This window comes from Nomascus leucogenys, chromosome 8 (genome assembly GCF_006542625.1).
Source record: "Nomascus leucogenys isolate Asia chromosome 8, Asia_NLE_v1, whole genome shotgun sequence".
NCBI classification, from domain to species: domain Eukaryota; kingdom Metazoa; phylum Chordata; class Mammalia; order Primates; family Hylobatidae; genus Nomascus; species Nomascus leucogenys.
The window spans coordinates 23,153,351-23,225,439 of record NC_044388.1 but is presented as its reverse complement, the minus strand read 5'-3'; the positions used below and the strand labels follow the sequence as shown (position 1 = coordinate 23,225,439).

General features: G+C 39.1%; 2 pseudogenes; both read left to right on the top strand.

Moving 5' to 3' along the window:
- The first annotated feature begins 44,543 nt into the window (after positions 1-44,543).
- LOC100587162 lies at positions 44,544-45,261 on the top strand (annotated as a pseudogene).
- Positions 45,262-49,791: 4,530 nt separating this feature from the next.
- Positions 49,792-50,702, top strand: LOC100582601 (annotated as a pseudogene).
- The last annotated feature ends 21,387 nt before the right edge of the window (positions 50,703-72,089 follow it).

Sequence of the window (72,089 nt, the reverse complement as noted above, 5' to 3'; positions counted from 1 at the left end):
GAGAAAGAGGAAAAGCAGTAGAGCCTAAAACAGGATTTTGCCGTCAAGTTAGTAGAGAGATAAAGGGACTGAGTTTATACAATGCCAACCTTGCCTGAAGTCACCTCCTATGTCTATCCTTTTCCATTTAGGTACTGAAAAGGCATCACAAGTTTAACATATCCAAATCATAATTTTTGGTTTTCCTCCTCCTTCTCCCCTTGTCTTCTGAACTCACTGTGGCACCAATATTGAGCAGAATATTCAAGCCAAAAGGCAACTCCCCCAAAGTTCTGACTTCAAAACATATCCAAAATCCCATCAGCACTTCCACTGAGAGTGCCTACCTTGGGGCCATAACCCTTTTTCACTTTGACTTCTACAATAGCCTCCTATGCTTGCCCCCAATCCACCTGCATTAGTCCATTTTCATGCTCCTATAAAGAACTGCCTGAGACTGGGTAATTTATAAAGGAAAGAGGTTTAATTGACTCATGGTTTTGCATTGCTGAGGAGGCCTCAGGAAACACAGTCATGGTGGAAGGTGAAGGGGAAGCAAAGACCTTCTTCACAAGGTGGCAGGAAAGGCAGAGAAGGGCAAGCAAGAGCAGGGAAAACTGCCTTATAAAACCATCAGATCTCATGAAAACTCACTCACTATGACGAGAACATCATGGGGAAAACCACTCCCATGATCCAGTCACCTCCCACCAGTCCCTCCCTCAACACGTGGGGATTACGGGGATTACAATTCGAGATGAGATTTGAGTGGGGACGCAGCCAAACCATATCACCACCTAGGCTCCCACAATCTAGTCTCTACAGAGCTGCCACAGTAATCTTTCAAAAATCTAAATTAGATCATGTCACTCTCCCCTTAAAACCCTCCAAAGTCTTCCCCTTCACATTTAAAACACAACTCAACCATCTTCCCATGGCTCCCTCTTATGTCTCCAAACTCAGTTTCCTCAGTTCTCTTCATCATGCTTCAACCATCCTGCTATTCTTTGAATATACCAGTCATTCCTGCCTCAGGACTTTTATACTTCCTATTCTTTTTAACTAAGACACCCTTTCCCCAGATCTCACTGCCCTCAGGTCTCTGCTTAAATTTCCTGTCCTGGAAGAAGCCCTCCTGAGCACCTCACCTAAAGTAGCCCCTATCACTGAGAGTTCTCTATCCTCTCCCTGTTTTAGGATCCTTCACTGCACTTATCGCTACCTTCAATTATACAATGTGTTTGTTTTTTCATGATCTGTCTCTCTCACTAGAATGTAACCTCTGTGAAGGCAAGTGGTGGCTGTGAATCCCTCAAGAGACCATCAAATTTAGCTGTTGATCAAGCAAAACCAAGGGTATTGCATACCAGTGCCTTAACAAAAACCTAGTAGCATCTCAGAAGGGAGAAGTAAGGGCAGGATATTTTAAGGCTTGGTGATTCCATTTAAGACAGGTATTTCATATATATGTATACATATATTTATTTTTATTATTATTATTATTATTATTATTATTATTATTATACTTTAACTTCTGGGATACATGTGCAGAACGTTCAGGTTTGTTACATAGGTATACACGTGTAATCAACCTGTCATCTACATTAGGTATTTCTTCTAATGCTATTCCTCCCCTAGCCCCCCACCCACTGACAGGCCCTGCTGTGTGATGTTACCCTCCCTGTGTCCATGTGTTTTCATTGTTCAACTCCCACTTATGAGTGAGAACATGTGGTGTTTGTTTTTTCTGTTCCTGTGTTAGTTTGCTGAGAATTATGGCTTACAGCTTCATCCATGACCCTGCAAAGGATATGAATTCATCCTTTTCTATGGCTGCATAGTATTCCATGGTGTATATGTGCCACATTTTCTTTTTCCAGTCTATCATTGATGGCCATTTGGGTTGGTTCCTAGTCTTTGCTATTGTGAATGGTGCTGCAATAAACATACATATGCATGTGTCTTTATAGTAGAATGATATATAATCCTTTGGGTATATACGGAGTAATGGGATTGCTGGGTCAAAAGGTGTTTCTTCTGGTTCTAGATCCTTAAGGAATTGCCACACTGTAAGACAGGTATTTCTTTTTTTTCTTTTCTTTCTTTTTTTTTTTTTTTTTTTTGGAGACAGAGTTTGGCTCTGTTGCCCAGGCTAGAGTACAGTGGCACAATCTCAGCTCACTGCAACCTCCACCTCCCAGGCTCAAGCCATGCTCCACCTCAACCTCCTGAGTAGCTGGGACTACAGGCACACCTTGTCATGCCTGGCTAATTTTTGTGTTTTTTGTATAAGTGGGGTTTCACCATGTTGCCCAGGTTGATCTCGAACTTCTGAGCTCAAGAGATCCACCCGGCCTCCCAAAGTGCCTGGATTACAGGCCTGAGCCACCACACCCAGCCAAGACAGGTATTCAGTGGAGGGATCCTGATTGAAATTGAGTCATCTATGATATAATAGTTTAGGATTAGTGGACACAGTGGACAAAGGTTTCAAGGTGGTCTTGAAGAGTAAACAGTCATTTGATAACCTAGTTCAATATTGTTCAGGGAAGGCCTATTATTACTCTGATGAGACCTAGTTTATTGGCTTATTATTCAGGAAAAATAATGAATTTTTAGAAGTTCTGGAAACAATCCATTTATTTGCAAGTTTATCTTCTGGACAAAAATTTTCTGGACTAGTAAATTCTTGTTAATACAGTCTTAGTTTTTAATCCTAGTAAGTTGTGTGGCTGTATATGATTTCAATTCTCATAGGGAACTCCTTTATCTATGTTAGTAACATAAAGTGCTTAGAATCATGCCAGGCACATAATAGGCACTCAATAAATATTTATTGTTGTTGTTCTGTAGTTGTTGATGCTAACACTCTAGTGGAAACTTCCTGTCAGGCACACAATAAGTGTTTGAAAATTAACTATTAGCAGTTGGAAGGACAGAAAACGGAGCTAAATCAAATGTGTAAGATAGAGCACCTCAATGGAAGGGTCCTGCTGTCTCCTTATGGGTTCTGACATGGAGTTATTTGGGCAGGGGTATCAGAAAGAATGTCAGAGAAATTATCTGCCACAGCGAGCTGAGTGGATTAAATAAGGAATCTTCAATGCTTTCCCCTCATCAGGCATCCTTGTGCTATGGGCCATGATTAGATCTCCATGATGGAATCAAAAGTTAAAAACATAAAAAGGCAAAACTGTTGAACTCTCCAATAGGAGACTACATGCAGGATGACTGGGTCCTTCAATACACCTGCAACAAAGCAAACAAGTTTCCACAGTCTCATTAAAACTGCAAGGGAGAGTGTGCAAGTTTTCTATTAAGCAAGGATGGTGAATGGAAATTGATTTTGCACTAATAATGTAAGGTGTGTAAAATGCTATACATAAGGTCAAAGTATAATTTTTATAGTTGAAAACATGACTCTCATACAAACTTAAAATGAACACCTGTCAAAGATTTATTAACTCATTAATGAGGGAGGCAGTAAGAAAAATCTAGTTCAGAGAGCATTTTGAGGAATGGGGTATTTATAGGTGTTTAAAAAGAAATGTTAGAATTATATTGCTAGGTTGGATACAAAACTGATTAATCTTCCACAGGGCAGTAAAAGCCATAACCTTTGGGGTTATCTTTGCTACTGGACAGAAATGATTTGCATCTCTGCCATACAAAATCTCCAAGTTAACACGTAACTTCACAGAGCTTGAGCCCATAATTAATAGTAAATAGCAAAATCAAGCAAAGGTACATTCCCCAATATAATTAATTACCCTTAGGTGGCCTCGTTAGACAATGCCCTTGCATGACATTGAAAGGACATGCCTTATTTCCAAGCTTTGGAGAATTTCTCTTAACAATATTCTCATTTAAACTTGTGCAATTTACAGATGCTTTCATAGATTCTCTCAATCCTTATCCCCAACTTTATAGTACCCATAAAGTCATGGTTTTTGGCCACAAATTCTATTATGGAGGAGAAGTGGGGTTTTTTCTGTTTGGTTTTTTTTTTTGGTTCATGTTTTGTTATTTTCCAGGAATGTCACCCTCATGATAGAAAAGGATCATGGCACTCATGTTTCCCTCCTTCCCTGGGCTGCAGGCTTCTCAAGGATACGACCAGATCAGTTCAAAAACTTCAACATTTCCTTCCTCAGCTACAAATTTCTACCATCTAGAGATGTTTGATACATACTGGGAACACAATAATGATACCTAGATAAAGGAATGAATGTAACTAAAGGAAGAAAATGTTGTTGTTAATCAGGAAACAGTTATGAGGTAATGTAACAGTTTAACACACAGGTCCAGCCATGAAACAGTTACACAGGAAAGCTACAGTTCAGCTGGCTGAACCTGGATGAGCCCCAGAGCTGCAGGAGGACGCGGTTCTTTTAGGACAAATCAGCCTATGAGGAATCGGCTTTAGGGTAAGGCAAAGATTGCTCCAATCAGCATTTAGCCCAGAAGATACTTTCTTCTTCTACCTCAAACAACTGAGATCTGTAAAATCCCAACCACCACACTTAGGGAAGGATCCTGAAAGAGAGCTGCCATGGAGAACTGATTCTCCTGGGGTTTTATTTTTGTTTTTCTGTCATAAAAGAATTTATTTGCTCAAAAACTATAAAGAACAGAAACGGTAATAGAATCTGTGTGTATGTTATACTTTTTCAAGGTTTATTTAAGAATTTGAGGTGGATTAAAGTAAAAGATAACCCCCAAAAAGGTATTTTTAATAGAAAGAAGTGGTGTCAAAAAGTGAAGAAGATATGGTCCTGTACTGGAAACCTAGCACTGAGCATCCTGGTAGCCAAAGCTAGAAGGAGAATTTTACAACTTACCCAAACCTTATTTTCTAATAAGGAAACATACCAGAAGAGAGAAATGTTTCACTAGCATTGAATTATATGAAGAATTTATTTTACAAACCCTTATATAAGGACACTACATAGGTCAAAGCCTTTAACACAGGTGTTACAAATCTTGAATTTATGCTCTTTATATTTCCGTATTTTTAATTGCTTACTAAAAGCTAAGGCCATACTATTATATCGTATAACACAATGTCCTGATATGTAGCATTTGGGTGGCCTAACCAGATATAAGGGGATAGCTTAGAGAATCTGCAGACAAGTTAGCAGATCTTTTGGTTTATCCACTTCAGACATCAATTATTTGACCTGCACTTTGACCAAGGTGGCCGATTCAAGACTGAGATGTGTTTATTCTCAGTACTCTATGCATTCTCTGTGTCCAACGTGGTGACTGACACATAATAGGTGCCCAATAACTACTTGACAAACAGCACTAGTGAGTGTTAAACAGCGCTTTGTAATGGAGAGTGGCTAGAAAGCCATGCAGTAGCAAAGGTGGCTTGAAGAAAAGGACTCCTATTCTAATCTGGATAGGAGGAGTGTCACCTTTTCTCTGCCTGTGTTAGTGTATCTAACACTTCTCTTCTAGCTCAGACTCATAAAATGATACCTTTATCCATAATTTTAGTAAAACATGGAAGCTAACTATTCAAAACCTACATATAGTTTATTCCTTATTAGGGCCTTAGTTCTTGCCAACAAACCCTTTGCCATTCTTTCGGTAAGTAGTGAAAGGACTTTTTATTTGACTATACCTGGGAGTTCAATGGATGTCCCTACAGTATTCTGGCACCTTCACTGGTGGAATGGGTAACAAGGGCTTATAGCATTAGGATCCTTATGCAGGAAACTCTCATAATACCAAGGTCCAGGTGATGCCAGCCACCGAGTTCATAAAATGATTGGCTGGACAATCAAAACAGCTAGCTATCCTGGGAGTTCCCTGTGCTTTCCCTAATCCAATTCATCTTGTACGTGCATGCAGACTGAGTTTCTGAAATATCACTCTGATCATTTTGGTCAAAAACATTCCACATGGGGATATTAAAAACAAACAAAACAAGAGAGTTGGAAACGGGAGGGCAGTGAAGAGGATATCCTTCAGGGACCACCTACCATTACTGCCTATGGCCAGGCTAAACAGCCAGTAAACTTCTGGACCACAGATGGATCGGAACACGGGCCAAACCCTTTGGGACAGGAAATCATGGTTCTGAAAAACACACTCTGATGTACATCCTCCTGCTCTACCTTTTTCTCAAACATTCTGGAGAGGCAAAAAAGGCAGAGTCTTCCTGGGAGTGTATCAGTGCGATGAACACACCAATGGCAAAAATGCCATTTGTAGAGCAATTTATAGTATCGGATATAATTACCACTTCATTCTCACAACAACCCACCTTGTAGACATTAAGACACTGATCTAAAGCAATGTGTCCCAAACTGTTCCTGATGATGGACCACTTTATTTTTCTGTTTCCACACTAGCCTAAGTGTGCTAGAAAGCCCCTTAGACAAATTCCCTCTCTTTCTCTCTCTCTCTCTCTCTCTCACTTATCCTTCTCTCTCAGCACTCTGAGACAAGCCATTCATACAAGAAACATAAAATGCCTAATTATCTTTTCAGAGGGGTATAAGAATATACAGCAGTGCCCCTTTATCTGTGGTTTCACTCACTGAGGTTTCAGCTACTCATGATAAAGTGCCATGAGTCCAAATATATTATATGCAAAATTCCAGAAATAAGCAATTCATACGTTTTAAATTGCATACCATTCTGAGTAGCATGATGAAATCTTACACCATTCTACTCTGCCCCAACCTAGACATGAAGCATCCCTTTCTCCAGTGTGTCCACACTGTATATGCCGCCCGCCTTCATAGCTGAGTCGCTCAGTAGCTGGCTCAGTTATCAGACTGACAGATCACAAAAGAAGGCAAGGATAGTACAATAATATATTTGAGATAGACCACATTCACGTAATATTTATTATAGTCTACTGTTATAATTTTTCTACTTTATTACTAGTCGTTGTTAATATGTCACTGTGCCTAATGTATAAATTAAACTTTATCAAAGTATGTACAGGTAACAACATAGTACATATAGGATTCAGTACTATTTGCAGTTGCAGGCACCCACTGGGAGTCTTGGAATGTATCCTCTATGGATGCAGGGGGACTACTGTATCAATAAATCACATGGGATAGTGACATAAATGCAGCTTGTATATCATGTGTTTCATTGATTTTATATATATAAATATATATATGTTCCTATATATTTATATATATTTATATAAACGTATAAAATATATAGTCCATAATATATATTATATAATATATTATTATATATAATTATAGATATAAATATATATTCCATAAGTATATGTCATATATATTTATATATAAATAAATTTATTAATGTGCATATATATGTATATGTATGATTAAGGAAAGGTCAGTCCTCGGGACACAGGTGATTTGGTTTCTAGGAATATATTAACAGTTTATTCTGATTACCACACTACTGATCATCGTAGAGATTGTGAACTTACTTAAAAGCATTACCCACTTAGGTCCAAAGGTAATTTCCAAACAAAAGCACCCCTCCATTGCAAACAGAACTCCGGTGCCTCCTCCTGCTTTGAGTCTGAGATACTATGGCCCTTTTCAATTTTATGCCATGAGCAGAAAAGATCTTATGTTCCCATCCATTCCAAAGGTCACCCAAGCCATTCAGCATGTTTTCCTTCAGCAGGTGGAAGAGCCAGCGTGTGCTTCCTAAGGCAATGGTTACTCCTAACCCACATTTGAACAATTCTCCTCTTTTCACCAAAGCTGTTTTCTCATTGTCCTGGGCTAGTTTATATTTCTGATATCTGAACAATGGAATGTGAAGAGGAGAGATACATGTTTCACCTCCTGACTGGTTCCATAAACCTCTCTATGCCTAGTCGTTCATATCATTCTCCTCCTCCAGCAACCTCAGAAGCCATGTGTTGAAGATGAAGGAACCACAAACTAGAGAACCCAAAACCCCTGAATCTGTGGGTTTTGGCCAATTCACATGGGATTAGGCCATTGAGATTTGGGGGTTTGTCTGTAATAGTGGTTAATGCTACCTTTGTCTGGTATAGCAGCTGATGGTACCTTAACTAATATGCCTTCATAATCAAGGGTAGTAGTTATTTTCCCCATCATTGTGCAAGGTTGGCCAGTTATTTGGAACTTCTTTATAAATCAGTTCTTGTCATGATCCAGTCAATGGGTCCACTCTGTATCTATTCACTCATTCAAAAAATTATAAATTGAGCACCCACTATGTGTCTTCACTGGGCACAAGTACGATGTCTAATGGTCCCTTAAACTAAGACCCAAGAGGGACAATTCTTCAAATTTGGTTCTATGGTAACTAGGTTAGATCTATAATTATTAAACAGAATACACCTGTTGACTCTCTAATGCCTGCCCCATTCCTCCTCACTACCCCACCTACCTCCACCCTTACATCCCTATGTGCCAAAGCGGAGATGCAGCTTCAGGCTGCATGATTTGGAAGACAGAAAAAAAAGTTCCCTGGGAGGTTGTCTTGCTCACTGTCAATTCAGATTCATGATTTTACAGGGACTTTGATCAGGGAAGAAGCCATTTCCATTGTGCTCATGACAACAGAAACGCAAGGAATGGAAATGGTTTGTCTTTGTAAAATTAAGAGATTTAGATTCCTTTTTAATGTGATACACCATGTAACTCCCTCTTCTGGGTCCTCAAGAGGCACTCGCTAAACCTCAGGATTACTTTTTAAGGTTCTTTGAAGTCTGGTTTGTTTCTCATTCACGCATCTCAGCACTGAGACAGGCCTTAAGGGAGGAGCAAAGGGGCCCAGATTCTTATAATACGTCTGAATATGTTCTCATAATAAATATAGAATTGACATGTGCACCTTATTCAAGATTCAACCCACAAAGAGGCCTGTTCCACCTTTGTCATGTTTCATCACGCATTTGCCTCCTAGCTGGATATTTTGCAGTCTTTGCAGAAAGTTTAACTGTTTAAACCTTCTTCCTGAGCTGAGGCAGCTCCCTGGCACACTATCACATTTGTTTACTTGAAATGGAAAGTTGGGATTTGCAAGCCTATTTTGATTTGATTTTTTATAAGTAAAAAATTAAGCTTAGATGAACATAACCCACTATATTTTATTCTTTCCTGCTCCTCACATCCAACCTGTGGTCCCGTTTCTCCAAGGAAAGATTCTTTTAATGTCCCCATTGTCCCACCCATACTACTCCCTTCTTCACTGTTTATAAAAACACTGCTGGGAAATTAAAACAAGAAATGCTTTTTTCCTAAAAAACTAAAGTATATCTGAGCTTAGGCAAACGATGCTGTTTTAAATGATATTGGAAACTCAGAACCTAGTAGAATGTTTTGCAGGCACTGTGTGAATGGTTAATTATGATGATGGAAAAGACAGAGAAACCCACCTACTCATCAGAAAAAAAAAGCAAAGAAGGAAAGCCTTCTGTTTACAGACTGCTGACACAGCTCAGGGACTAATGCTCGCTCTGAATATGGATTTCACGAAACTTCAAATCACCCTTCATCTGCAGGATTTAAGCCCCCAAGGCCGGGACATCTATTTTTCACATTTGATTTGGGCTGGGACCTGGGGCTGAAATCAGATATCATTACCCCTTCTCCCCACTACACTCCCCTGCGCCTCGGTAACTCTGTTATTTCTCCTATTAATATCTCATCAACATCGGGCAGGTGCTTCCTGTAGGGAGGTTCTTCATTAACAAGTTGTCAGTGGGACAAAGAGTCAAAATCCCTACTGCCGAAAGAAATTGGCATGAGACCAGGCAGGAGGAGGCAGAAGAGCAGTCTGCGAAATGATTACACTTTCTATCAGGTCTGTCTTCCTATCAGACTTAAATTCGGATTCACCTATCTGACTTCCGAAAACTTTCCTGTAACTTCCTCCTTAAGCAAACATTTGCTCTCAAATCAAATCTATTTTTATGCTCAATGTAATATCTGAATCAGCAGTTTTTAAATACTCAATATATCTTTAAATGCCAACAGACAACAAGTATAGCAGGTGTTTAATTGTGGTTTAAAGATCCACATTGTTCACATTTTACAATCACAATTAAAATTAAGCAATAACACCAAAGGAGTTCCGGTATACAGCAATAATACTTACCCGTATAGTGAAATTGATAAGGATCCAGATATAATGATGCCCATTGTAGTAACCCTGTGGTGACTGATTGCTATTCTGCTGTTAGCAAACAACCAAGAAATACTTTATTTTTTCAGAATTATCAATTTGTTTCTAGGGTATGTGAACAATGGAAACCTTAAGGGAGAATGCAATAGTTAGTGAGGTATTAAAACAGTTATATAACTAATAAAAACACTAAATCAACTTAGATATGCAGCAGTGTGTCATTTCCATTTTAATAAAAAAGTACATTATTCTCTTCCCGAAATTACAAAATTTTATTTTTTTTAACTCCATGCCAACATATTTGGAAAGTAAAAAAGTCATAAATCTATGGTTTCTGGAATTGTCATTTATGTGATTCTCTAGTCCTTAAAAAAGATAGAAAACAGGCATTTTCATAAAACAATCGATTTGAAAAATTATTTGCATTTGTTGCTTGCAATTTTTTTCTTTGGGAGGGTGGAAGAGGGAGCACAGGGACTTATAAATAAAACAATTTGATTTTCATAGCATCCCTGTATGCTGAGCATTAAGATCGCTAGATGTGCCTGCTCAGAAACGAGGTGAGCTGGGACACTTTATTGACACATCCTTTGCTTGCAGGCTGCATAGTAACGAAAGCTCAGGCGGAGGGTCAGACTCCTGTTCAATAAAATCCAGGCTTGAGCCAGATGGAAGACAGTCGGGAAACCAAGCCAGGGCTACAGCAGGCTCTCCTATTTGTAGGCCTGAGCTGCCTTAGAACTTGTGGTTCCAAATCTGAGCAGAGCTGGCTATATCTATCTTAAATCAAGAAATTTAGGTACACACATTTTTCTTGTCTGAAAACATAGAGACAGGCTTATCAACAGGGGCCACAGGATGGTTTCCAAGCACCGTTGACAATTCTCATGAGTTTATCGCCTGGGTTGCTAGTGAACATCTTCCCACAGGGAAGAGCTAAAAGTAGCTCTTGAAAGGGCTAGATGTAGGACTTTAGAACTACCAGATCATATGAGAAGACCTGAAGAAAGAGGAAGAAGCAAGAGGAAGAAGGCCAGAACTAGAAAGAACTTGTGAATTCATCCATGGCACTGAGTCTCATTTTTCCACCAAAGTACCCCTGGAACAGTGGTTTCTGACTGCCTACATGTTAGTATCCCAAAGGGAGTTTTAAAAAGGTGATCGATGATAGATAGATAGATAGATAGATAGATAGATAGATAGATAGATAGATATGCTCCAGTCAAAGCCAGTTGAAAACAAAGCTCTGGAGACAGGGTCAGGTCCCTTGTGGGTGATTCTGACACATGAATGCTTAGCACCAAAGAACTTGGAGATGGGATCTTATTATCTTAAAATGTGGGCACATTTTGTAATTTGATTCAATAAAGCATTTTGTTTTGTTAATGATATGGGGTTCCTTTTCTCCCAAGTATTTAAGTCAAATCATTGAACCAGGAAGATGTGCCATAATCATCCTGTGATTGATTCTACTCCTGAGAGTGTAATGAATGCCAGAGAAGCAAGGCTCTAACTCAGCATAAATGAAGAAACTGAGGCTCAGAGAGGTAAAGTCCCTTGGGACTTCTGAGTATTCCGTACCATCTGCTCCTTTGTAGCATACATAAAGGGCAACTTAGTGATGAAAGACTCTGGATTCCTTTCAAGAGAACATAAGGAAATATGAAATGGCTGGAAAGTCTGATAAGAGAACACCATAACAATGGCAGTTACAATTTACTAAGCCCCTGCTAAATATCAGAAATTTGCATATTCATGCATTCATTCTGCAAATTTTATTTGCTATTAGTACAGGAAAGGCACTGATCTAGCCACCTGGGATGCAACAGATATCAACGTGAGACATGATTCCTGATTTCTTGGAACTTCAGGCAACAGGGGGAAAATGGCATTAATCAAAAATCATAGTATTAGGGAAATAATCAGGCCCTGTGATAAATGCTCTGAAGAGAATATGGTTCCACAAAAGCAACAAAGAAGGCTGATCGATACAGTAGACTCAGGAAAGGAAGGGACACCTGAGCAGGGAGCACGAAGAATGAATAGGAGTTCACCAAATGGCGGAGACGACAGAGTGAAGAAAGAGCATCCCTCACATAGAGAACAGTATGTGCAAACGTCATATGGTGAGAGAAGGCAAAGCACTTTGGAAGACTTGAGAGAGGCTTGGAGGGGCTGAAATGCAGAGAGCAGGGGGAGTAGGAACACACTGAAGAGGCATGCAAAGGCCAGACATTTATTAGATCTCATCTTTATTATCATCTTACATGGTAAGATGGCATTGATATTTGGTTCTTATAGATGAAAAACCAAGGTGGGGAGTTTAAATAACATAACCCATGGTCACATCACTAGTGAGTAGTTGAGAGGAAATCAAGCAAATCTTCTTCCCTAGATTATCCTTCATTATGCCCTGCCACTGCTCATAAATGCTCAGCGTGGAGAAAAAAAAAAAAAATTAGAAGTTGTTTAGTTGCACCTCCATTTAGTTGCACTATGTGGATCACGTGTCCCTCTGCCTCACACCAACAGGCACCATGCTCAGGGGCTTGGACTGCAGAGTCTACCAGTGCTGAATGGAGGAGGCCAAGGGAAGCTTATTCAGACAACAATTAATTTGGGCTCTGAGTGACCAAATGTAAAGGAGCAACAAAACAAGGAAGAAGAGAGAAACTATAGAACAAATAAAGCAGCCAGTGCAACCCTAGACTCTACACAGAATTTTCCATTTCTTTTAAACAACTTTTCATTATATCATCAGGTTTTTAGCTGCACCTAACAGAAAACTCAACTTAAAATGCTTTAAGCAATGAGGATATTGTATTATTTCACACAGCACAAGTTCCAAGGAAGAATGGTTCCTAAGGTGTTTCATTCAGAGGTTCAAGGAAACCATAAGAACATTTTTTTCCTCTCTGCTATCCTTAACTTGTTAGCTTTGTCCTCAATGAGCTTCCACCATGGTCACACAGTGGTTGCCACAGTTAAGGGTTCTACCTGCAGACAAAATAACAACCAGCCAGAAGAGAAGGGGTTATTTCTTCCTTGTGTCTCATTTTCTCAGAGAGGAAGCATTTTCCCAAATACCTATGCACCAGCAGACTTCTCCTCAGATCCTGGTAGCCAGAAATGGGTCACATGCCCACCCAACCATAATAACAGTCTAGGGCAATGAGAAGACCTCACATGGCTTAGACTATACAGGATTCACTCACAAGCTTTGGATATGGTCACCTGAATGGCAATTATCTGAACAAAATTGAAATTCTGTCAGCAAGAAGGTAGGGAGGTTTTATTTGAGTAACCAATAGTGTTGTTTCTCTTCTGCTTGACTTGCTCAGAAAAGGTCCCACCTTCTGGGCAGCAGGAATTGAGTGGCATCAGGCTCATCAATGGTGTTCCTGATTAGTTCCATGTAGTGTAAATAAAGCAATAAACAATGGGCAGGAAGAGGACAGTTTGACTTTGCATACCGAATCTCTTCATGCTGGGAGGAAGAGAGCAGAGTCAAATCCTAGGCAGGCCTCAGAGGCAACTGTGAAGAAATTATCAGACTTTCAGTTGCATCCCTTGCACTCCAGTGCCTCAGTTAACCTGCCCACACATGAGGGTCAGCAACAGCCTTAAACCCAAGGACAGACTTTAGATTATCCTAAAGTCCATTATCAAATCAGTGGGATGAGAATTATCATGCAATCATTTGGCACATCTTTTCCTTTGTTGCCATCTCAAGGGACCAGGGTGAGCTATAAACATTAATTAGGAAAAACCCATGACACTCTTGAGATGATAGCAGGGTTGGAATCACATCTGCCCATCTCAATTAGCTCAGAGGACAAACACACAGGCCACCTAGCATCTTTCCCGGGGCTTGGTAACAAATGACATTGAGACTCAACACCTAATGGATGATTCACAAACCACTTTCCAACATAAAAATGCATCTGAGTTGCCAACAAGACCACCAGCAAACCAGTGGTCAGAGTGTTTTGATAATGTTGCATCCTCTGTTTCTGCAGACATCTTCCTGCTCAAACTCCCTTCATAATTCCTATAGGGTAATTCTGGAGTTTCTGGTAAACATGTATTATAAAGTTACCCATGCATGATATAGTATGAAATGGAGGTTAAAAGCAAAGGTTTAGAAATCAGATATGGGCTAGAATATCAGCTCTGTTACTTATTAGCTGTGTGACCTACTTCATCTCTTCAATTCTCAATTTTCTCATCTATAATATGAAAAGTCTTTTAGTGAGGTTGTGAGGATTGAATGAGAGATTGACATAGAGAGTATCTAACATACAGTAGGTACTAAGTGACCACTAGGCTTTATGATAGGCGAGGAGTCATGGCATAGATAATTCACCAAGGAACGGGACAAATAGCACAGGACATGTGGGAAGAAGTAAACTTTCAGAAAACCAAGATCCTAGAATAATCAAACAATAGGGTCACAGAGGGGTTAAAAGAGGCCTCAGAGACAACATAGAACTACTTTCTCATACTGCACTCTAGGCTTAGTGGAATCTTCTAGTTTTCCAGAAATTTAGAGAGGTTAACATTCCTTGAAAACGTGTAGAGGCCCATTCCACAGTCACAATATTGTAAACAAACCCTTGAATCCCACAATGTGACATTTCTCACCACCACCACTCTTTAAGGTTCTATTCATGCACCCAACACACATTGGGCGCATGGGCCAGGTGCTATGGCAGAAACTTCAAGGACCTGATGGCTTAGATATTTGTCCCCTCTAAATCTCATGTTGAAATTTGACCCCCCAATATTGGAGGTGGGGCCTAGTAGGAGGTGCTTGGGTCATGAAAGGTGGATCCCACATGAATGGCTTGGTGCCATTCTCGAAATGATGAATGAATGAGTTCTTGCTCTATTCTTTCCCGCAATAGCTGGTTATTTAAAAGAGTCTGACACTCGTCCCTCCTCTCTTTCTTCTTCCCTCTCTCCCCATGTGATCTGCCCACACTGGCTCCGCTTCCCCTTCTACCATGAATGAAAGCTTCCTGAAGCCCTCACCGGGAGCAGATGCTGACACCATGCTTCTTATACAGCCTACAGAACTGTGAGCCAAATATACGTCTTTTCTTTACAAATTACCCAGTCTCAGGTATTCCTTTATAGCAATGCAAATGGACAAATAGAGGCCCCAAGCTCAGCATTTTACATGTATAATTTCTTGTCCTGACGATGACCTTAAAGATAAATACTACTTGCCCCATTTAAATGAGAGAGTACCATCCAAAAGGGTGGGTATAGCTCAAAAACACAGCTGGTGAGTTTTAGAGATCAGATTTTGACCCCAGTCTACCTATGTATTGCTACAAAAATGCTACCAAAGAAACTACCTGAAATATCAGTGGATTAAACCTACATTCGTTTATTCTCAGAGATCTGCAGCTCAGCCCAGGGCCATTTGGTCTAAGCTGGGCTTGACTCAGGGTGACTCTGCTTCAGCTGTCTCTCTTCTTTCTGGGAGCATCAGGCTATCTCAGGCATGTTGTCCTTAAGGCCAAGGCAGAGGCCCAGAAGAGCAACTCCAATTGTGCAAGCATCTTTGAAATTTTTGGTCACATCATTTATGCTAACATTCAATTGGCCAAAGAAAGCTACACAGACAAACTTCAAGGGCAGGGGAATATATTCCACCTCTCTTAGTGGGAGAACTGCAAAGTCCTATGGCAAAGGGATGAAGAATTGGAGCTATTCAGATAATCCACTACAGTCTGATTTCAAGGCCTCACAATTTCTTCTATCCCAACAACCTTCCAAATAAACATTTGCTGGTAGGAGTTTAACAGCAGGAGATGGGCAAACCAAAATTCTGACATAAGAGTGGCATCCAGTGGCCAGGGGTTAATTTGCAATAAGCCACAACTGCAGGCACCCAGATACAACCGTTGCTGGCTAACCACATCCCAGTGGAAGTTCAGCAGACCACAAGAAATGGCAGAAACCAGCCTGAGGTCTGGAAAAGGAGAGAATTCAGCCAACAACAAGGACAGATGGCCACCCTCCTCCTGGAAGAACACAGATGCCTCCTGAGTTTTCTTCACTCTTGGTGTTCACATCCAATCAACTCTATAAAGTTATTATTAGCTCTGTGCCAGTCACTGTGAGATAAGAGAAGCTCAAGGCCACCATTGTTTGTTTGGGGAGATGTATCTAAGACATGTGACATAATTAGAGAATGACAAGATCGCTGAGTAGGGAATTCTGTGATGGTATTGCAAATTGCTGTGATGCTTCATTGCAGTGGTTCTGAAGGTGGACCAGCACATCAGCATTCCCTGGGAATTTGTTAAAAATGCTAGTTCTTGGGCACCACATCAGACGTCCCAAATCAGAAACTCTGAGGGTGGAACCCAGCTATCTGTGTTTTTACAAGCCCTTCAAGTGATTCTGAGAGCCTCTGTTTCCAAATACAGTGAGACCAGAGAGGACATGAGGTTCCACAAGGCAAGTACAACTTCAGCTGGACCTTGAAGGAGCTCGCTAGTGTGAGAGACTTTGCACACTGTTGACCCTGAAGGCAGAGAAGAAGCCATGAGAGTGACTCACTTAAGGACCAGTGAGTTGTATGTCTGGATGGAGGAAAGGGAGATCCTGAGTGGTGGGCAGGGGCAGAAACAAGATCAGCCAGATCAGGAGCAGTGAGGTTGAGGACAGTCTTGAAAAATGAACACAAAAATGCTTGGTCTTGTTGCAATATAAGATTGAAGATTTTTACCCTGAAGAGTGAAAAGGGTAGGGAAGAGGAGAAACAGAGAGAACAATTCCCCCGACTACATCCTCCAAGGGTGGGACTTTCTTTCGAAAGGTGTTAGAGGGTATAGTATGAAAGCAAGAGCCAGATGTCCAAAGAACAATTGAAACAACAGTGGTCAGATGGTGAGACCCCAAAAGGAGTCAAAGGATGTCACCTTCCTTAAGGGTCCCATGCCCCTTCCTTGGCCCTTAGTCTCACTCCATCATCTGCCCCATGACACCCCTATCATGGTACAAATCACCAGGGAAGGAACTCAAAGAAAAAAATAAGGCAGCAATATGAAGACTGAATTGTAAGTGTGATCGACATTTCAGTTTTAGAGGAAGCTTCTAAACTTTCCTTTGAAAAAATGTCTGAAATGGCCAAGGAGAAGGAGTAAATTTTTTTTTATTTAAATTAAATTTTAAAACCTTCACCAAACCTAAAACAAGGTTTATGGGTGTCAATAGGTTAAATTTCTGTCCCCTGCCCAAATTCAGAACCAACTGAAAAATAGATACAAAATCAGGTAGATGGAGATCAAAATGCCCACTTTATTAATACATATACTTTATACATAGCATTCAATGTTTTTTCTGGTTGTTGTTTGTTTATTTGTTTGTTTGAGATGGAGTCTCGCTCTGTCGCCCAGGCTGGAGTGCAGTGGCGTGATCTCGGCTCACTGCAATCTCTGCATCCCAGGTTCAAGCAATTCTCCTGCCTCAGCCTCCCGAGCAGCTGGGACTACAGACACGTGCCACCACGCCCAGCTAATTTTTGTATTTTTAGTAGAGGCAGGGTTTCACCATGTTGGCCAGGATGGTCTCGATCTCTTGACCTTGTGATCCGCCCACTTCGGCCTCCCAAAGTGCTGGGATTACAAGCATGAGCCACCGCACCTAGCCATATTCAATCTTTAGCTACTGATAATGCATTCCAGAATTAGATACACTGGTCCACCCATGCCACAAACAGGCAAGACTGAAGAATGACAGGCCTACACAGAATGGAACAGAGAAGCAGGATAGAATGGCCAGTCTCTGCAGACAGGCCCCCAGAGAGAGAGAGAGAAAAGGCTGAGACTCTTCTATCTAGATCAGCAACTGCACTGGTCACCCTTCTCCCTGGAGAGGAATGAATGAGTGGGCAGAGGGAAGCCAGGAGAGTCTCTAATGAAAGCTCCTCCATCTAGAAACTGAAACTGGGGATAAGCATACCCCTGCATAGTGCCAACTACACAGGAATTTCTGCCAGATACAGCCACAGAGAAGACCATACATCCAAATTATTGACTATCATATTGCCATTAATAAAAATAAATCAGGGTTTTCTACTGACTTAGAAAGATTTCCACAAATTAATATTGAATAAGAAATCAAGATGCAAATATTTTATAAATGACTGAAAATCATGAGTGTGTATATTCATATATGTATATTGCTATATGTATTTGTGTAATGATAGCCCAGAAAAAAATAAGGAAGTATACATGGTAGGTTGTTATTGTGGGTTATGTTTAGGAGAAGAGAACAGGAGAGGAGGAGGACAAAGAGGAAGGAAGGAAACAAAGGAGAGAGGGAGGGAGGAAGGAATGAAATGTGCTTGCTATGAGTTCATTTATCCAATTGTTTATATGTGTAAGGAAAATGTTAAAAATAAAAATTTTTAATATTTGCATTTATATTTTCAAACATTGGCAACCAAGGACATGGTATCATGGAAACTGCTGTCTAGGATCCCCACATCCTCTCAGGTCCGTAGATAAGATCATTTTTCAGTCTTGTATCTCCTGCACATCCTCTGAGCCTCATTCCTAGGGAAGTTTAAGATGTATTTACTTGGGTAACTCAAGTAGCTCTGTATGGAGTCAACTTTGCTGCTAGAGCCTGCCTTAACTTTGTACCTCTGTAGTAGGATCAGGGTTCAGCCTTGTATTAAATATTGCCTCCCTTCCTCTTCACCAGATTTTAATAATATGGACCCTATCTTGTTTCTCCTGGGCCACATTCCCTGCCTAGAACCAGCCCCTAAGACACAAGACCCTTGCTTGGTTTAAATAGGAACCATTCCCACGGAACCAGAAAGTTAGACCAAAGTTCCAGTTGACATCAGTATGTTCCAGCCATGCATGATCCCCCAGACTCTTCAATGTCACAACCCAACCAGTGCCAAGAAATCCACCTTACCTCCTGCTGGGCCTCCCTGATGCCATCTTCCTGACAAAGACTGAGCTCTAATCAACAGTGGTGATAACTATCTTATTCACCACCATTTCCCATTCCCCAACCCAGAACTTGGCACATGGTGGACCCAAATACTAATAAACAAATGAATTAATGTATGAATAAGCTATGTAACATCAGACACTCTGAATAACATATCCAAACCCCTGAACATATTCCCCACACCTACCACTAAGCCTGCTCTCCTAAATTCTAACACTACCTCAGTAAACACATCTAATTTTCACATCTCAGATGCTTCCGATTTGAGCTGATACTCTTTCTTCAGACTTTTCATCTTGAAAGTGAATATAATTATCAGAGAAACTGAGTTGGGGACTTCAGGTGATGGGGAAAAAATGATGGATTTTGTTTGGATCATGTCAAAATACAATAGACATCCAAGTGAAGATGTCCTCTTATCTGGTAGTGAACAGAGAAAAGATAGAAATATAGATTTGGAGGATCTCAAAGATGGCAGAAAAAGTCACAAGGAATCATTGCAGTCTCTGACTAGAGACAAAGAAACAAATACTCACATATGTCTGATTTCTGCATATAGCCCAAAGTCCCAGCTAATCTACTGACAGTGGCTTTGATAAATGCCTATGCTGTTCTCTATAGATTATCTGTTTGTAGGTATCTGTTGGCTGTCCAACTCACTGGTCACTCTTCTTGAAACTAATAGAATTTTAAATCCCATGACCTGGCCTTCTTTCCAAACCAAAAGATTGCATTTGAGTATGTTTTTATTTTTGTAACGTCTACTAACATTCACCCTAACCTCTAGAAATCATATTATTTTCACTATATGTAAAAGAAAAAAATGCATTGACACAGTTGTTAGTACCTGAAATCACACAGAAAAACAGCGTACTAAATGTAATTGCACTTTCTTTGACTCTCTCATGTCTCTTCTGAGCTAGCATCTTGAACAACAGTGCTATATCTGTTTCACTTCTCTCTTTCTATACAATAAATCCCTTGCGGGCAGGAAAAACTCCTGCATTGTCTTGTATTGTTAGAGTGCCTGCTTTACTTGCGGGATATATGAATGGATGAATTTTTTTTTAAAAGATTAGATAGTCACTGGCTTTTATCTCTCAAGCTCTAGAAGGACTACAGATAATTCAATTTTACTAGAGGCAGCAAAGTGTTATTTTAAGAAAAACTGATCTTTGGAGCAGAAGGTTTGGAAATTACACTAGTCTCTTACTAGTTATGTGAACTTGTCCATGTCACCTAATCTCACTGAGCCAAAATTAACTCATCTGTTTAAAAAGGTTAATTATACCTGTACTTTCTACCTTGCAGGGCCATTGTGGGAATAAAATGAGGTAACATGTGGGAAATCATTTTCAAACCTGTGCTATAGCTTTTCTTCCTCCTTGTCTCCCTCCTCTCCTCTCCCCTCATCTTTTGTAATGATGAAGTATTGCTATGTTGCCCAGGCTGGTCTTGAAGTCTTGAGCTCCAGAGATCTGTCCTCCTTGGTCTACCAAAGTGCTGGGATTACAGGCATGAGCCACCATCCCTGGCACATTCATACAGGGTATTGCTATGTTGCCCAGGCTGGTCTTGAATTCCTGGGCTCAAGCAATCCTCCTGCCTCAGCCTCCCAAGTATCTGGGGCTTAAAGGTGCATGCCACTGCATTCAGTTCCCATTGATGATTTTAAAAACAATGTCTTATCAAGCCAGAAAGGGCAGTTCCAAGGGAAGGGCAGTTCCTCAAAATTATAAAGGTCATCTACAAGAAAATCTATAGCTAATATCATACTTAACAATGAAAGACTGGTTTCCACCTAAGGTAAGAAACAAGACAAGGATGTCAATTCTCACCACTCCTACTCAACTTTGTCCTGGAGGTCCTAGCCAATGCAATAACGTAAGAAAAAGAAATTAAAGGCATACAGTTTGGAAAGAAAGAGATAAAAGTATCCCATTCACCAACAACATAATTGTCTATATAGAAAATTCCAAGAAACTTTTTTTAAAAATAAAAAATAAAAAGTTTCTATAATTAATAAGTAAACTTAGCAGGATTGCACTATACAAGCTCTACACAAGAAAATCATATTTCTTTTTCTGTAAGCCTCAGTTTTCTCATCTGTAAATTAGAGAAAATAATAAACTTTGCCCTAAAACTTAATTTTAAGAGATAAACAGTTAGTGTATGCAAATCATTCAGCATAGTGCCTTGCATTTGTAAGTGCTTGATAAAAGCTGTCACATCACTATTATTAAATATAGGAAGGCAGATATGAAGGCCTGTGAAGTTGATGTAAACAAGAACTATGGGTTTTGTGGACTAAAATTTCAATATGAGATCAGTAGATCTAGCTAACAAAAATAGCTAAGGCAATCTTAGGACTGCATTCTGAGATCTCCAGAATAAGGACATATTAAGCACACATATAAGACCCTCAACTTGAGTTCTGTGTTCAGTTTTGAATGCCATACCTTAATAGGTACATTGAGAAAACCAGTGGCCTCCTTAAGGAATATGAGCAGGATGATAAAGGTTTAGGAAACTATGCCATGATGACAGCAAATAAGGCTGAATGGCAATGGCTTATCTCCTTTGGCTTGACAGTTGGCTTGACAGTTACATGATAGTAGCCCACAAATATGCAAAGATCTGTCATATGGTATGAAAATAGACATTCTCCAGGAGACATTCTGTGACCAGAGGGTAGCAAGTATACACTTATTTAAATATAATACTGTAAATAAAAATGAAAGATCCTCCCAGATTGGGCTAGTTACCTTGTGGGATGGGATGAACAGAAATATGATCCCCATATTTATAAATGAGGAAAATTAAGACTAAAATTAGGGAACTTGACCAAAAGCTCAAAGCTAGCCAATATACAACCATGATTTAAATCTTGGTCTTTTGCCTCTGTATCCAAGGATTATTACAGTCTTCAGCAAGTCAAAGAGAGGGGCTAGGATTGGAATCCACAGTTTTTGGCTCAGCTATTTAGTTAAGTGGCCTGAGCCTCATGAGTGAGAAAGGTAGAAGCCAAAATGCAACTGTTTTGAAGCAACTTTCTAACTATGTTGGAGTTAGTCCACAGTGCTGAGTTTAAATGCAGAAAGGTGCAGAATTTAACCATCCAGCTAGTTAGAGCTATCCACCAAATGAATGTGGGATAGGGTGATGGGGTGTGAGCAGATGCTATTGATGTTTTTTGCAGAGTGTTTGAAAACCCACTATGAATATTGATGCCAAGAGCTTGTTGCTGGCTTTTAAAAACAAACAGAAGATGGAACAGCCATTTTTTTTCTCAACACAAGATACTGTTAGCCAAATTCAGAATTTCAGTTTGGTTAAGAAACACAGGTCCATCACACATTTACTCCTATTGTCAAAATGTGGTTGTTGATGCTTTGGAGAGTGAACTCTCCTGAAAGTGTCATAGTAACCTCAGCATACAGAGGCCCAGGCAGCCAGGCCATATGTGTGACGATGCTTTGTCCTGACAGCTGAATCAGCCAATGAATGAATTTTTAAATAATTATTCAATCTCTTCCAACAGAAGCTCATTAGCTGCTACCATTGTCACCCTCTATCTTGCCAATGAATTGAGTTTTCAGTTCAGTAAAAGCTTAGAATTTTCCTACTCATGCAGGCAGATTAAAGCTCTCAACTAACTCAGGTGTAACTTATTTAATTCACCATCCAACTAATTACTGCAGATGCAGATAAACCAGGCTAACGGGAAAGAATCCACCTTCTAAAACAAAACAAAGAGCAAGTAAGCATGTTTCTCAATACTCAGCAAAGGCTGTGTCAGACGGCAGACATTTTTTAAAAACAAACAAAAATATGCTCCAATGACTTTGAAAATCAATGAATTACAAAGGGAAAAAAATATAGCATGGTCTTTGTGTGCATTTAGGATCTACTTGGTTCAACTCTGAATGTCATTTAACAACAGAAGTAGAATCAACTGTTTTAGTCAAGTGAAATTTGAATTCTCACACAATTTCATTTTAAATCAAGTATTTTTTATTACCAATGAATAAACTATGCAGACTAGAATGAAGGACATTTTTTAATGTGCACTGTCTGCCCTTCAGAGAAGTTAACTTTGAAATGTGAACTTAATTGCATGTCTTTTACTCTAAGTAACATTAATTGGATGTATTTTATTTTAGTAAAAATGTATGTTTTGAAAGGAGACAACAAAAAAATCAGACTTTGTTTTGACAGGTCATTTTCTCAAAACATATATTCAGGAAATAAGTTATTTGAGCATATGCTCTGAAAACAATAGAGAACCAATCTTAAATGTCCTGTTAATTCATTTTTTCATTTACAAAGGTTATAGACTGAATAAAAGTAAATGGTGCTGGGAAAACTGGCTAGCCATAAGAAAGCTGAAACTGGATCCCTTCCTTACCCCTTATACAAAAATTAATTCAAGATGGATTAAATACTTAAATGTTGGACTTAAAACCATAAAAACCCTAGAAGAAAACCTAGGCAATACCATTCAGGACATAGGCATGGGCAAGGACTTCATGTCTAAAACACCAAAAGCAATGGCAACAAAACCCAAAATTGACAAATGGGATCTAATTAAACTAAAGAAATTCTGCACAGCAAAAGAAACTACCATCAGCGTGAACAGGAAACCTACAGAATGGGAGAACATTTTTGCAATCTACTCATCTGACAAAGGGCTAATATCCACAATCTACAATGAACTCAAACAAATTTATAAGAAAAAAACAACCCCATCAAAAAGTGGGCGAAGGATATGAACAGACACTTCTCAAAAGAAGACATTTATGCAGCGGAAAGACACATGAAGAAATGCTCATCATCACTGACCATCAGAGAAATGCAAATCAAAACCACAATGAGATACCATCTCACACCAGTTAGAATGGCCATCATTAAAAAGTCAGGAAACAACAGGTGCTGGAGAGGATGTGGAGAAATAGGAACACTTTTACACTGTTGGTGGGACTGTAAACTAGTTCAACCATTGTGGAAGTCAGTGTGGCGATTCCTCAGGGATCTAGAACTAGAAATACCATTTGACCCAGCCATCCCATTACTGGGTATATACCCAAAGGACTATAAATCATGCTGCTATAAAGACACATGCACATGTATGTTTATTGCGGCACTATTCACAATAGCAAAGACTTGAAACCAACCCAAATGTCCAACAACGATAGACTGGATTAAGAAAATATGGCATATATACACCATGGAATACTATGCAGCCATAAAAAATGATGAGTTCATGTCCTTTGTAGGGACATGGATGAAGCTGGAAACCATCATTCTCAGCAAACTATCGCAAGGACAAAAAACCAAACACCGCATGTTCTCACTCATAGGTGGGAATTGAACAATGAGAACTCATGGACACAGGAATGGGAACATCACACACCGGGGACTGTTGTGGGTTGGGGGAAGGGGGAGGGACAGCATTAGGAGATATACCTAATTCTAAATGACGAGTTAATGGGTGCAGCACACCAACATGGCACATGTATACATATGTAACAAACCTGCACGTTGTGCACATGTACCCTAAAACTTAAAGTATAATAAAAGAAAAAAGTTTTCTAACTTAGCAGAGAATGGTATTCTTGCCTATGCAAGAAAATCTCCACAATATTATTCTATTTTGTTAGTAACTACTACACAGTAACATCACATTCGTAATACTCCTAGTAACCCATCACTGTGAAATGATTTTAGAAATATTTTATAGCCTCATTGTACAATAACTACACCCCTTTTTGAGAAGTATGGCCAAGGATAACATCCATGGGCAATAGAGAAAATTTCAAGTACTCGCTCCACCATTCACTCTGTGTGTAACTTCAGAGAATCCCTAACTTTCTAAGCATCAGTTTCTTCATCTGAAAAGTAAGAGTATCACTGCCCTTTTCTAACATGTAGCACAACTGAGCAGAAATAAGCCTTGATTACCCAAAATTCCATTAAAATAAGCAGGGTGTTGGAAGACTTGTCATTAAAATCTTGACTCATTATCAGATTATAGAAGCTCATTCCTTCTGGATTTCTACATACCGTAGAACAAAACAAAAGGGGATGCTTGAAATTAGCATTTTGTGATAACCTCAAAATTTTAAACCAGATATCAGCCTCCAATTCTTGAACTCTCTCTCTCTTTCTCTCTCTCTCTTCCTCTCTCTGATTCTATCTGTGTTTTCTTGTGCAGGTAAAGTCAATAGGCTCCCCAGTTATGGGCCAGTGAAAGAGGTGTGTTTTTAAACCCTCTTTGGTTTAAATTTGCTTCCAGCTTGGAGGAAGAAACCATCAACAACAATTCATTTCCCTGGAACATGGATGCCAGGACCCTTCCTGGAGAACCTAATTTAAAATTTCCTCAGCAACCATAACTCATGATATTTCCCTAAATGTGTTCTCCAAAGTTAAATCCCAAAAGGGAAGCTAAGAGAGAGAGGAAAAAAAAAAAAACAAAATAACAGGCAAGAGGCTCAATGATTAAATTGTTTGGAAAACTTTACATTTTTAAAACTTTTTTATGCACCTCATGGAAATTCTTAGTTCTTCTTAGTTTAAATGAACAAATATTTGCAGAAAATAAATCTGTTTAAATTTGTTTAACCTCGTATTTCCCAAACATATTTGACTTTGTCCTCATGGTAACTATTTAGAAATCCCAATTTAGAGGAAGGCAAAGCAAGATGGCAGACTAGAAACCTAATGATCATTCCTCCCACAAGAACTCCAAGTTAACAACTGGCTACACAGAAAAAACCACCTTCACAAAAAACAAAAATCAGGTGAACACTGGCAGTACCTGGCTCTAACTTCATATCACTGAAAGAGAGAGCCACTAAAGAGATAGAAAAAAACAGTCCTGAATCGCCAGTGCCATCCCTTCCCAACCCTGGCAGCAGAGAAGTAGTGGGGAGAGTTTCTCTGGGTGCTGTGGGAGAGAGAACACAGCAATTGTGAGGCATTGAACTCAGTTTTGTCCTGTTAGAGCAGAAAGAAAAACTGGACCAAACCCAGCTGACACCTACCCACAGGCAAGGCATTTAAATTAACTCTAGCCAGAAGGAATTGCCATCCCAGCAGTCCGAACTTGAGTGCCTGCAAACCTCGCCACAGACGGCTGCAACACTCTGTGTCTCCAAGCAAATTTGAAAGGCTGTCTAGGCCATAAAGACTGAAACTCTTAGGTTAGTCCTAGTGCTGAACTAGGCCCAGAGGAAGTGGACTGAGGGGGTACATGACATATGGAGACACCAGCTGGGGCAGCCAAGGGAGTGCTGGTATCACCCCTCCCCTAATCCCAGGCTGTACAGCTCAAGGCTCCAAAACAGACCTCTTCCTTCCACTTGAGGAGAGGAGAGGGAAGAGTAGGGAGGACTTTGTCTTGCATCTAAGATACCAGCTCAGCCACGGCAGGACAGGGCACCATTCAGAGTCTGAGGCCCCCATTCCAGGCCCTAGCTCCCAGATGACATTTCTAAACAAACTCTGGGCCAGAAGAGAACCCATTGCCTTGAAGGAAAGGACACAACCCTGGCAGCATTCATCATCTGCTAACTGAAGAGTCCTTTGTCCCTGAACAACCAGCAACAATACCCAGGTACTACATTGAGGGCCTTGGGTGAGCCTCTGAGACTTGCTGGCTTCAGCACTGTACCAACTGTGGTGGCTGTGGGGCAAAACTTCATCTGCTTGAGAAAAGCAGAGGGAAAAGTAAATGGGATTTTGTCTTGCACCTTAGGTAACAGCACAGCCACAGTGGGGTAGAACACAATGGGCTCTTGGGGTCCCCAATTCCAGGACATGGCTCTTGGATGACATTCCTTGACCTCCCATGGGCCAGAGGGGAGTCTACTGCCCTAAAGGGTGAGTAATGGGCCAGACAGCACTCATGACAAGCTGACTTACGAGACCTTGGGCCTTAAGGGAACATCAGCAGTAGTCTGGCATTACTCCTCGTGGCTTAGGGTGGCAGTAGCTACAGGGTGAGGCTCCTTTGCCTATGGAAAGGGGAGGGAAGAGTGGGAAGGAATGCATCTTGTGGTTTTAGTGCCAGCTCAGCCACAATACAATAGAATACCAGGTAAACTTCTAAGTAATTTAGCTCTTGTCCCCGACTCCCAGAAGGCACTTCTGGACCCACCCAGGGACTGGGGGTCCTTGCCACCAGGAAAGGAAGGACACAGGCCTGGTTGACTTTGCCACCTGCTGACTGTAGAGCCCCAGGGCCTTAAGTGAATATAGGCAGTTGTCATGGAGTGGCTACAGCAGGGCTTGGGTGAGACCCAGTCCTGTGCTGGCTTCAGGTCTGACCCAGTGTAGTCATAGTAGTGGTGGCCACAGGGGTGCTTGTGTCACTTCACCTCCACCTTTAGCTAGCTCAGAACAGAAAGAGACACTCTGTATGTTTGGGAGAAAGCAAGGGAAGAGAACAAGAGTCTCTGCCTGGTAATGCAGATCTCCCAGATCTTGTCCAAGACTAACAAGACAGTACCTCTACAAGTCTGCAAAAACCACAGTGTTACTGGGCTTGGGGCGCCCCCTAAAGCACAGCTTAGACCACAACACACAAGTCATTTCAAATATCTGGAAAGCCTTCACAAGAAAGGCAGCTATAAATAAGCCCAGACAGTAAAGACTACAATAAATACCAAACTCTTCAATACCCAAACACAAAAGAAGATCTACTAGCATCAACACCATTTAGGAAAACATGACCTCATGAAATGCACTAAATAAGTCACCAGGGAACAATCCTGGAGAAACAGGGATATGTGAACTTTCAGACAGAAAATTCAAATAGCTGTCATAAGGAAACTCAGTGAAATTCAAGGTAACACAGAGAAAGAATTCAGAATCATATTAGATACATTTAACAAAGAAATGGAAATAATTAAAAAGAATCAAGTAGAAATTCTAGAGCTGAAAAATGCAATTGGCATAGTAAAGAATGCATCAGAATCCTTTAATAGCAGAACTGATCAAGCAGAAGAAAGAATTAGTAAGCTTGAATACAGGCTTTTTTAAAATACACAGTCAGAGGAGATAAAAAAAAAAAAGAATAAAACACAATGAAGCATGCCTACAGGATCTAGAAAATAGCCTCAAGAGGGCAAATCTAAGATTTATTGGCCTTAAAGAGGAGGTACAGAACAAGATAGGGATAATAACAGAGAACTTCTCAAACCAAGAGAAAGATATCAATATCCAAGTACAAGAAAGTTATAGAACACCAGGCAAATTTAATGCAACGGAGACTACCTCAAGATACTTAATAATACAATTCCCAAAGTTCAAGAATAAAGAAAGGATCCTAAAAGCAGAAAGAGAAAATAAATAAATAACATACAATGGAGCTCCAGTACATCTGGCAGCAGACTTTTCAGTGGAAAACTTATAGGCCAGGAGAGAGAGGCATGACATATTTAAAGTGCTGCAGAAAAATAACTTTTACCCTAGAATAGTGTATCGGGTGAAAATATCCTTCAAACTTGAAGGAGAATTAAAGACTTTCCCAGAAAAACAAAAGCTGAGGGATTTCATCAATGCCAAGCCTGTCCTACAAGAAATGCTAAAGGGAGAACTCTAATCAGAAAGAAAATGATATCAATAAGCAATAAGTAATCACCTGAAAGTACAAAACTCACTGGTAATGGTAAATACAGAGAAAAATATAGAATATTATAACACTAACTGTGGCGTGTAAACTACTCTTATCCTAAGTAGAAAGACTAAATGAAGAACCAATCAAAAATAATAACTACAACAACTTTTCCAGACGTAGCCAGTACAAAAAGATACAAATAGAAACAATATAAAGTTGAAAAGTGAGGGAGCAAAGTTAAAGCATAGAGTTTTTATTAGTTTTCTTTTTGCTTGTTTATTTATTTGTTTATACAAATAGTGTTAAGTTGTTATCAGGTTAAAATACAGGTTATAAGATAGTATTTGCAAGCCTCATGGTAACCTCAAACCAAAAAACATACAATGGATACACAAAAAATAAAAACCAGGAAGCTGAATCATATCGCCCGAGAAAAATCACCTTCACTAGGGGAAAACAGGAAGGAAAGAAGGAAGAAAGAGAAACCAGAAAACAAATAGGAGCTAAAAATAAAAACAATTGAATTCATGGACATAGACAGCAGAAGGATGGTTACCAGAGACTGGGAATGATAGTGGGGTTGGCGGCGGGCTGCCGCTGAGGAGAAGATGGGGATGGTTAGTGGGTATAAAAACATAGTTAGAATGAATAAGACCTACGATAGGGATAGGGTGACTATAGTCAATAATAACATAATTGTAAATTTTAAAATAACTTAAAGAGTGTAATTGGATTGTTTGTAACTCAAAGGGCAAATGCTTGAGGGGATACTCAATTCCCTATAATGTGCTTATTTCACATTATCTGTCTGTGTCAAAACACTTCATGTACCCCATAAATGTATACACCTACTATGTACCCACAAAAATGTTAAAAATAGAAAATAAAAACAAAATTTTGAAAAAGAAGTCTCACTTTAGTATTCCACTAAACACATTTAGGAAATTCTTGTTCAATTACTTGGTGCCCAGTATTACTTGAACCACCATCACATAGCCACTATATAGATCAAATGACGGTTCCCAAGGGAAAGAGTTTTTCAAAGTTACAATGTGTTTTGGTGATGATTCAGGGAAATTTAACAAACAAAAGGAAGACAAGCAAGAAAGGAAGTCTACATCAAAATATGAAGACTCTTAGCCACTACTTGCTAAGCCATTACAAGGGATAGGAACCTACCCAAAGAGACTTAAGCAAATAAGGACATGTAGTAGTTCATGCATCTTAAAAATTCAAAGGTAGATTAAGCTTTGTAATGTAAATATTATTACCAAGGCCTCTTATTTTCCTCTGTGTTAGCTTCATTCTCAGTCAAGATCCTTTTCTATGGCAGTCTCTGACCACTTCAAACTAACAGTCTACAAGTTCAGAAGCCCCAGAAGAAAGGGCCCAACTTCCCAAAGGTCTAGCAAAAGTCCCAGACCTGACTTGAATTGAACCAATTTGGATCACCCACCCATTCCTGAATCAATTTCTGTAGCCAGAAGAGATGAAATAAGGGATGGAGGATGGGCCTGGCAAGAAATGGTTCCCCAAAGGAATCTTAGGGTGATGTTACCAGAAGAAAGTGGAATAGATGCTGGGTAAACAAAACAACCTGGGCATCCAGAATATCCATCAAAGAAGGCCTACCTGTGTGTATCTCCTTGGTATATACAGACCATAAGACAATACATTATCTACTAAGCCTCTCTGCCTCATGACGCTGTCCTGTATCCAGGACTGCCTGTGCAGACTTCCACAAGAGGAGAAGCACAGGTTTGCCTAGGATTAAAGGCCCTATGAAAGATAGCTATGCCTCTTATTCCAGGCTAGGAGGCCAGATTTAGATGTGTTTATCAGGACACTCATGACGCTTAGTCGTGATTTTTAAGTAATCTGAGCCATGCTTCAGGCATGTTCTGTAGAGGTAAGTGATTTTATTGTCAAAAAAAGTAACCTGCTGACATACATTAATGACGTGTGTGTGTGTGTGTGTGTGTGTGTGTATTCTTTTGTACCCTTACAATGAATTTCGAACTTCTATCATCCCATGAACCAAAGAGAAAATGACAGATGTTATTTTTTGGATAATCTGCTGTTCTGCTGAATGCTTTAGAGATTCTGAAGTTTAATCTTAATGTAGCCGGGCGCGGTGGCTCACGCTTGTAATCCCAGCACTTTGGGAGGCCGAGGCGGGCGGATCACGAGGTCAGGAGTTTGAGACCACGATGAAACCCCGTCTCTACTAAAAATACAAAAAATTAGCCAGGCGTGGTGGCGGGCGCCTGTAGTCCCAGCTACTCGGGGAGGCTGAGGCAGGAGAATGGCGTGAACCCGGGAGGCGGAGCTTGCAGTGAGCTGAGATCGCGCCACTGCACTCCAGCCTGGGCGACAGAGCGAGACTCCGTCTCAAAAAAAAAAAAAAAAAAAAAATCTTAACGTAAAATATTCTCTTATCATAAGTTTCCAGTAGTAGTAGGGAAGGGTAACTAAGTAATGCTGTGTAGTAAAAGAACACGGACTTTGGAACTAAATATATCTTCATCTACTCATTCAACACATATTTGTTGAGAAATTAAGAGGTGCCAGATATTATTCTGTGTACTATAGACAGATACATCAGCAAACAAAATACAAAAATACCTGCCCTTGTGTAGATTACATACTGGTGGGACTTGCATTCAAATTTCAGGTCATCAACTTGATCATCAACTAACCATATAAATTTGAATTTTTTTCATCTGTAAAGAGGAAATGATAATCCCTTGCTTTTAGATGAACAGTAAGAACTACATGGGATGATGCAGAGCATGTCTCTAGCATGTCATCTAGGGCACGGGTCCCCAACCCTGGAGCTTCAGACCAGTACCAGTCCTAGGCCTGTTAGGAACCTGGATGCACAGCACTAGGTGAGCCGTGGGCAAGCAAGCATTACTGCCTGAGCTCTGCCTCCTGTTAGATCAGCAGTGGCATTAGAGTCTCATAGGAGAGTGAGCCCTATTGTGAACTGCACATGAGAGGGATCTAGGCTGCACACTCCACTCCTGATGAGAACCTAATGCTCTTAATTTCTCAACAAATATGTGTTGAATGAGTAGATGAAGATATATTTAGTTCCAAAGTCCGTGTTCTTTTACTACACAGCATTACTTAGTTACCCTTCCCTACTACTACTGGAAACTTATGATAAGAGAATATTTTACGTTAAGATTTTTTTTTTTTTCTGAGGTGGAAGTTTCATCCCCAAACTATCACCCCGAGCTCACCCTGTCTGTGGAAAAATTGTCTTCACAGAACTTGTCCCTGGTGCCAAAAATGTTGGAGACCGCTGATCTAGGACATAGCAAACATGCGATAAATGGCAGCCACTGTTGTAGCTATTATTCTAGTCTGTACAAATGGTTGAGTATCCACCAAAGACCTAATGTTTTTGCAATAAAAAGAGAGTACGCAAAATTAGATCTAAAAATCATAAATGAATGTTCCCAGTAGACAAAAAACACTGATAGTCATAATGTTTCTTTACGTTATTGAGATAGTAAAAACAGTGTGCAGAAACAAATGAATGAGAGGCAGAAACAAGAATCATCAGCCATCAATATTCCGGAACATTCACTTTTTAGGACAGTCCTCTGACCTCTGCTTGACCCCACCACTCTTTGCTGTCCCGTGATTTTTCCATATAGTAAATAGCCTGTTATTTTGGTTCTGCCTGGCTGTTCACATCAAGAGTAAATAATCAGAGAACTCAAGGTTTAAAAAATATGGTTACTTTAAAAGAAAAAAAGTGAGAGAGAAAAAAAATGATACCATAAGAAAACTGTTTTTCATGGCCACATAACCCCAGCAATAGAACACTGATGGTCGTTAAATACTATCCTAATCCTACAAGTGAACAGATTATTGAAAATTTCAAAGTGGCAGCTTTGATTTGAAGATTCACCTCATTGACTATCTAATTCATTCCTAATGACATAATCATTGGTGAACAGTAAACACAATTCAGAGGGTCAGAACTCTCCTATTAGTCATTAGCTTTTATATCTGGAGTGCTATTTTACTACTGACCCTTGTATTTTACTATTTAAAAGAAGAAAGTATCATGATTTTTAAGGTGATGATTATTAAAGTGCCGCCACAAACTGCACATGGTTATTATAGCACAAATAGCTATTTGAGACACACACAAAATACATTTAAATCTGTTTCACATGCAAGAAAATTTCTCAAATAAAACTCAGCTAGAGATAAATTAATTACCTTATTATGTTCCACAAGGAAAACAAGTGTTAGATACCCTGCTGCATTGTTTGTGGTAAGCAATCAATATTTTACTGTCTAACCATATTTAACTTTACATGTATATTTAAATCCCTTTCTACTAGGAATTCTAATACAATACTCTAAGCATAACTCATGGCCATATTCAGGTGAATTAAAGATTCCCTGAAATACACAACACGAAGCAAGTAGTATTTCATCTGCATCTGTTTCTCTTATTTATTACCTAATCCTTCAACCCTCAATTCTCCCTACATTTCTTTGTTAATTTAAACAAAATATGTTCAATTGGACCTTTCTCAGCAAGGCACAAATCTGTACACTTACCCTATCACAAACCATTAATAAAGACCAAAAAAATTGTATATAGTGAATACTTATATCAAAATCGGTTTCTAAAATGTTATGAGACTAATTAAAGAATTGTTCTTCTTTGTACTAGGCTCCTTTGAAAGGTTTGCTTATAGATTCAAGCAGCTCAAATATTGATCTGTTTCCTGTATTCTGAAGATGGATGGGACAGAACTGTAGTGTTTGGCTTTGCTACAGTTAACCCGAAAGCCTTTTAAATGTGCCTGAGAAATTGGTAAGTGGCAAGTACAAGAGCTCTTTAAACATGGGAAATGTCGTCATACCTACTGTTTGTTTTTTTTTTTAATTTAAAATTTGTGATCAATGCCTCTATATTTCAAAATCCAATCATGGAGCTAATGCTAAAGAAAGCATAGTGGTGAAACAGAAAACATGCATAATGATGATGCTGGGCCCATATATATACATTAATGTGATGAGTCCTAGGAAAGGGGAGTAAGGGAAACCTGCCTTTTGTGTCAACTTGAAGTTACTGGACTTATCTTGCAGTTTATAAGATTAAAGAGTAATGTTCATTTTGCCCTTACATTTAATGTTTAAATTTAATAAATGTTTTCACCTTTGTGTCCATGTGTCTGCTACTTCCCTTTCTCAAAATTTCAAAGTTGAATATTCTCTTACAGCATATTTCTCAGTAAACTCTAAAATTTACACTAATATTGTATATTTCCAAGGGTTGCCCACAAATTCTCAGAGTAAATGAGTCAGTGTCCCTTACTGTATCCATCCCAGCTGTGCACAGAACCCTCCCCTATCTCATCTAGAGAGACACCAAAGAAATGAAAGGCAAGGTTTCCATCTAACGAGGTTGAGTGGACTTGGCACCCCCATATGAATGCAAGCATTTATCCAATCATATTAGTAAAAATGGACAAGTTATTTGATGAACAGGATAGCTCTGAGCAATGTCATCATATAATATTAATTATCATATTTTATAACCCCCAGAGGCAAAGACTGGCCCTTTTGCAGATTTTTTCCCCAAGGGTTATAAAGTTCTCAATCTAGTGCTTTTTCCAAAAAAATTAAAGATATTTTTATTGGAGGAGTAAAAGAGAAGTGTGGAGTTTAGCCAGGGCGGGAGGTTACTCTTTCTCTTTTTCCATGTCTAAAAACATACAGGTACAGATTATGCCAAAAAGCCTTCAGTAATAATTCATTCTCAATCCTAACCTAGGCAATGCTCACAATTATCAGATTTCGTATTCAAAAATAACTGTAACATATTACATAGAATTGAGTTCTTCTGAATTCTCAACTATCTAAAATTTTTAGGAGGAAAGTGACCCATCAGCAGTGTTTTTTCACGGCACTTGAAATAATTTCTCAGTCCTTTATCCTTTATTTACAGTAAATTTTTCTTTGTTTGCAATAACTTCAGCAATGACGATCATGAATAAGGGAAAATGCATACCTTAAATTGGAATCTCTCATCATCTTTTGCCAAAAAGCCTCTAATATCTGACCATATTCTATGGACTTCTCACTTCCCACTGTAACTTTCCCACCATAACTCTCCATCTCTCTATAACTCACCATCTCACTATAGGCTCTCTAATCTATACATAATGGCAACTCTTAATATTTCCTCACCTTGAATTAATCCAATTAACTTTAACCCTTTTGCTGCCCCATCTGGTTTAATCCCACTTTACTAATAAGTGAGACCCAGATATTGCCTGAAAAGTTATAATGAGTCCCAAGAAATGTCCAGGTAGGGTTCTAACAAATTTAAAATGAGATGAAACTCATTTGAACCATTTTCATAGGGCTCAATTAAAAAAAAATCACATCACAGTCAAAATTGTATCGGTAAGTTATTACTTCAATGCTCCATCCATATCTCTTGGGATCGTTTTTGAAGAAATGCTCTCGAACTACTGAAACACACTTTTGTGCATTCTAATGACCGAGACGTTCAGGAGTATGAAAGTCCAGCTCTTTTGCCATAAGTTTTGGAAAAGCTGCAGTTGTAAAACAAAAATTGGTTGTCATAAAAAGGAATAATCAGAAATAAGAAATTTTGGCAATTAAAAATATAATTGCCATAAAAAATTTTATAGAAAATATGGGGGGTGGAAGAAGAGAAAATATCCAAAAACACTGAGAAAAAAAAAAAAAAGAAATGGGAAACAAACAAAGAATCAGTTGAGGAGATCCATGAATGAGATACAAGAAAAAATTAAGAAAATAAAGGAAAGAAAATATTGGAGGCAAATTTCCACAGCTGAAAAATGACAGAAGCCATGAGATTAAAGGCAACCACAAAGTGCCTAACAGGATGACTTTAAGAAGAGCCATCTCTAGGGATAATTTGACATTTCAGATCACTGAGGACAATACGAACATCCAAAAATAGTCACCTAAAAAGAACAGGTTGTCTATATAGAAAGGAGAAGCACAAAGGCATCAGACCTCTCATCAGCAACATTAGCTGCTAAAAGACAATGTAGTAACCCTTTAAAGTTATGAGTAGAAATTATTTTGAACATAGAATTCTATTCATGCCAAAATAGCAAGTAAAGGCAAAACAAATACATTTTTAGATAAAAACTTTACCTCCATCAGTCCTTTGTAAAAAGTAACTTGCGGCTGTAAACAGAAACACAAGAAACAAGAAGACATGGAATCTAAGAAATATTATTTCTAAAGCAAAAATTCAGTGAACCTATATCCCAGATGGAGAGCTATACAACAGGACTAGAGTACGGTTGTTTCAAAGTAGAATGGGAGGCCAGGAGTATCCAAGAAAAATGTCTTCAAAAAGAAAGTATATTTCATTGCAGTCATTTTAAAATAAAGAAGCAGGTTGAGCTTAGCAATTAAATTCAAACATATGTTTATTTTCTCATGGTGAAGAGGGGGAATGTCAATGGAAGCTCCAAGAAAAATTACTAGTATCAGAAAAAAAATTATTCAAATATTAAACAAGTAAAATATGGCATGAGTTTGAACAATTAAGCTGGGTAAGGACATTAGAGAGAAAATATGTGTAGTGGATATTTTCACTGAGTGGATATTCACTGTATTGGATATTTTCACTAATATTTTCAAGGCTGACTCACTTATCGCCCGGCTGCTGGTAATAGCAGATGCTGACTGCTCACATCTTTGTTCTTGACTGGGAATTTCTCTCAGCCTCAGGGAACCATCTAGCCCCAAGGTTTTTTTCCCTGTAGGATTGTCTAAGATCTCAGTTGCAACCACCTTGCACATCAGCTCCTTCCTCTGCCCAATCCTGCCTTCCTTACAATGTCTCCTTCCTCAATTCCTTACAATCTTTCCTTTATCACTTCTTTGTGAGTGAATCTCCCAAGAGCACTCCCCATGCAATTCTCCATCTCAGAGTCTGTTTTCAGGGAACCCAATCTAAGATACATGTGTAAAGTCACAAAGGTGGAAGGGGCACGGGCATTCATAAGATTGCACACAATTCTCTATGACTGGGCAAAGGATACATGTGGAGAGCTAGAAAGAGAGGAAATTAAAAGACATGTTATTTTTGAAGCAAAAATTCAATGAACACGTATCCCAGGTGGAGAGCTATGCAACAGGACTAGAGAGTAGTTGTTCCAAAATAGAATGGGAGGTCAGGAGGATCCAAGAAAAATATCTTCAAAAAGAAAATATATTCTTTCCTTTTACCAGTGAGTGAAGGCCAGTAAGTGGTGAAGTATGAATACCACACTATGGAATCTGCATGCAAAGCCTAAGCTGTATGACCCTGATTAGTTAATCTCTCTGAACCTCAGTGTCCTCCTCTGTAAAATGTCCAAAAAATCATCAGCTCTTGTGCGAAAAATGAGATAGTGTCTATAAAAATGCTTTGTGATGAGATTCAGATGTAAATTATTATTAACAGACATCAGCCTATAATGTTTGAGCATGGTTTCAGGCCTGATAAAGTAGGCTGACTATGAGTGTATTTATAAGAACTAAGAGACCTTTATCCCAAGCGAAAAGGGACTCAGATATGCATGACAGTCTGATAACAGTGGTTATTGGAGGAGGGAGTGATTCTGAGTAATGAGTTGTCACCTGGATTTGCTTACCCTACCCTCACTTTTCTCCACCCCCGTCTCCATGAAACTCATTTGCGTTTATGGTGATGGGGGATGCGGAGAAGGGGAGGGAAAGGAGAAAGAATCGGGGAGGGAAAGGAGAAAGGATCAGGGAGGGAAAGCTATGGATGAGAAAAGGGAGAACTATTGCAGCAGAGCTCTTTAAGACAATTGGCACAAATAGCTCTGCTTCATGGTATAACCCAAAACTGGGAGAGAAACATTCTATCTAATTCTGCCAGGAATATGATGTGGCTCTGGCACCCTAAGGACTTCAGAAAGCATGAGGCCCCATTGCCACCTAAGAACTCCCACACATCAATGGTAGTGATGCTTAGCAACAAAGGCGGAACCCATAAAGGGCAGCTTGGCTGTGGGCCCAGTGAAACATCAGAGGGGTGGAGGCCTAAGCAGAAGGAGGCAACGGAAGAAATGGTAAGAATATGGGGGACATATGTGGTACTCATCAGAAACTATGTGAGACTCTCAACAATAAATGCAGGACCTTTTCCAGAAGTGAAGGTCTTGCAATTACAGATGAGAGGAAAACCAAAGAAATATGTGTTGTTACTGTTAATGTCATGCCATTCCGACCAGGACTTATGTCGCCTAGGGAAACATAATAATTACTATTATTATTTACCAGATAATAGCAATCTGTATAAGAAAATGCCCTTCATTTCTTACTTATCATTGTCTAGCCTAATCCCCTGCAAAAATAAATTTATGACTATTTCATTATACCAGGTTTTCCTAAAATTAGAACATAAAAGATATTACATTAAGGCCTCACTAATGGCACATCAGGTTCACTATCAAAGGATGACTAGTGAATTAAGTGAAAGTCCAAAGATGCTGGAATGTCCCAGAAGCACTCAGACATCCATGTGTATCATCTATAAATGTATCTAAAAATTCCTCTGGAATTGATAATATTTCCCATCTGCAACATCTCCTTGCGGGGATAAATGTCATATGCTACTACCCTTTGGGTAAACAGCGTATCTCTCCCTGAGCCTGTCTGTCTAAAACTCTAAAGAGTGTTATTTATCATCAAGTGTGTCTTTCCACAAGGCATACTGGGTATCCACGTTTACTAATCATTCACAGAATGCCCTGAGCTGCACTAAAACTTGGATCAGTTTCTCCTGTTCAGCTGTAGTGGGTTACAGCTGATGTGGTACTTCCTTCTTACTGATGTTGCTGACAACAATGCGCATTGACCTCTGTTATTAAAAAAAAACAACAAATAAAATGTTGTAATCTAACCATATTCCCTGCAGATTCAGAGAACACATCGAATTATTTATCTCCTTATCAATAAACTATTTGTCTGTCCCAGGCAGAACTTCTGCCAGTGAAGTCTCATCTGTATTGTTCTTGACTAGACATCAGGATTCACTCGAGTTTGCGGTCACTCTTTTCGAAAGTTCAGATTGAAAAATAAGTAAATAAATAAATCATAAATTTAAGGTTTGGAGGATTGTTTTTGTTTTTAGGGTCTAAGGGGAGCTTTCAAATAATTACATAAACCAAAAATATTTTTAAAATAACATTTTCTACGTCTTTTCTTTTTAGCTGAGAAAAGTCCTAATTATTAGTTCCCCTTTAACACGTCTTTGCAAAAATATCCGAACTAATTTCTTGCAATAAACACAGCTAAACTCATGGTTTTTTCAGATTTTTTCTCTTGCTAAAAATTTTCTTAAATGTGGAACAATATTATTGTCCTCAACTGTAACACGATCTATTTCTCTGGTGTCTTTTAAGCTGTTTATCATTTGCTTCTCTATTTCAGATGGAATTAATCTTCTAAAAACAGATTACGCTCTAAGGTGTTTTACAGCTAAAAGCTCCATCAAGACTTTTTCACAACTTGTTAATGGAACAGAAAGCAACCAGGTAACTGCATTCCAGGTGCTGTAATAAATGCTTACCACTGCATGCATTGAAGCCATCAGTATTGTTTCACAGACATCTAGGAAGCCTTTTTGTTTAATATATCATTGAAATATTCAGGACCTTTTGTATGAGCCAGAGATATTCTTAGAGTGTTTAGCATCAATAACAATGAAAACTGGCATGACAACATCTTAAGCAATCTAAAATATTGTATGGGAGTTCCTGCCTCCCTTTCATTGTAGGGCTACTAAAAATAAATTCATTTCATCATCCGTCAACCAACACACACACACACACACACACACAACCACCACACACACTAATTGCCACCACTTAGGCAATTTATTACTTTTAGGGCTAAATTCTGCCTTTTTCTTTGACAGAGATACTATAACTAGATTTAATGCATAATGAAAATTTTAAATTTCAATTGACTTACACCCAGTGGATCTAAAACATAAATTAATTGAACATATTATGCATTATGTGTGACTTCAACTCAGAATATTCTACAATGGAAGATCCTGCTCGGCAACAGCTTCTTATTGGCAAAATAGATAAGTTCCTATCAAAAGAAATGAACTTGGCCTTAGTGAGAATCATTTCTCTACTTCAAGTTGATCAGGCCAAGACTCTTGAAATCATCCATAAGTTCTCTCTTTCTTTCACACCAACAGCCCTAGTTTAATATAACCAGAATCCATTGTCTCCCTATCTCAACAGCCGCCATCTGATCCTAGAGTCTTCAAGCTGGTCTCCCACCTTTCCCCTTTACTCCTCCATAAACTATCCTCTACCAAAAGCCAGAATGTTCCTTTAATAAGTAAGTCAGAGCCGGATGCAGTGGCTCATGCCTGTAATCCTGGCACTCTGGGAGGCCGAGGTGGGTGGACTGCTTAAGGTCAGGAGTTTCGGGCCAGCCTGATCAACACGGTAAAACCCCATCTCTTCTAAAAATACAAAAATTAGCCCAGCATGGGTGGCGGGTGCCTGTAATCCCAGTTACTCAGGAGGCTGAGACAGGAGAATCGCTTGAACCTGGGAGGCAGAGGTTGCGGTGAGCTGAGATCACTCCACTGCACTCCAGCCTCAGTGACAAAAAGAGAGAGACGCTATCAAAAAAAAAAAAAAAAAAGTCATACCATGTCACTCTTCTGCTTCAACATCTCCAGTGGCTTCCACCTCACTATGAATAAAAAGCCAAAGACCTTATCATGGCCTAGAAAGCCCTTCATGGGCTAGGACCCCATTGCCTTTCTGACCTCATCTTCTATCACCCTTTCCCTAATTGATTCCAATGTAGCCACACTGGCTTGCTTTCTGCTCCTCAAATACTCTATGATACCGCCTCCTATTCTTTCCTCACGCTCTTTGCACTTGAGATACCCTCTGCCAAGAATAAATTTCTGCCAGATATCCATTTGGTTGGCCTTCTCACTTACTTCAGAACTCTGCTCAAGTAGCACCTTATCCGAGAGGTCTGACCACCATAGAAAAGAGCTTATATACCAGATCCAATTTATGTGCCTCCTCAGATTCATTTGTCCTACCTGTTCCCAGACATCAGCCATTTGCCCTACTTCCTAGATGGAGTAGCTCCACCAAATGCAATTAAAGCTCTGCAATTCTTGTGATCAAACCCCTGGCTGACACCTTCATCTGCTCATCTCTTAGCTCTGCTGGCTGAGTCGGCTTTCCCCGTGCAGAGAGAGTCAGCCCTCTATAGCTCCTGAGTCCAGGTCCAAACCAACTTGGCCCATGAAGGTTCTGGCTTCCCCAATAGCTTCCCAGAGAGACCAGATAACACAAACCAGAAGTGGAACATTGTGTTAGGAAAGCTTTGATCGGTGAGAAACAAAAGATGGGAAGAAAGCAACATAAACTGCCCTCCTTTCCTCCCTCCAGCAGACAGTTTTAAAGCATAAAGCTCCATATAGCCTCTCTTGAAATGTCCTTAGTGACCAAGCAGCCAACTATGCCTTCTGGGGCTGTGACCAAATGCGCCACCTTTTATTTGCTTCTCTGATTTCACTGCTTTATGTTCCTTTTTCCCCTACTTTTGCTGCCCTGGAACTGCATCTCCTAAGATTTTTAGGACATAAGGTGTATCTCAGGCTCTGTGTTTTAGGGAATCTAAGATATGCTTACACACACACACACACACACACACACACAATCAAACTATACTCAAAACCCTGATCCTGCTTTATTTCTCTTCTCTGTTTATCACTTATCTTTGTGTCTATTGCCACCAGTAGAATGTAAACTCCATGAGAGCAGAGACTATTTCTTTTGCTCACTGCTGTTTTCCAATGCCTGTAACAGTGACTTGCACATAGTGGGCATTTAATAAATATGGGTTTAGGGTCAGGCACGGTGGCTCACACCAGTAATCCCAGCACCTTGGGAAGCAGAGGCTGGGGGCTTGCTTGAGGCCAGAAGTTTGAGACCAGCCTGAGAAACATAGTGAGACCTCACCTCTACAAAAAAAATTATTTTTAATTAGCTGGGCAGAGTGGCATGCACCTGTAGTCTTAGTTACTCAGGAGGGTGAGATGGGAGCATCACTTGAGCCTGGGAGTTCGAGGCTGTAGTGAGCTATGATCACGTGACTGCACTCTAGCCTTGGTGACAGAGGGAGACCCTGTCTTTAAGTGTGTGTGTGTGTGTGTGTGTGTGTGTGTGTGTGTGTTTAGACAATGAATAAATGAGAATTTTGTTTGCCTGTGTGGAATTAGGTACCATTTTACATTAAAAAAAAAAACAGAAACTTAAGGAGTTCAGGCTTTTATTCATGATCTACTTTTTTATGTCAATGTTTCCACATGGAATATTTCCTGATCTTCTCACTCTCCTGAATTTCACCTAACTTCATTGGTTATCTCTCAACTCAAAGTTCAACTCCTCTTAAAACCCGCTTTCCCTAATTAGGCTCCCTAGTGACATAAGTATTCCCTTGCATAACAGTCATTTTTTTCAATCCCCCTAGATAGTGCACGTATACCCTTAAGAGTATACTTTATGCATTTTACCCATTCTCACAGAACTGCATAATATCCTAAAATAGATTCAGAATGTCTTTAGCCCTTTCTCTACCACACACCTCCTCAGAGATACACACGAGGCTGTTCCCTCCCACATCCAAACCCCTCCTGCTAATCCTGTCAATAATAACTACTAATTGCTGAGCACATACAATATAATAGGCAATGTGGTAGGCATTTGATCCTCACAAAAACCCTGAAAAGTATAAAATACCTTAAAACTCACTCATATTAAAGTGTTTGGGTCTTACTATATTCTCCTCTGAGTTATTAGGCTGGATGAAGCTGACTTAGTCAACAGAAATGAATCAGTCTGGCACAACTTTATTCAACAAGGAGCAAGTGATTCCATGGGAAAAGCAAGCCTGCCTCCTTCCTCATACTCCTCAGTTTACAGTCCTGCCCAAATCAGTGATCCATGGCTTTGTAAGTCTCCTGGAATGGCTTCATGAGAATACATCCTGTCTCTATGTAATTTAAAGCTCCTTGAGATCAGACATGTATTTTATCTCTTGGCTGTTTCTGGAAAACTGTATTGTTTCTTGAATCTATTTACTACCCAATCTATTTACTACCCCTAGTATAAACTCTTGATCAAACACATTATAAGATAAAATCAGTCATAAGAAATTGGCCTTAAAAATTCAAAATTATCTAGAAGACCATTTAAAATATGGATTTAGATATATTTTCATTAACAGTTTCATCCTATGTGTATATTGCATCTTGACATATTGGTTAATGATTATGGTATGCATATACAGAACTGTGCTTTAAAATAATGGTAATGATAACAAGAACCAATCACAATTAACAAACTACTTCAAAAATAAGAAAAAAGAGAAATAATGTACCCTAAAACACACACACAAGCCTGTGCAATTTTTCAAAGATGTTTAAATTAAGTAAAACTCAACCCTTTACTTTAAAAGCTTTCACTAGACACATAAAGTTTCCTTTTTTTTTTTTTTTTTTTTCAGACGAAGTCTCGCTCTTGTCCCCCAGGCTGGAGTGCAATGGCACAATCTCGGCTGACTGCAACCTCCGCCTCCCAGGTTCAAGCAATTCTCCCGCGTCAGCCTCCTGAGTAGCTGCTATTACAGGCGCCTGCCACCACGCCTGGCTAATTTTTGTATTTTTTTAAGTAGAGACGGGGTTTCACCATGTTGGCCAGGCTGGTCTCAAACTTCTGACCTCAGGTGATCTGCCCACCTTGGCCTCCCAAAGTGCTAGGATTACAGGCATGAGCCACTGCGCCCAACCTTAAAGTTTCCTTTTAACAGTGAAAATCAAAAGGCTACATTTTATTATGAAATTCTAATTTTTTGCTTTGGTGAATGTTAAAATAATACATGCAAAATAATTTGGTACAAACTAAAATGGACACCTTTGTCAACAAATACGGGACTTTTTAACCAGTTTAAAATCTTTCAAACAAGGAAGTTCAGTGGAATTTGAATCCGTTTTCATAAGATTTATAGAAACCATTCCTGAGATTTTATTTTGAATCAAGAATTTGGACAAATTCTACTGTTTTACAAAGTTTGTTATGTAATTTGAATGGGTCCAAATATTTCTTTTTTACCAAGTCTCAGCATATGATTTTCACTAGGTTGTGTTTCAATAATAAAATGTATGAAGAACTGCACTTTTTTCAAACCGCCAAAGGTAAAATATGCAGATAAGATGTATTCCCAGGAGTAAATAACTTCTTTAACAATAAAGCTGTGTAAATAACAGAGTGACTCCTTTGACCAAAATTTTAAAAGGATTTGGCTAAGTTTCCTGAGAAAGATCACATGTGACATCCTGCTATATACAGGCAAGCATTTGCAGCTAAGGAATTGGAGCCAGAAGTGCACAAAATACTGCAAGATGTCATCAGTTTAGTTAATTTTATGTTTAAAAAAACTTTAAAATATAGTTAATTTAATTGTTTAGAATAAATTGAGAGAATAAATTAAACTCAATTTATATTTACTTACGGATGTATTTTCTACAGCACAGAGGTTTGCTTGTGGCAAAGTATTAAAAATTAGAACTAAAAACATATATTTACAAAATAGACAAGTGTTCCAAATATGCTAACCTTGTCTGTGATGATAACGGGGCTATCCATTGCATGCATGCTACCTCTCAAGTATTTTTTTAATATTAATAAACATGGTGGAGCAACTGGCTTGAGTGATTGGAAACAAGATGCAGGACCCCAACGCAGACACTGAGTGGAATGACATCTTACCAAAAAGGGTATCTTGCCCCCCAAGGAAAGTCTGAAAGAATTGGAAAAGGAGGTGGAAGAGGAGCAACGCATCCTCCAGCAGTCAGTGGTGATAACATATAAAGATAGAACTTTGAAAGAGCTGGAGGATCATGAAGATGAGTTTAATGAGGAGGATGAATGTGCTATTGAAATGTACACATGGCAGAGACTGGTTGAGTGGAAGCATCTAAACGGAAGAATACATTTGGAGAAGTTTTGGAGATCTCAGGGAAGGATCATATTCAAGAAGTTGCCAAAGCTGATGAGGGCTCGTGGGTCATCTTGCACCTTTACAAACGAGGAATTCCTCTCAGTGCCCTGATAAACCAGCACCTCAGTGGACTTGCCAGGAAGTTTCCTGATGTCAAATTTATCAAAGCCATTTCAACAACCTGCATACCCAATTATCCTGACAGGAATCTGCCCACGATATTTGTTTTCCTGGAAGGAGATATTAAGGCTCAGTTTTATCGTCCTCTGGTGTTTGGCGGCACACACCTGACAAGAGATGAGTTGGAGCGGAAACTGTCTGAATCTGGAGCAATTAAGATGGACCTGGAGGAAAACCTTAAGAAGCCGATTGAAGACATGTTGCTGTCCTTACTGCGGCGCTCTGTCCCCATGAGGAGGGACAGCGATTCCAAGGGTGACTGAGGCGGCAGCTGCTATCACATGCTGAACTGTCTTGTAACAAATTGTCTGGATTTTTTAAAAAAGGAAAAAGCAAGAATGAATCCTTCTGGTTTTTAGCTTTGTATAAATTATGTTTCAAATCTTTACATTTTAGAAATAATCATTGCTGGAACTGTTAAATATTTTGGAACTCTTTTAATTATAGTATTTCCTCTAAAAACTTAAAAAAAGCTATTGGTATGGCAAAAATAAAAAATAAAAAATAACTTATCCCTTCAAGGTGAAAGTTAATGTTTCAATAATGAATTCGAAACAAATTTTTTTTTTTTTTTTGAGACGGAGTCTCGCTCTGTCACCCAGGCTGGAGTGCAGTGGCGCAATCTCGGCTCACTGCAAGCTCCGTCTCCCGGGTTCATGCCATTCTCCTGCCTCAGCCTCCCGAGTAGCTGGGACTACAGATATGATTTAGATGCAAAAACAAGATAAATGCAATCATCATCAATTTTTTTAAATCTCCTATTAGCACATTCTAAAACGTTGGAAACGATATTTAAACCAGTTTAAAATTCTTCTAAAAAAAAATTTCAGTGGAATTTGAAACCATTTTGATAACAATAAAACAACCGTAATATTGCCTAATTGTCTGTAAGAACTACTGATTGACATCAAAGAAGATGGAAATCTACTAGCCAAATTTTAACATAAGCATTTTCAAATTTGGTGAATGGGAATTACTTAAAACAGCCAGTAAGGAAATTCTTCCATTTGGATTTATGCGTCTTTGTGAGACATGTTTTTTAGTTGCAAAAACCATTACAACAAAGTGCTGAAAAGCTGAATTGAGAAACACATTTGAATGTTTTAACAAAAGTTAAAGAAATTTTTTAACAAAAGTTTGTAAAATAGTGATGCATACTCAAATATAATTATAATTTTAGTGACAGCAAAAACTTCTGTACTATTAATAATTTAAATAAAAATAAAGCAATGATTATCATTAGCATAGCTTTTTGTTTTGTTTTGTTTTTGTTTGAGACCGAGTCTCGCTCTGTCACCAGGCTGGAGTGCAGTGGCACGATCTCGGCTCACTGCAACCTCCGCCTCCCAGGTTCAAGCAATTCTCCTGCCTCAGCCTCCCGAGTAGCTGGGATTACAGGTGCATGACACCACACCCAGCTAATTTTTGTATTTTTAGTAGAGATGGGGTTTCACCGTGGTGGCCAGGATGGTCGCGATCTCTTGACCTCATGATCGGCCCACCTTGGCCTCCCAAAGTGCTGGGATTCTAGGCATGAGCCACCACACCCAGCCAGCTCAGCCTTTAGGGTTATAATTGGTATAGGTTTTATGATATACGTAATAGATATTGACATGGTAGCTTGTCTATAACTTACAAATGAGTAAAAATACATATAGTGAGGATACACACTCAAAATTCTTCTACTAATGGGACATGCAAACAAAACTTTTGGAAGGCAGTGCTATTTGTGATGTATTTTGTGAACCCACAGCATCAGTGTAACATGTGACATTGTTGGAAATGCAAATTCTGGGGCTCCACCCTAAACCTACTGAATCAGAATCTCTGGGAGAGAGGAACAGGAATATGGTTTTTAACAAGATCTCAAAGTGATTATCTAAGGCATGATACAGATCTAATCAAGACATTCCTCTTTAAAAGCTGCCTGCTGCTTATGAAATTGAAGCAGCCTTCTCACCATATGATTTAAAGGCTTTCCAAATACAGCGAAGCCTCCCTTAATGGCCTGTGTCTATGACTCCTCACCACTTTGGAAGCCCCAGGTATTCTTGGGTGTACCTTCTCTTCTCTCCTCTTTTCTTCACCTGGAATTTCTCCCCAGTCCAATTACGTCTGCTTAACCAAAACCTTTACAATATTCAATGCCTACCTCAAAAGTTACCTATTCTAAGAAAATTTGCAGAATCTTAGTGAAAAAAAAAAAGCCTACATATTTTTCCCCCTATTCTTTTTTATAATGCCCATGGCATCTTGTTTGTTCATCTCTCCTTGGCCCGTATTGCATCATGCATTATAACCATTTGCGTACTTATCTAATTCCTTCTAAAGATTGTAGGCTCCTAGAGAGAGACTTGCTTAATCTTTCTTTATACCCTAGCTTAGCACAGGCCTGGAAGGCTCTAATTGCTAGATACAGAATTGAAATAAAATTCCACAACTGAGCTCAGCCCACACTGTCTTCTTCCTTTGTCACTCTACTGGGGACACTAACTCATCATGAAGAACCTGAATTTCTCCAGAACTTTCCACATACTTGGGTAACTCACTGGCTTTCTCTTCCCCTCAGATTGCATTTCTGAGTTGCACAATCTCTTCTGATCACTTAGTCATGATTGCAATTTAAACACTAGAAAGCAAATGATGATTTAAAAAAAAAAAAAAAAACGGTTGTCATGTTTGAGGTCTTACCAGTGCCAGATACTGTACAAAGTGCTTTAGATGATTGTCTCATTCAGTCCTGACAAAACCTCTGCTTGGTGGATATATTATCACTCCCATTTTACCAGATGAGGAAACTGAGGTGCAGAAAGGGCTACTAGAGTAGTAAGGCCAGGACTGGAATCCCGGCTGGCTGACTGCAGAACCTGCAAAATCAACCTCTCCATTACCCTGCTGAGAATAGAAGATACTATTCCACAGCCATCCTTATATTAAATCCAATCCCTAGCCCTCCTAACCACATGAAAAAGCACATGCATTAGAGTCAATCTTGATGACAATATAAAAACTATGATTTTACTATGTAAATTCAATTTAAATCTAGATCAAAGAAATCTAAATTACTCTTCATTTAGGCTGTAATCTTATATTCCAAAGCTTAAATGCTTATAAGAAAGCTTTATCTAATTTAAGATTACTAGCTCAAATATAAGTACAGACTTAATACTACTTTTCCTCTAAAGTAATCAGTACAAAGAGTTCTATTCTTCCCATAGTAAAATATGTCATAGAACTTGAACTACTAGGCAATCACTATCTTTTCTTTATAAGAAAAAAAAAGCTTTTGAAATATGTACCATAACCTCTGAAAAATACAATTATCCTCCCAAAGAAATTAGGCATTTTTTTCTGACAAAAACTATGGGCAATTGATCTATAGTTCTTTTCTTCGTCAAAAAATTATTGTATATTGTGTAATGATCATTATAATTAAAAATTAAGATGGCTTGCAATAATTCCACCATTATTTGATTCAAAATCTTTATAAAATATTGGCATTTTCCAACATTTATTTTTCCTGTCTATGTTCCATTTAAGGCCAAATTTTCAAACCCAGCTGCCAAATTACACATATAATTACTGCATTTGCGCACAAAAATGTGATAATTGCTTACACAATTTCAGAGGCCAGCTTGAGGCTCCTTTCCAAATTTGTTTTACATGTACAGTGCGGTGTATGTAGTTTTATATGAAAATTGGAAAAGTAAAATTCATGGTTTGTCTGGGTGATGTGTGAAAATGGATACAAAATAAAGCCTTTCTATAAATGCCTGGGCCTGTCTTCGTATTTTCTCCCAATAGACCTTTATAAAAGTCTTATAGAGCAGCTCAAACTTCAGCTAGTGTTGGAGCAATGGCAATGAAAGGGGATGATGCCTGGTATAACACCTTAAATAGTTCAGGTGCCCATTTTGTTGATCGACATATTGTCATGAGGCATTCTTCTGTCTATAAACTGCTCCCATCAACCTGGGCAAGAAAGATAAAGGTAATATAAGGCCCGCAATCATACAGTCAGCCAAGATGACACCAGCCTCAATAGGGCAGAGTAGTTGAGCACTGGTGGCTGGGGATTTACCCTTCCAGCTTTGCCTGACAGTTGATTTTACAGTTTGGCAAGCATGCACTATGGATATAGCTCACAATGGGTATTCCTAGTGGAAGCTTTGTTTCAAGAAAAGGCAAAGAAACAAGACCTAGCTAGTCATACACATTAGTGAGATGATCTAAGATATTTTTGTTTCAAAACAAAAGTGGGCGGAAAATTATGGCCAGTTGCACATGAACCAATACCTATCCTCAAAAGATCTACTTTCCAGACTCAAGGATTATGAATCTGATCTCTGACTATTACCAAATATCTGACTACAGAACTGACCAGAAGCAATTAGGTCAGAAGCCTGTTAAATACTGAAGGAAGTTCTATTTGAGAAATCTCCAGCTATCTTCCATAGAGGTTATACTAATCTACACTCTCACCAACAGTGTAGAAGTATTCCCTTTTCTCAAATAACGAACAACCCCCATCAACAACCCCCCCCCCCACACTGGGCATCTACCCAAAGGAAGAGAAATTGTTATATCCAAAAAATCCTTCACTTTTATGTTTATTGTAGCACTACTCACAATAGCAAAGTCATGGAATCAACCTGTGTATCCATCAACAAATGATTGGATTAAAAAAAAAAAAAAAAACATGCTATAGAGTGCTCGCAGTGCGCAGGCGCAGGGCTCTCTCCTTGTCAGTCGGCAACGCCTGTGGGCCGGTAGCTCTGTGACAGCGGCAGTGGCTGGACTCTGGCACCATGAGCGGCTTCAGCACCGAGGTGCACGCCACGCCCTTCTCCCTGTAGTACCGAATCTTCCTCAAAAATGAGAAAGGACAATATATATCTCCATTTCATAATATTCCAATTTATGCAGATAAGGATGTGTTCCACATGGTAGTTGGAAGTACCACGCTGTCTAATGCAAAAATGGAGATTGCTACAAAGGACCCTTTAAACCCCATTAAACAAGATGTGAAAAAAGAAAAACTTCATTATGTTGCGAATTTATTCCCGTATAAAGGATATATCTGGAACTGTGGTGCCATCCCTCAGACTTGGGAGGACCCAGGGCACAATGATGAACATACTGGCTGTTGTGGTGACAATGACCCAATTGATGTGTGTGAAATTGGAAGCAAGGTATGTGCAAGAGGTGAAATAATTGGCATGAAGGTTCTAGGCATATTGGCTATGATTGACAAAGGGGAAACCGACTGGAAAGTCATTGCCATTAATGTGGATGATCCTAATGCAGCCAATTACAATGATATCAATGATGTCAAACGGCTGAAACCTGGCTACTTAGAAGCTACTGTGGACTGGGTTAGAAGGTATAAGGTTCCTGATGGAAAACCAGAAATGAGTTTGCTTTTAATGCAGAATTTAAAGATAAGGACTTTGCAATTGATACTATTAAAAGCACTCATGACCACTGGAAAGCATTAGTGACTACGAAAATGAATGGAAAAGGAATCAGTTGCATGAATACGACTGTGTCTGAGAGTCCCTTCGAGTGTGATCCTGATGCTGCCAGAGCCATTGTGGATGCTTTACCACCACCCTGTGAATCTGCCTGCACGGTACCAACAAATGCGGATAAGTGGTTCCATCACCAGAAAAACTTAACGAGATTTCTCTGGAATACAAGCTGATATTGCTGCATCGTATTCATCTGGATGGGAAAAGTAGTAGATTTTCAAAGCTTTAAATTTGTAGAACTCATCTAACTAAAGTAAATTCTGCTGTGACCAACCCAATATACTCAGAATGTTATCTGTTTAAAGCATTTTTCAAATCTCAACTAAGATAACTTTGAGCACATGCTTAAATATCAAAGCAGTTGTCATTTGGAAGTCATTTGTGAATAGATGTGCAAGGTGAGCACATATTGGATGTATATGTTACCATATGTTAGGAAATAAAATTATTTTGCTGGAAAAAAAGTGGCATATATACATCATAGAATATTATGCATCCATAAAAAATAATAAAATAATGTCTTTTGCAGCAACATGGATGGAGCTGGAGACCACTATCCTAAGCGAAAGAACTCAGAAACAGAAAATCAAGTACCACATGTTCTCACTTATAAGTGGAAGGTAAACAGAGGGTACACATGGGCACAAAGATGGAAATAATAGACACTGGTGAATCCAAAAGAGGGGAGAGTGGGAGGAGGGTGATGGTCAAAAAATTACCTATTTGATATAATGTCCACTATTCAGGTAATGGCTACACTAGAAGCCCAAACCCTACCATATGCAATACGTCCATGCAACAAACATGCACATGTACCCCCTGAATCTCTAAAAACAAAAAGTAATTGAAGGATGTTCTCCTGCCAAAGGCACCCTGAAAGTATTATATTATCCTCCTCAATGGCTAGTTGAAATAATCATAACTAACATTTCCTGAGCACTCAATATATGTTAAATAATGTTCTAAGAATTTTGCATGCATTCATTTCCTCTTTGCATGCTTACTAATTTTAAGAGGTAAGTACTATTAATGTTTTCGTTTTACATCTGAGAAGACTGAAGCACAAAGAGTTTAAGAAACTTGTTGAATGTCATACAATTAAAAAGTCCCAAATCCAGTATTAGAACCCAGGCATACAATTAAAAAGTAGCAAATCCAGTATTAGAACCCAAGTATACAATTAAAAAGTAGCAAATCCATCCAGGCAAGGTGGCTCACGCCTGTAATCCCAGCACTTTGGGAGGCTGAGGTGAGTGGATCACTTGAGGTCAGGAGTTCGAGACCAGCCTGGCCAATATGGTGAAATCCTGTCTCTGCTAAAAATACAAAAATCAGCTAGACATAGTGGCACATGCCTGTAATCTCAGCTGCTCTGGAGGCTGAGGCAGGGGAATCGCATGAACCTGGGAGGCAGAGGCTGCAGTGAACCGAGACTGTGCCAGTGCACTCCAGCCTGGGTGACAGAGCAAGACTCTGTCTCACAAAAAAAAAAAAAAAAAAAAAATAGCAAATCCAGCACTAGAACCCAGGCATTCTGACTCCAAAGCCTTTACTCTTAGCGCTAATAACATACTGCCTCTCAGACGGAGCCAAGGAAAGGAGTGGCCAAAGGATAGCCTCCTAAATACAAGACCTTGAGCAGCCAGCATGACCATCCAAAGAATTCACTACTGGAATGTAGTCCCCATCACTTCTGTCCAGCAGGAATGATACTGTCATAGACTAATGGCAACTGTGGGTTGTTTCCCACTCTTCTCTTTTCCAAATGGGATTCTTTTTTTAATTAAAGTTATCCTGTTCTTTCTTCATCCGTTTATATGGATTGTGTTATAGATGGATAACATATTATTAATAAAAGTCCCTAGACTATGAGAAGTTTCAGCCAGACATGAAGAAGAGGATCCCACATTACCCAGAGAATCAAAACTTGGAGCTAACACACTAAATCTTGAGTTGTTTCTAGTAGGAAAACATAGATGTTTCTGAGAGTATGGACAGGAAGAAGGATTTGCATGGGTACTGGACAGCCAGTACCCATTGGTAAATTGGTAATTTATCCAGCAACCTATTCCCCCTTTCTAAAAATACCTACCTCTGTCTCAGATGGTTCATTGGCTTTGGGCACCTGAACCTCGTGGCCAGTCCAAGAAATGAATGAGTCCTGATTAGTATGCGAATCAGAATAATCTTACCTTATCCTCACATCGACCTTGACATGACAACTAGCTTAAGAATGGTCAGTAACCCAATCCTACACCAATCAGTACATAGTACCTATTCACCATGATTGGTTCAGTTTAGTCCAAACAATGCAATGAACAAGGATTTTGTTCATTGGTCGGGGGAAAAGGTACCACAAAATCAGTCATGGAATGAAGCTGGACCTGGGTAGTAGAGTGAAAGAGAGAAGAAAAAAATACTAAAACTCGGTCCTTGGTGATATCACTGAACTAGATCAACCAATAATGAAACTCTTCCAACTCCTGGACTTCTGACGATATGAGCCAATAAGTCTCCTTTTCCACTTAAGCTAGTCTGAGTTTCCCTTTGTGTTAATTAATGGGTCCCTGAGTTCAGCAGAGGGTCTCAGGGGCTGAAACCAGACTTCTGAGGGAGCTCCATCCTCTTCCTAGAGGTGAGTGTCTCTGGAGATGGAGCAACGGAGCACTTCTACAAGTGCTAGAGAAACTATAAACTAAATTTAGTTGCTGCTATAGAAAGGAATTTCTCCTGCCGAGATGAAGTAGCATCATTGGAGTGACGTTCAAAGGAACAAGCAGCAAAACTAGAACAGTAAGAAACAAATCCCTTTTTCCTCCTCCAACCTTGGAGTCACCCTGAAGTGCCTCCTTATTAGCAAAGCTTAACTGGGATCAGCTTGCAAAGCAGAAATGTGGTTTGTAGAGTCCCAATTCTACCATCACAAAGCAGGGGGAAGATTTGGAGCTTAGAGATAATAACCTAAATACTATCACAGAGCAATTCATTTTTACTGTGTGGAGGAGGAACGCATAGTCAGACTCTCAGAGAAGATAAAAATAAAAATAATCCAGTTCCTACAAGACATCTCCCATGCTTCTTACACCACCACCTATAAAAGCTTTTTGAACACTGTGAAGTATCATTTAAGGAAAAGTGCTATGGTTATTATTTCTTCTGGATGACAGATTTGAATAGGTCTTCCCTAACAGCTTGGGTGTGAAGAGCTGACCTGTTGACATCTCAGCAGCCATATTTGTATATGAACTCTTACTTGCCAGAAACATCATAGTATTTCTGTTCCAACAGAAATGTGAGAATGCTTTTTCATCAAGAAACATCCTAGGCATTGTGATTTTTCTCCATAGATACTTATGGAGCCATCATTTGAACATCTCTATTTTCTCATGGTGCTGAAGGAGAAAATGTTGATTACAGAATATTCTGAAAATCACCCAGTGTGTATAAAGCTAATAAAAAAGACATATTGTCATCATGGTAGGAGTTTCAAAGAGGTAATAATTGGGGCTTCACTGTGCCTATATGTTTGGCAGCCTTTCTTTTGTATAAAATGTCTGTTTGTTCCATTGTCCACATCTTTGTTGACTGAGTTAGGACAGACTTAATAAGAAAATTTATATTCTTATACCAATTTTGGCAGCTCTAATGACATAAAAGTCTTTCTGATGTTTTTCCTAGGGCAGTCAAAAGCAGTAGTCAACCAGAAACAGCATTCAGAAACTTCTTTTAACTGCCAGATTGGAAGATCAGCCTTAGACCAGTGATTTAAACTCCAGTATTTCTAAATGAGACGTAAAGGATAGGTATATCCTTTAGCATATAACTTGATGGCTTATTCTGGAAAAATTCTTCAGGATCACTGCGATGTGCAAATCAGAGGGGAAAAGTGACAATCATCTTAGCCTCTCACAAGCCTAGAAGTGACATAAAAGGCAAAAAGAAAAAGAAAGACGCAAACCTATTTCCAGATCTAAGGGTTAACCTAAACATCTCCCCAAAAAGGAGGGATAATTTAAAGTGGTAAATGCAACTCAGTCACTAAGCAAAGTCATATCACATCCATTCAATGTCCTACACATGTGTAGTTCACAGAATGGAAACATATAATAAACGCCTGAGAATTTAAATTGCTTACATCACAACTATTGCCCAAGTGGCCCATGTTTGGTTGAGAGGTCATTAAACAGGGAGTAATAATTAAAAGTGTGGGCTCTTGGACCGAGTTGCATAAATGCAAAACTGGGTGTTTCTTATTAATAAACTCTATGATATTGGGTAAATTATTCAATTGTTTGTGCCTCAGTTTCTAATTTGTAAAATGGGAGGATAATATGCCTACCTCAAATTAATTGGGGAAAATAGAATGCCACAAAAATACAGTGGCTTAAAGATGATACAAGTTTCTTTCTCATGTGGCAGCCCCCAGTGGATCCAGTAGTGGAGAGGTTCTGCTCTACTCATCCATTCACACACCCAGGTGCCCTCCATCTTGTTACTCTACCTTCCCCTAGGTCATTGTCCTCATCTTATTTGTGGAGGTCGGGTCATAGAATTCCAGCTCGAAGGAATGGAAATAGAACACTGGCCCAGGACAAAGGGATTTTCTTTTAAGGAGGTGACCTATAGTTGCACTAACCATTTACACTCACATATTGGCCCTAGCATATTCATGTGCTTCAAAGGAAGCTGGGAAATATAGTGGCTAGTTGGAAGGCCATGTGTCCAGCTCTAGTGTTCTGGGAAAAGGGAGAAATGGATTTTAATGGGCAAGGAGAGTCTATCATCCTACCTCATAAGGTTGCTATGAAGTAAATGAGATAAAGCACTTAGAAGAACTTAGACATTTAGTGAGTGTTCTATAATAGCTAAATATTGGTATTGCCAGGTTAACAAGCTCCTCTTTCTCCTTGTTTCAGGTGCAATTCCCTTTTTAATGTTAGCCATTTGACTTTCTTTGGCCGATGAAATGTTCATGGCAGCGACAAGTATCATTTTCGGACAGAAGGATTAATAGTCGGTATGCCATTCACCCTGTTTTTGTGTTTGTGTTTGTTTTTGTTTTTGTTTTGTTTTGCTTTCCCCTGCCATGGTAATCATGGAAGCACTTGTCAGCCTGGATCCCTGAGTAAATATCATGAGAGGGGCCACCTGAAAACTCACAGATATGTAACATGAACAAGAAGTCACTGAGATTCTAGGACTGTTTGTTACTGCAGTATAACCTAGCTCATCTCGACTAATACATGAAGGCCCTGGGACATTTGTCAGAGAAGGAATTTTAGAAGGCTCCTTCACCTTAGAGTTTTGGAACATCAATTAATATCATTAAAAGTAAACATGAAAACTGGCTGATAAGCTTATGCATCCCTTAGCTACTGTGAAATCATAGTTGATTAAACTGAGATACCATAGGTGTTTATGACTACGTATGCAAGACAAACCAATCTACGTGGGCTTGATATTATACTATAGAAACATGTTGATTGATTGCAAAGGTCTTCCTTCCAAGACTGCATCTGAAAGCAAACTGACATTTAGAATCTTCTGATTCACGTCCCCTGAAATAGAGAAGATTGCCATCTGGCCACAGCTGTGAAAATGCCAACATCAAGGGATAGGGCCTGAATGGAAATTCAGGCCCTGTGAAATTTTTTCACTTCCTTAAATTTGGATTTTAGTATTTCTTCCAGATGAATCCAGTATTAGCAATTCAAAGAATATCATGTAGCTGTTAAAGGTTGTATTCACCTGCAAGAACCTAGAGAGCAGATAGTGTAAGTGGCTTGTTAGGATGAGAGACATAAAACCATTGCAGCTATTACTTATGATCGTTTACCACATTAATTAGCGAGGTATTAAGTGTTCTACCCACATAATCTCATTTAATCTTCACATCAGTCTTTTTAAGGCAGATACTACTAGTAGTCCCATTTTACAACTGAGGAAACATGAGCTTAGAAAAGTTACATAGACATTTATTTTCTTGCTCATGTTACATGCCCATGGGTTATGTAAAATGACTAAAGTCAGCAGTCCATGAAAGATGTAATTGGAATGTGAACTCAAGCATGTGACTCCAAAGCCCGTTTGTTGAGCCAATAAGCTGTACCTCCAAGTGAACATAACAAGTGTTAGAACTGAGATTCGTACAAAGATCTGTGGGAGCAAAGAAACAGCAAAGTACATAGATTAATCAAGGAAAGATTCATTGAGAGTTAGATTCCTAGTTGATAGGAATTGGCCACATAGAAAAGGGGGAAGGACATTCTAGCAAAAGAAAAAGTTGTACTTCTTCTAAACAGCTGATTTATTATTAGTATTATAGTCACAGTGACTCTTAAAACTAACCAAGTTTCCACCTTTACATTGGCTGCCAGGGAACTCACGGTCACATTCATAATACTTCTTCAGCAACTATATGGAACCCAATGATATAAGAATTTGTATAGTGACCAAACCTTTATCAGAATTCCACACCCACTTTTTCTCTTTACCCAATTTTTTTATCTTTTTATGTTTTATCCTATATTATTATAAATCTTTTATAAGTATCCTCAGATTCAGATTTTTTTTGGAACAATGAGGCATATAGATAAATAAATTCATTAATAAGAAAAATAAATGTTTTTATTTTTCTAGCGTCTTCCTCAGATTCATTTTGTAACAATAAAGCAAAAACATAAATAAATAAATACAGACAGACAGACAGACAGTGCTTTTCCCATAACAAGGCCATGAATTCCTAAAATATAAAGCATCCATGTATCAGGCTAGCAAAACTTCAAAATTTAATAATATCCTCTGTTGGTAAGGCTATGGGGAAATAGGCAATCTCATACAGTGCTGGTAGAAATGTAAGTTAATAAACCTATGGAAAGCAATTTGGTAATAGCTATCAAAATTAAAAATTCATAGGACCACTGACCTGGCATTTTCTCGTCTAGATATTTATCCTAGAGATACACTGGTACCCATACAAAATGACTACGTACAAAGTTACTCTCTTCAGCCTCGTATCTAATAACAAGAGACTGGGAAGCAAAATTAACATCCAATAAAGGAATGGTTAAATAAATTACTTTTTTCAGTTCTCAAACATTTTTAGATCTTTGAAATGCTCATGGTATATAGACACTGGCCTACAATGTACAATGATCAAATTGGCCTTAACAGAGCCAATAAGCTCCATCTTCATTCCACTTTACCACAGTGCCTTATTATACTGCCAGGTCATTTTCTGCTGCATATAAGGAAAGAAAATAACTTGCCAGTAAATAAATAGCTGCATTGTTTTCATTCATTCAATGCATTCATTCATTATCTATCAAATACTTACAGCACCTACTCTGTGCCAAGTACTCTAGTAGGCATTTTTTAGGTCAGAGATCCAATATGCACATATTTACAGACCACAGTGATTACTGACTGGTAAGAAATGATTCAGAAAATCCATCCTGAGTCAGAGCAAGATGGCCAAATAGAAGCCTCTACCGATTGTCCCCCTCGCAAGAACATCAAATTTAACAACTATCTATACATCATAAGATGTGTAGATGTGTAGCACCATCATAAGAATCAAAAACCAGTTGAACAATCACAGTACCTGGTTTTAACTTGATATCACTGAAAGAGACACTGAAGATGGTAGGAAAAATAATCCTGTATACCAACAACACCTCTCCCCCATCTCCCAGTAGCAGCCACATGGCATAGAGAATCTCTGTACTTGTGGGAGGGAGAGCACAGTGACTGTGGGACTTTGCAATAGAACTCAGTTGTGCCCAGTCACAGCAGAAAGCAACACCAGGCAGAACTCTGCAGACACCTACAGAGGGAGCATTTAGGCTAGCCCTAGCCAGAGGAGAATCATCCATCCCAGTGGTCAAAACTTAAGTTCTGGCAAGCCTCACCACGACGGGCTAAATGGCTCTAGGGTTCTAAATAAACTTGAAGTCTAGGTCACAAGAACTGCAACTCCTGGGGAGGTCCTAGTGCTGTGCTAGGCTTGGAGTCAGTGGACTTAGGGGGCACATAACCTAGTGAAACACCAGGTGAAGCAGCCAAGAGAGTGCTTGTGCCACCTTTTCTCCAGCCTCAGGTAGTGTAGCTGGCAGTTCCAAAAGATTTTTTCTTCTGCTCGAGGAAAGGAGAGGGAAGAATAGAGAAGATTTTGTCTTTCAACTTGGATACAAGCTCAGTCACAGTAGGATAGGGCATCAGGCAGAGTCCTGAGGCACCCGTTCCAGGCCCTCACTCCCAGATGACATTTCTAGACACACCCTAGGCAAGAACGGAACCTGCTGCTTTGAAGGGAAGGACCTAGTCCTGGCAAGATCAATTACCTGCTGACTAAAGAGTCAGCAGTGGTAGCCAGGACTCACCATGGGCCTTGGATGAGACTCAGAGATGTGCTGGCTTCAGGTGTGACCCAGCACATTCCCAGTGTGGTGGCTACAGAAAGAGACTCCTGCTGAAGAAAAGCAAAGAGAAGAGTAAAGGGGACCTTGTCTTGCAGCTTAGGTATCAGCTCAGCCACAGTGGGATAGAGCATCAAGTGGGCTCTTGGGGTCCCTGATTCCATGCCTTGGCTCTTGGATGGTATTTCTAGACCTGCCTTGGGCCAGAGGGGAGCCCACTACCCTGAAGAGTGAGTCTGTTAGGCCTGAAAGCATTTACAACAAGATGACCAAAGATCCCTTGGGCCCTAAGTGATATTCAGTGGTAGCCTGGCAATACTCCCCACAGACCTGTAGTGGTGGTGGCCATAGGGTAAGACTCCACTGCTAATGGAAATAGGGAGCAAGAGTGGGAAGGACTTCATCTTAGGACTTGGGTGCCAGCTCAGCTGCAGTAGAATAGAGCACCAGGTAGATTCTTAAGGTTTCCAACTCCAGGCCCTAGGTCCCAGACAGCATTTCTGGACCCACCTGGGGCCAGGGGGAAGTTTCTACCCTGAAGGGAAGGACACAAGACTGACTGGCTTCGCCACCTGCTGATTGTAGAGACCTAGGGCCTTGAGCAAACACGAGCAGTAGCCATATAGTGGCTACAACGGCCTTTAGTGAGATCCAGTGCTATGCTGGCTTCAGGTCTGACCTAGCAGAGTTGCAGTGGTGGTGGCCACAGGGGTGCTTGTGTCACCCCTCCCCCTAGCTCCAAGAAGCTCAGCACAGAAAGAGAGAGACTCTGGTTATTTGGGAAAAACTTAGGGAAGAGAATAAGAGTCTTTGCCTAGTAATCCAGAGAATTCTTCTGGATCTTATCCAAGATCACCAAGGTGGTACCTATATAAGACTGCAAGAAACATAGCATTACTGGACTTGGGGAGTCCCCTAATGAGGATATGGCTGCAGTGACCAAAAAGATCACAACACCAAACTCCCTTCAAATACCTGGAAAGCCTTCCCAATAAGGATGGGTACAAACAAGCCCAGACTGTGAAGACTACAATAAATATCTAACTCTTCAATGCCCAGACACAGATGAACATCCACAAGCATCAAGATCATTTAGGAAAATATAACCTCACAAAATGAACTAAATAAGTCACCAGGGAACAATCTAGAGAGACAGAGATATGTGACCTTTCAGATAATTCAAAAAAGATGTTTTGAGGAAACACAAAGAAATTCAAGATGACCCAGAGAAGGAATGCAGAATTCTATCAGATAAATTTAACAAAGAGATTGAAATAATTAAAAAGAATAAATCAGAAATTCTGGAGTTAAAAATGCAATTGACATCTTGAAGAATGCATCAGAGTCTCTTAATAGCAGAATTGATGAAGCAGAAAAAAATTAGTGAGCTTGAATACAAGCTATTTGAAAATACACAGACAGAGGAGAGAAGAGAAAATAAAAAAATAAAAAACAATGAAGCATGCCTACAAACTCTAGAAAATAGCCTCAAAAGGGCAAATCTAACAGATACTGGCCTTAAAGAGGAGGGAGAGAGAGAGAGAGAGGGAAAGAAAGTTCATCCAAAGGGATAAAAACAAAGAACTTTCCAAATCTAGAGAAAGATATCAATAGCCAAGTACAAGAAAGTTATAGAACACCAAACAGATTTAGCCCAAAGAAAACCACCTCAAGGTATTTAATAATCAATCTCCCAAAGGTCAAGGATAAAGAAAGGATCCTAAAAGCAGGTAGAGAAAAAAAAAAAACAAATAACATACAATGGAGCTTTAATACATCTGGCAGCAGGCTTTTTAATAGAAACCATACAGGCCAGGAGAGAGTGGTATGACATATTTAAAGTGCTGAAGATAAATAATTTTACCCTACAATAGTATAGTGGGTGAAAATATCCTTCAAACATGAAAGGGAAATACAGACTTCCCAGACAAACAAAAGCTGAGGGATTTCAACAACACCAAACCTGTCCTACAAGAAATACTAAAGAGAATTCTTTAATCTGAAAAAAAAAAAAAGGATTTTATTGAGCAATAAGAAATTATCTAAAGGTAGAAAACTCACTGGTAATAGTAAGTACACAGAAAAACACAGAATAGTATAACACTGTAATTGTGGTGTAAAAACTACATATAGGTAGAATAGAAAGACTAAAAGATGAACTGATAAAAATTAAAGAAGTTAAAACATACAACCGGAGACAATCACCTTCCCCAAAAGGAAGACAGGAAGGTAAGAAGGAAGAGGAGACTACAAAACAACCAGAAAACAAATGACAAAAGGGCGAGAGTAAGTTCTTACTTATCAATAATAACATTGAATATAAATGAACTAAACTCTCCAAAGGACATAGAGTACTTAAATGAATTTTTAAAACACTGAGTGATCTGTTGCCGACAAGAAATACATTTCACTTATAAAGACACACATAGGCTGAAAATAAAGGGATGGAAAATAATATTTCATGCAAATGGAAACCAAAAATGAGCAGGAGTGGCTATAGAGTAGCTATACTTATATGATACTAAATAGATTTCAAGACAAAAAGTATAAAAACAGGCAAAGAAGTTCATAATGATAAACTGGTCAATTCAGCAAGAAGATATAATGATTGTAAATATATATTCATCCAACACTGGAGCACCCAGATAGATAAAGCAAATATTATCAGAGTTAAAAAGAGAGATATGCCCAAATACAGTAATAGCTGGAGACTTCAACACCCCACTTTCAGCATTGAACAGATATCCCAGACAGAAAATCAACAAAGAAACATCAGTCTTAATCTGCACTATTGACCAGATGGACCTAATAGATATTTACAGAACATTTCATCCAACTGCTGCAGAATACACATTCTTCTCCTCAGCACATGGATTGTTCTCAAGTATAGACCATATGTTAGGCCACAAAACAAGTCTTACAACATTCAAAAATTTGAAATAATATCAAGTATCTTCTCTGACCACATGGAATAAAAATAGAAATCAATAATAGGAGGAATTTTGAAAACTATACAAATACATGGAAATTAAATAATATGCTCCTGAATGACCAGTAGGTCAATGAATAAATTAAAAAGAAAATTGAAAAACTTCTTGAAACAAATATTAATGGAAATACAACATATCAAAACCTGTGGGATATAGCAAAAGGACTACTAAGAGGAGAGTTTATAACTATTAAGTGCCTACATCAAAAAAAGTAGTAAAACTTCAAATAAACAACCTAATAATGCATCTTAAAGAATTAGAAGAGCAAGAGAAAAATCAAACATCAGTAGAAGAAGATAAATAATATACATCAGAGCAGGAATAAATGAAATTGAAATGAAGAAAACACAAAAGATCAATGAAATGAAAAGTTGGTTATTTGAAAAGATAAATAAAATTGACAAATCTTTAGCCAGAATAACTAAGAAAGAGAGAAGACCCAAATAAATAAAATCAGAAATGAAAAAGGAGACATTATAGTTGATATTGCAGAAATTCAAAAGACTGTTAAAGGTTACTATGAGCAATTATATGCCAATAAGAAAAATCTAAAAGAAATGGGTAAATTCCTAGACACATACAACTTACCAAGATTGGGCCATGAAGAAATCCAACATGTGAACAGACTAATAACAAGTAAGGAAATCAAAGCTGTAATAAACAAAAATATCCCAGTAAAAAAAAGCCCAGGACCTGATAGCTTCACTGTTGCATTGTACCAAACATTTAATGAAGAACTAATATCAATCCTACTCAAACTATTCCAAAAAATAGAGCAGGAGAGAATACTTCCAAACTCATTCTATGAGGCCAGTATTATACTGATAGAAAAAACAAAGACACATTGAAAAAAGAAAATGAAAGGCCATTATCCATGACAAATATTGATGCAAAAATCCTCAACAAAATACCAGCAAACTGAATTTAACAACGTATTAAAATGATCATTCATCGTAGCCAAGTGGGATTGATCCCAGGGATGCAAGGATGGTTCAACATATGCAAATCAATCAATGTGATGTATCATATAGGCAGAATGAAGGACAAAAACCACCATGTGATCATTTGAATTGATGCTGAAAAAGCATTTGATAAAGTTCAACATCCGTTCGTGATAAAAAACTGTCAAAAAACTGGATGTAGAAAGAACATATCTCAACATAATAAAAGCCATATATGGCAGACTCACACCTAGTATCATGCCGAATGGGGAAAAGCTGAAAGCCTTTCCTGTAAGATCTGGAACCAACAGGGATGCCTTTTTTCACCACTGTTATTCAACATAGTACTAGAAGTCTTAGCTACAGCAATCAGACAAGAGAAAGAAATAAAGGCATCCAAATCGGAAAGGAAGAAGTCAAATTATCATTGTTTGCAGATGACATGACCTTATATTTGGAAAATCCTAAAGAATCTACAGGAAAACTATTAGAACTAATAAACAAATTCAGTAAAGTTGCAGAATACAGAATCAATGTGCAAAAACCAATAGCATGTCTATATGCCAATGGGAAACAATCTGAAAAAGAAATCAAGAAAGTAATACCAGTAAAATAAAATTAAGTACCTAGGAATTTATTTAACCAAAGAAGTGAAAGATCTCTACAATGAAAACTACAAAGCATTGATGAAAGAAATTGAAGAGAACACCCCAAAAATGAAAAGATATTCTATATTCATAGATTGGAAGAATCAATATTGCTAAAATGTCCATATTACCCAAAACTATCAACAGATTCAATCCAATCCCTATTTTAAAAATGACATTCTTCACAGAAATGGAAAAAACAATCCTAAAATATATATTAAACCACTGAAGACCCAGAATAGCCAAAGCTATCCTATGCAAAAAGAACAAAACTGGAGAAATCATATTACCTGACTTTAAGTTATACTACAGAGCTATAGTAACCAAAATAGCATGGTACTGGCATAAAAATAGACATATAGACCAGTGGAACAGAATAGAAAACCCAGAAGCAAATCCACACATCCATAGTGCATTCATTCTTTACAAAGGTGCCGAAAACTTACATTGGGCAAAAGGCAATCTCTTCAATAAATGGTGCTAGGAAAACTGGATATCTACATGCTGAAGAATGAAACTGGATCCCTCTCTTTCATCATATACAAAAATAAAATGAAAATGAACTAAAGACATAAATATAAGACCTCAAATCATGAAACTACTACTACAAAAAAAATTTGAGAAAACTCTCCAGGACATTGCACTGGGCAAAGATTTTGTGAGTAATAGTCCACAAGCACAGGAAACCAAAGCAAAAATTGACAAATGGGATTACATCAAGTTAAAAAGCTTCTGCACAGCAAAAGAAACATCAACAAAGTGAAGAAACAACCCACAGAATGGGAGAAAATATTTGCAAACTATTCATCTGACAAGGGACTAATAGCCAGAATATATAAGGAGTTCAAACAATTCTATCAGAGAAAAATTTAATAATCTGATCAAAAAATGGGCAAAAGATCTAAATAGACATTTCTCAAAAGAAGACATACAAATGGCAAACAGGTATATTAAAAGGTACTCAACATCATTTATCATCAGAGAAATGCAAATCAAAACTGCAATGAGATATCATCTTGCCTCAGTTAAAATGGCTTATATCCAAAAGACAGGCAATAACAAATGCTGGCAAGGAAGTGGTGAAAAGGGAATCCTTGTACACTATTCATGGGAATGTAAATTCATCCAACCCCTGTGGAGAACAGATGGGAGGTTCCTCAAAACACTAAAAATAGAGCTACCATATGATCCAGCAATTCCACTCCTAGGTATATACCCCAAAGAAAGGAAATCAGTATATTGAAGAGATATCAGCACTTCCATGTTTATTGCAGCACTATTCACAATAGCCAAGATTCAGAAGCAACCTAGCTGTCCATCAACAGATGAATGGATGAGGAAAATGTGGCACATATACACAATAGAGTACTACGCAGCCATAAAAAAAAAGAATGAGATCCTGTCATTTGCAACAGCATGGATGAACTGGAGCTCATTAAGTGAAACAAGGCAGGCACAGAAAGACAAACTCTGCATGTTCTCACTTAACTTGTGGGAGCTAAAAATTAAGACAAGTAAAATAATGTGGACAGAAAATGGAAGGATTGTTACCAGAGGCTGGGAAAGATAGTTGGGGGAGGGGAGTAGAGATGGTTAATGGGTACAAAAATAGAAAGAACGACTAAGATCTGATATTTGATAGCACAACAGAAGGACTACAGTCAATAATTTAATTGTACATTTTAAGATAACTAAAATAATATAATTGGATTGTTTATCACACAAAAGAAAGGGTAATTTCTTAAGGTAATAGATACCCGATTTGCCAGTGATGTGATTATTACACACTGTACGCCTGTATCAAAATATCTCATGTACTCCATGAATATATATATCTATTATGTACCCATAAAAATTAAAAATAAAAAAACATTTTTAAAGAAAATCTGTGGTGTGTACAACTACTAGGCATAAGTTTCAGATGTAAGTCAAGCAAAGGCAGGGAATTAATTCAATCCTTTATTCCTTTCATAAGACTGATGATGTAACTTGAGAAGAATTCAATCTAAACAGTTCAAAATTATGTAATTAATTACATTTGTTTTCAATTTCTATTACCAAGTGATCCAATACCATTATCATAATATTTGGAAGACATGACAATAGTGGGGTTTTGGAAGCTATGTTCCTGATGCTCTATCAGCTCATGGCCCTAGTATAAATTCAACTGATATTGGACAGGAGGTGATTAAACGGAATGTCCCAGTCTACCACTCCCTGCAGAATGTTTGATAGTGTTACAGAAGTGACATGCTTTCCAAATCGAAAAAATTTGTATTCAGTTTATACTCCAGTAAGAAGAGATCTGTTCCTGCAGTAAGAATGCTATGTTGCAGAAAGAATACAACCACCAAAGAGTACAGTTTGTAGAGATAGTACATAAGTATCTCTATGAGTGCCTAGGTGGGATTTTGATAGTATTTTGGTGGTATTATCATCTGGCACTCAGGAACTCATTTATTCGGCAAACATTATTGAGTTCCTATTATGTGCCAGGTACTGTGTTTGGCATTAGATCATACGGGAGTAAACAAAACAAGCATGATCCTTGCCCTTAAGAGTATGGGAGTCTAATAGCCTGACTCTTTCCCTGCTGGGTGCCCCTACCATGCTGTGATATGCCTGCATCAGCTACACAAAGAAGTAGTCTGTTATTAGCACCTTATTGGTGCCTGATGCCCCAATGCACAGCCTTATAAATGTGGGTTGGACTGCTCATATTAGGCCAGATGCTGAGATTCTGCCCTGCTTCCAATATGTCTAAGCATTGTACATAACACAATCAAAAGCAATAAGGACTACCACAATACTCTGCACTCTATGATAAACCAAAAACAACAGGCTCATATTATTAGTTGTCTACGTTATAAATTAACCTGAAATTAAGTAGCTTAACAGAAAACATTTATTTTCTCACAGTTTCTTGGATTTCTCAGAAATCGAAGAGTAGCTTAGGTGAGTGGTTCTGGATCAGGGTCTCTCATGAGGTTGCACTTACATTTTTGTCTGGGGCTGGAGGATCCACTTTCAAAGCGGCTCACTCACATGCCTGATGAGTTAGCGCTGGTTGTCTGTAGGAGGTTTCAGTTTCTCACCACATGATCTTCCCATAGGGCTGCTTGAGTGCCCCCTTGACTTGACTGCTGGCTTCCTCCAGAGGTAATGATCCAAGAGCAAACAAGGTGGAAGCTACAATGTTTGTAATGACCTAACATCAAAAGTCACTCACCGTCTCTTCTGCCACATTCTATTATTCAGAAGCAATTCATTAAGTCTGGCCCACAATCAATTGAAGAAAAATGAGGCTCCACCATTTGAAAGGATGTTTCAAAGAATTTGTAGACAGATTTTTTTTTTTTTTTTTGAGACATGGTCTCACTCTGTCACCCAGGCTGGAGTGCAGTGCCGCAATCTCAGTTCACTGCAACCTCCACCTCCCAGGTTCAAGCGATTCTCCTGCCTCAGCCTCCCAAGCAGCTGGGATTACAGGCATGAACCACCACGTTCAGCTAACTTTTGTATTTTCTTAGTGGAGATGGGATTTCACCATGTTGGCCAGGCCTGGTCTCGAACTCCTGACCTCAAGTGATCCGCCCACCTCAGCCTCCCAAAGTGCTGGGATTATAGGAGTGAGCCACCACGCCTGGCCTGTAGACAGATTTTAAAACCACCGTGATCATCTTGTATGCTTCTAGTCCCTAAAATAATAAAGTCTTTAATGGTTCCTGTAAACACGTAACTCTAACAAAAATAATTTTATCTCTAACTTTGCCTAAGCTGGTGTCTAAAAATGTATCATGACCTTTGTGGATATAACCATGTGAGCAAATTGCTTTTTTTGTCATAGATTAATAAATTATTGGTAACTGATAATTTAGCAGTCTTTCCTCTAAGTAATTGTTATGTTTTTCTTATCATTGACTAGCCAGCCAGTCCTTCTGAACTCTGACTCCTTGCACTCTTTGCAAGTTAATTTTCTTTCATTTTCTAAATATCTTGATCTCTGAGCATTCCTTTGGCAATGTGTGAGTAGAGCCTTCCATCTCTAACTTCTATTTCTTCCTACCAGCCACACAGAGGAAGAAAGTTATGAGAAATGAAAAATGAGATGGTCCAAGCGAGAGCAGAGAGTGGCAGGAGTCTTCAGAGGGCAATCTAGGCTGGCCCAGTTCAGAGACTCTTCTAATCACACTGATTTCTCTTAGTGAAGGGAAACTGGGAATTGGACTTAGAACCTATAGTATATACTTTATCATGCTTTGGATAAAACAGGATGAGAAAGACATCTATAGTTCTCATTACAAAATTCTCAACAAATCCTCTTGTTGCCTTCAAAGTTAAAAATGCTTCCAAGAAATATTATCTACTGTTGTATGTCCCTGGTAGTCCTTCCCCAAGCTAAGATTTTGGCGGTCAGAGGGGGCAAACCACAGGTGATAAATACCAATCATATTCACATATTCATATTCATCTTTTAATAGTCTTTCTGTATTTGGAGGAATTCCCATGTTATGAGTCCCACTTCCCCGATGGAGTCAGAATTCAAATTCCAAGCCTCCCTGCAGTTAAGACACAGGCAAACAACCCAGGCTCCCCCAAGGGTCCACTCAACAGACACTACAACCTTAGATTTCAACTCAGAAGCATTCATGAGGACAGAGGCTCAGTGTGAAACTTCAATTTTTGCTGGTACAGTGGTGCTGGAAGCATCTGGTTTTCAGTGGTGGCAGCAGCAGTTTCTAAGTTTTGCAAGATTTAGTGCCTGGCCCAGAAGTAACCTCTATGGAATGGCAGCAGTGATGAAGATGTAGGTTCCTCTTTTGCAAATGAGGCAGCAGCAATGGAAGCAGTTTCCTTATCAGGCATATCCTGCAGCATAGTTTTTGTCATTGCTCAATGCTGGCCTAGCCTCAGTCCTGGCTCTCCAGCTATCCCAACAATTCTTGGGCAATCCAATCATCTTTTGTTAAGTCACCCTCTAATTGCTTGCAGCTAAGATTTTTCAATGACATACCAGTTGAACAGCCCCTTCAGAATACTTTGCACTCAAAGTATTGTGTAGGTTAATCACTGTCATTTTTCTGAAGGGTCATACTCCAGTATCAGGTAGGCATTCAGGCTATAACAATGCTGCCCATGTAAAGATTTTTCCCAAGTGAGGAAGCATTTTTTCCACAGGCCATTTACAAGTCTAATTAAATAACTACAAATTCTCTGGATCAATTTGACATTCTTTATTAGCGACATTACAGTTGATACTTTATAATACTTTAATAAGCCCTAAAGAAAGTCTGATATGGTTTGGCTCTGTGTCCCCACCCAAATCTCATCTTGAATTGTACTCCCATAATTCCCACGTGTTGTGGGAGGGACCTGGTGGAAGATAAGTGAGCCATGGAAGTGGTTTCTCCCATGCTGTTCTCGTGGATAAGTCTCACAAGATCTGATGGTTTGATAAAGGGATACTTGTTTAACTTGGCTCTCTTTCTCTCTCTTGCCTGCTGCGATGTAAGATATGCCTTTCACCTTCCGCCATGATTGTGAGGCCTCTCCAGCCATGTGGAACAGTAAGTCCAATTAAACCTCTTTGTTTTGTAAATTGCTCAGTCTCAGGTATTGTCTTTATCGCAGCATGAAAACAGACTCATACAAAGTCCCAAAGCCTTGAGTGTGAGCCTAAAAAGCACTGGCCAGGTGCTTTTCTCTCCCAACCAGCCCTATCCCCGAGTCCATAGCACCAATTCCCCAAGTCCCCAGTGGCAAGGGAGGGGACTTTAGTAAGAGTAAAGAGATGGAGTGGGCCCTGCCATGACACTCATCCAGGCAGATATTCAAAAAACCACTGGCATAACTCAGGAACATCCCATTGACACACACCAGAAGTTTTTTGGTTTTGTTTGTTTGTTTGTTTGAGACAGAGTCTTGCTCTGTCACCCAGGCTGGAGTGCAGTGGCGTGATCTTAGCTCACTGCAAGCTCCGCCTCCTGGGTTCACGCCATTCTCCTGCCTCAGCCTTCAGAGTAGCTGGGACAGGTGTCCGCCACAACACCCGGCTAATTTTTTGTATTTTTAGTAGAGATGGGGTTTCATCATGTTAGCCAGGATGGTCTCGATCTCCTGACCTCGTGATCCGCCCGCCTTGGCCTTCCAAAATGCTGGGATTGCAGGTGTGAGCCACCACTCCCAGCCGACTCACACCAGTAGTTTTTAATCCTAAACTCATTTCTTTACCTTATTTATTTGTTTATGGTCTGCTCCTCTCTAGAGTGTAAGCTCCATAAAGGCAGGAATCATGTCCAATACTTGACATAATTCCTGACATATTTATACACCTAATATATAGTTGTTGAATGTATGCATGGATAAATGAATGATTCATTTGTTAACATAACGCTTAAAGTATACAAAACATCTTCCCACCTACAGTTTTCTTTGATCCTCACAGCCTCTCTATGATCCAGAATTATCTTCCCTAATATGCAGAGAACAACCAGAGCCTCTGGGAGGCAAAAAGGTCAGTCTAAGATTATTCAACTACTTAGTGACAGCCCAGCTCTTCTAATTCCCAGCCCCGATTTCTTTTCATTACCATCCTGCCTTTCATTTCAGTTTCCCTTCGGGTTTCTTTTTCCAGCCCAAATGATCTTCTGAAGGGATACCCCAGATTCTTCTGGCTGCAGGCATGTGCTTTCAGGCAAAAGACTTAATAATTTATACAACATGCAGTGGGAAGAGAAGAGGACGGTCAACTGTAAAAATACACATACAGGAGTCATGCATATTTGTCATAGAAATCACTACATAGTCTAAAAACAACTCTCTTCATATCTAATTGCTATGGAGACCCAGAGTATATGTATTAGTCTGGAAATGTTTTGTTTCTGAGTAATAGAAGTTAATCAAACTAATATAGGCAACAACAAAAAAGTTGGTTTTGGATGGACATTGGACATATAATCCATGGAAGGGTTGACCAATCAAGTCACAGATGGGCAGGGAAGTAGGAGCAGCTGAGCCACAGGAAGAAATTAACCAGAGACTCAAGAGCCACCTGGAATCTCTTTTTCTCTTTCTTGTCTCTGCCACTTTCCATTGGCCACCTTCAATCACTGTCACTGTAAAAAGGCTCCCTCTGTATGGCAAGTAACATGGCAATAAAAGCTCCTGTGCTTTCTATTTAAACACCAAGACATTCCATAAGGGTTGGCTCTTGTCCTCAGCCCCAATGTGAAAAATACCAGGGAATTATTCACAGTAATGGATTGAACTTGTTGGCTTCCATTTTTGTTGCCATGGTCTCACAGAGGTAGAGTATAACATCCCCTACTCCCAAGTGATGTTGGGTACTCAGTCATGTATTTGCAGTGGCCAATGAAATGTGGGTGAATGTGACAGTATATGATTGCCAAACCTAAACCTTAAGAATCACCGTGTGTTTCTACCTGCCCTCTTACAGTTCTGCCACTGCTTGGAGAGATGCTTTTCCCAGGTAGCTGCTGCTTCTCCAGCCTGGACCCCAGAATAAGTATGCATTGAACAGAGCCACCTCAGCCATCTGCAGACCTGCAGCATGAAGTAGAGCCAGCCCAACTGACCCTCAGACCCATGAGTGAGAATAATTGATTATTATGTTAAGCCACCAAGTTTTGTTATAGTTTCGTTAGACTGCAAGATCTAGCTGATAGGCCAAGTTTTGTTAAATGACCACCACCCCACCAATAATCTATGACCAGGCATGTGGTCATGAAAGAAAACTACATCTTCTGCACAAATCTGGTGTTTAAAAAAAAGAAGAAAATGGTTCTTAGAACAAGGTCATGGCAGAAGCAGGGAGGAGAGTGGGCACACAAATCAACAGGGATGTAGAGTCTAGAATTTCTGACCTGCATCTGTTTTTGTCCTTGTATTCAATATACACGCCATCTATGGATCTTTATTTTTTTTCTCACCTGAAATTCTCCTGCTACAATTTGACAAAATGCTTTTCTGCAGTTGTTGAGATTCAAAGAAGACTTCGAGGAGGAGAAAGACTGTGTGGTTTCAAGCAAAGAGTTAATTATCATGAGTGGGAAAATGGAACAAAGAGGTGAGATGGAGGTTGGAAAGGACCGGAAGGCACGAGACTGGGGTAGAGTGACAAGTCATGCATAAACACCTGACCTGAGGCAGCACCCATGCAGTGGTCTAGTCTTTTTCACCTTTGCTGCATCCTGTGGCATACCCTGGAAGAGTTCTTTAAGGAAGAACATTGGAGAACCCATTGAAAATTGTACCAAGAGAAAGCAAGAGAACTGGGGAGCACAAAATGGCAGCATTCACTGATATTTTTCCTTTTTCTTATAAAACACTTGTATGTCTTTCCATTCTTCTCACATCACCACTGACAGAACTGAATGGAAATAACAAAAAGAATATCTGGAGATTATATATGTTCTACCCCTCAGTTATAATAGCTTGTTCTTTAAACCAGAACTTTACTGCAACATATTACTAATCATTTGGGGGTTTGAGTCCTCTATTTGAAGTGTGCCACATGTCCTGTCAAAATAACTTCTTATAGCTGTG